This window comes from Hypanus sabinus, chromosome 1, assembly GCF_030144855.1.
Source record: "Hypanus sabinus isolate sHypSab1 chromosome 1, sHypSab1.hap1, whole genome shotgun sequence".
Taxonomy (NCBI): domain Eukaryota; kingdom Metazoa; phylum Chordata; class Chondrichthyes; order Myliobatiformes; family Dasyatidae; genus Hypanus; species Hypanus sabinus.
Genome location: NC_082706.1, coordinates 90,799,633 through 90,871,721, shown reverse-complemented (window position 1 = coordinate 90,871,721; position 72,089 = coordinate 90,799,633). Strand labels below are relative to the sequence as shown.

At 42.6% G+C, this 72,089-nt stretch overlaps 1 protein-coding gene across 5 annotated transcripts; it reads left to right on the top strand.

Moving 5' to 3' along the window:
* Positions 1-32,810: 32,810 nt before the first annotated feature.
* On the top strand, positions 32,811-70,975 carry LOC132395379 (zinc finger protein 706). 5 transcript variants are annotated; one of them, XM_059971903.1, is made up of 5 exons: positions 32,829-32,954; positions 33,314-33,339; positions 65,057-65,193; positions 67,260-67,380; positions 70,725-70,975. In XM_059971903.1, exons 3-4 carry the CDS (start codon positions 65,059-65,061, stop codon positions 67,353-67,355), a joined length of 231 nt encoding a protein of 76 aa, XP_059827886.1. In that variant the 5' UTR covers positions 32,829-32,954; positions 33,314-33,339; positions 65,057-65,058; the 3' UTR covers positions 67,356-67,380; positions 70,725-70,975. The 5 variants fall into 5 exon arrangements, with proteins under 5 accessions (XP_059827877.1, XP_059827886.1, XP_059827890.1 ...); XM_059971894.1 differs by lacking the exon at positions 33,314-33,339 and having other exon boundaries at positions 32,811-32,954; XM_059971907.1 differs by lacking the exon at positions 32,829-32,954 and having other exon boundaries at positions 33,331-33,349.
* Positions 70,976-72,089: the final 1,114 nt, after the last annotated feature.

The window sequence follows — 72,089 nt, the reverse complement described above, 5'->3', positions numbered from 1 at the left end:
AATGAAATCTTCCCTCATTCTCTTACACTCCAGGGTATAAAGCCCTAATCTTTACAAAACTATTCATCCTTTTCTTATAACTCAGGTCTTCAAGTCCCAGAACCAAATTATTTTTGGATTAAATGTCATATGCCATTTTTTTGCCTAATTTTGACCAGACCAAGTATACATTGTTTGTGGTCCAAAGTTTCTCACTTCACAGTCAACCATCTGGGCAATTTTTTATGTCATCTGCACAATACATCGATATGCATTACAAAAAGCAAGACACCAAAAGCTTATCCATCGGGAGTCTCACATTACGGCTCCTCATTTAAAAGTTTTAAAGAAATTTCACAAGAACACAATGCGCATTGCTAAATTAATATTTTGGATTCAGTTCTCAGTTATGATGGATAGGTGTGGATTGATCGCTGAAGGAGAAACTATTTTGTTTGGCCAAAAGGCTTCTCTCCCTATTCTGAATATTCTTGGTAATTGAACAAAAGAGATTCTAGTCCATGTTGTGTCAGTTTTTTTACCTGCAACCATATCAGCTGGTATTGGGCCCTTTCATCTATGTAAAAGATTGGTTCTTCAAATCAGATTATCTTTTGAAAGATAGTTTTGAGGATTCAACAAGAAACATTAAATCAACTGAAACACTGTCCAAAACAAGGACATCTGTTCGGCACGCCTTTCCATTATATTCACTTGTATCCAAAGAAAGCCTTGTTAAAGCATTAAACGCATTATAAAAATATTGCTAAATTGGATCCTTAATTTTACCTTAAAAGGTAAAAAGAAATAATCAGGGGAAGTACAATTTAAAAATAACCATCTCTTTTATAGTAAGCTTAGTCATCATATTAATTACAGTCCTGGCATAAAAATGTTTTTCTTTTTGACATATATTAAGTAATCCATAAAAAATCATTGAATTGTTCTTCAAAGTTCAAGGTAAATTTATTATATAAGCATGTGACCATATACACTACCCTGAGATTCATTTTCTTGTGGGCATTCACAGTAAACACAATTAAATACAATAGAGTCAATGAAAAAAACATATACAATGAAGACAAGCAATGTGCAAAAGACAAACTGCACAAATACAAAAATAATAGTAAGTATAAATAAGTAGCAATAAATAGTGAGAACATGAGTTAATAGAATCCATGAAAGTATGTCTATAGGTTGTGGAACTAGTTCAGTGTTGGGGAGAGTGATATTTGAATGAAGTTATCCCTTCTGTTTCAAGAGTCATATGGTTGAGGATGTAATAACTGTTCCTGAACCTGGTGGTGTGGGACCCAAGGCTCCTGCACCTCCTGCCCAATAGTATTAGTAAGAAGAGAGCATGGCCTGGATGGTGGGGATCCTTAATGATGGATGCTACTTTCATGCAACAGCACTTCATATAGATGTGCTCAATGGTGGGGAAAGCTATATCCATGAAGGAGTGGGCCATATCCACTATTTTCTGTAAGCTTTTCTTAATCTTAGGTATTGGTGTTTCTGTACCAGGCTGTGATGTAACCAGTCAGAATACTCTCCACCATACATCTATAGTAGTTTCTCAAAGTTTTAGATGACATGCCGAACCTTCTAAGGAATTGGAGATGCTGCTGTACCTTCTTTGTAATGACAGTTACCTACTAGACCCAGGCCAGATTCTTGGAAATGATAACACCAAGGAAGTTAAAGTTCAAAAGCAAAAGAGGGATGCAAATGGGCATTCTCTATCCTGTTTTTGAGACCAGTTACATTTTTTTTGTGAATGTCCAATTTTTTCCCCATCATAACCACAATTGCATATTGTAAGTTTAAACTTATGAGCATTCTATTCTCAGTAGTTCAAAATTCAAAGTAAGTTTATTATCTAAGTATGTAAATGTTACAATTTACTACCTTAATATTCATTTTCTTGCAGGTACTTACAGGGACAGAAAGAAATGCAATAGAACTTATGAGAAACTATACATGAACAAAGACTGATAAGCAACCAGCGTGCAGAAGAAGACAGACTGCGTAAATAAAAAAAGTTGTAAAGAGTCCCTGAAAGTGGGGTCCGAAGTTGCAGAATCAGTTTAGAGTAGTGGTGATTGAAATTATCCACACTGGCTCAGGAGCCCGATGGTCCCTGATGGTTGTAGGGTTGGTAGAGCACAACGGTTGTGCCTAACAGACTGAAAATTAAATGCTATAGGATTCCTGCTCAGTTTGCTTCCCTTTCCACCTCCTTTGCTCATTATCTGCCCCTTTAAGTTTTCGCCATTTATTATTGTCCCAGCAAGAGTTCATGATGCAGGCTATCTAATCTGCTTTGCTGTGTTTAACATACCTCTTCCCATTATGTCAGAATTGTTTTTCTATTTCAAAGCAATGAATATCTCCCTATGGTATCTCCTGCCTTTTGTAATTCAAGGATAATTAGAATGAGCTGATATGTAGTCAGAAAAGGATGTGCAAGGCATTATGGTTTGTTGGAGATAGGGAAAGATGGTTGGAGATATTCAAGATTTGCAGATTAGATTGAGAAAAGATAGATGAGAGCATTGAGCATTATAAAAGAAACATGAGTTATCTCAGAAGCAGAATGAAAGAAACATAAATAGAATGTTTACATTGACACATAATAAATAACTACACACGCTACATTCAGGAATTCAGTAACAAAGGCAAAGTTCAAGTTGAAGTTCACAATCAAGTTTTATTATCATTCAACCATACATGAATATAGTCAGTGCTCCTCCAGGACCAAAGTGCACACAGGTTAGCACAAATGGTTACAATTTCAGGAAAACATACAGTCACAAAGGAAAAAAAACATGTAGCCCAAGTTCCTGAGTGGCATGACTCTAGATTGATGCTAAACTGTCCTGGTCCATCTTGCATCTTCCACTCAGCGAACACCAGGGGCAGCACTGAGCAAGCACTGGAGAGCAGCACGAAACATTTCGACCTGAGAAAAAGAAACCAACTATCTACTCTTCTCAATGTCTCTCATAAATTTACATACTCCTACAGGGTTTCTTCTTGGCCTCCACTGCTCCAGTAAAAACAAAACTAGTTTGTCCAAGCTCTCTTTATACCACATGCCCTATTATCCAGGCAGCATTCTAGAGAATCTCCTGCACTCTTTCCAAGCTTCACACACATCCTATAATAGGGTGACCAGAAATTAATCCAGAACTCCAGATGTGGCCTATCCAGAGTTCCATAAAGCAGCAACATAACTTCCTGGAACTTGAAATCAAAGCCTCAGCTAATAAAAATGCAATACTTCTTGGTCCTCCAACTGAATGCAGCCTCATTGTGACAGCAGAGGAGGCCATGGACCAACATATTGGAATGGGAACAGGAAGCAGAATGGGAAATGTCCATCCTTTTGGGTTCCACTTCCCATTCCCATTCTGATATGTCAGTCCATGTTGTGATGAAGCTGCATTCAGGTTGAAGGAACAACATCTTATATTCTGTCTGGGTAGCTTCCGATGTGATGGCATGAACACTGAATTCTCAAACTTCTGGTAATTCCCCCCCTCACCCCCCCCCCCACCGCACATTGTCCAACCCCTTTTATTTTTTCCATGGCCTTCTGTCCTCTCCTGTTAGATTTCCCCCTTCTCCAGCCCTGTATCTCTTTGAACTTGCCGGCTCTTTGCTTTACCCCTTCTCCTCGTGGTTTCACCTATCACCTTATGTTTCCCTCTCCCCTTTCCCCATCTTTTAAAACTGTTCTCCTTTTTTTCTCTGGTCCTGCTGAGGGGTCTCAGCCTGAAACGTCCTCTGTGCTCTTTTCCATTGCTGCTGCCTGGCTTGCTGAGTTCCTCCAGCATTTTGTGTGTGAGACATAGGAGTTATAGCAATTTTTATATTTTACTGCAAAGATTATCTTTCTTCCCATTAGTCCTCTTCACTTTCCTTAGTTCTACAAAAGGCCACAATTTTGCTTAGAATGATAGTTACCAAAGGGAGTTTTTTTCTTTTGATTACAGTTTCACAAAAAACTTCAAGCAATTTCATTAGGGGTCCAATGTGCTTACAATATACAGTTTAATTTGGACAAATTTGGGTAAATTCATGCAGGAAGCATATGTTCACATCTGTGGCTTTTGAAATGCAAATATTCTTTCTTACACTTTTGGAAAAGGTAGTTTGCAGGGCGGATATTGTCTGCAATGACTTTTCCTGACTGCTTTTTGTTCCTGGACATGTACAACTCCTGCAGTGATGGTAGACTGCAGCAAATGATCTATACTGCTGACTTGACAGTTTGCTGTATTTTTCATACATTGTGGGAGGGTGCTGCACCAAACCAGACAGTAATGTCTGATGTGAGGATGCTCTCTATGATGGCAGTATAGAACTGCACCTTTAATGAGCTCTTCAGGCCTATGCAGGGAGCTAGAGAGTGTTGGGCTCTGAGGCTACGTCCACACTAGACCGGATAATTTTGAAAACGCTGGTTTCACGTAAAAACGATAGGTGTCCACACTATGCATTTTTGAAAATACCTCTGTCCACATTAAAAAGGGTAGTTGGGTGAATCTCCTCCTGTTGGGCATGTACAGGACACATCTACAGAAAACAAGCGACATGTTTGGTGTCGAATCTCACTGTGAAAGTGTGCGTTTGTGCAGTTACACACTAGAAAAACTTAAAAGGAAATTGTCAAACAACAGACAGCTGTTGGCTCTTGCGCAGAAGGCCTTAAAACTAAAAAGAAACAAATACTGGAGCGTATGCAGGCAACCAACAGGGAGTTCACGGACAGTATGACCCGGCTGATGACAAACATTGAAAAACTGATTAATTCGGTTGCATTAATAAAGCCCCTTGTTAAATGTATAAAACACGTCTACATCAGTGTTATCTTGTATTTCCATACAATGTTACAGCAGGCTGTTACAGGTTTCCCCCGCAATCTGAAGGTAGAGCGTTCCTATGAAACTGTTTGTAAACCAAAATGTCATACAGCGAAGAAGCAATTAACATTAACTTATATGGGAAAAATTTTTGAGTGTTCCCCGACTCAAAAAATAACCACCAAATCATACCAAATAACACATAAAACCTAAAATAACACTAACATATAGTAAAAGCAGGAATTATATGATAAATATACACCCTATATGTATAGTAGAAATATTGTATGTATGGTGTAGTTTCACTTATCAAAATCAGGAAGACAGCGAGCCAAAATCGATTTGGAGAAAAAAATCAGCATGTACATGCATACGTACACACGTACACGCATGCACAAACAACTGCCCGCACAAGGTTTCACAGTCATTATAGTCATTCTCGGGGTAAACACACAAATAAAGCGGGCGTCTTTTTTTCGTAAAAGCGAAAATCTTCTTTGGTTAGCGAAAACAGGTACTAATGTAGGTCCTTCATAACAGTGAGTTGTCATAAAGCGAACATTCGAAAAATGGGGACACCTGTACACATCTGTTGTCAGAGAAGGACTTGCATAAATAGGTAAATCACCTTCATACAAGCAAGGACAGAAAACAGAGCAAAGTGAGTATACTTATTTATTCAGTAAGTTAAGGGTCAAGGTATTTGGTGAGTACATTTCTAACTCTTCCGGCTTCAGTCTTGTTGCCGTCTGTTCTGAAATTGTTCCGCTGTGTGAGGATTGCGTTCAAGAAAACAATGAAATACCGCGCTGCCGCCACAATCTGTTCTGGCACGTCACGACAGCATTTCTAGAAATCTCCAGTTACCCCGTCCTCACTACTCTGCCCAATCGGCGTTTTCAAATTTACACACTCTGGAGGGCATTTTAGAAAAGCTCCGTTTTCAGGGGAGGAGAACGCTGTTTCAGTGTGGATGGAGGGTCAAAACAAAGAGAAAAAGCTTCAGTTCTGGATTTATCCAGTCTAGTGTGGTTTCTTTAGAGCACCTGAATTGCTTAATTGTTGTTTAATGAGTCAATAATGGTTTTGATTTCTTTGTGTTTTTCTTTGTAATGTGGTCTCCTGGTGCTTTCTGTTTAAATTTGTTAAGTTTATTTTGATAGGCTTGGGGACTCCGTGTTGCTTGTATTATTTAAGCAGACGCCCAATTAGCACTAACCGCGAAGTCCTAGTTTTGAGAATGTTACGCCTTGTGGGGTCACTCAGCCAAGCCACTGATGCTAGAATCCTTAGGAATAAACTGTGGTCATTTACTCTACATTGAAGTCTGTCTTTCCTCTACACTTGAGTTCCAACGTTCCCAGTGCAACTCTCGTTTTGGCTAGTTATGCTGCAGCTTTATAAAACCCTGGATAGGCCACATCTGGAGTTCTGGATTAATTTCCAGTCACCCTATTATAGGGTGTGTGTGAAGGCTTGGAGAGGATGCAGGAGATTCTCTAGAATGCTGCCTGGATAAGAGGGCATGTGGTATAAAGAGAGCAACACGAGTAAATCTGCAGATGCTGGAAATAATTAACACAAAATGCTGGCAAAACTCAGCAGGCCAGACAACATCTATGGGAGGAGGTAGTGACGACGTTTCGGGTTTCGGCCTGAAACGTCGTCACTACCTTCTCCCATAGATGCTGTCTGGCCTGCTGAGTTCTGCCAGCATTTTGTGTTTTTATTTTTGGTATAAAGAGAGCTTGGACAAACTAGTTTTGTTTTTACTGGAGCAGTGGAGGCCAAGAAGAAACCCTGTAAAGTATGTAAATTTACGAGAGGCATTGAGGAGAGTAGATAGTTGGTTTCTTTTTCTCAGGTCGAAATGTTTCATGTCAAAGGATGTGCATTTTAGAGAACGGGCCTCTGTGGGCATGCTGGAATCCATACTGGGTTGGGGCTGGCTCTCCTGTCAGTGCTGCTCTCCAGTGCTTGCTCGGTGCTGCCCCTGGTGTTCGCTGAGTGGAAGAGCAAGATGGACCAGGACAGCTTACCATCAATCTAGAGTCATGCCACTCAGGGACTTGGGCTACATGTTTTTTTTTTTTCCTTTGTGACTGTATGTTTTCCTGAAATTGTAACCATTTGTGCAATCCTGTGTGCACTTTGGTCCTGGAGGAATGGCATTATCAGAAGCCTCCAATTGATCCACCGCTCAATCCTGCCCCTCCTTTCCCTCTGCATTCATGGTGATGACAAACTGACACATGGCCTTCACCCTGGGGAAGGAACACTCTCCCACCCCTCATCCCTGTCCAGTCCCTTATGCACCTGTTGGGACAAATCATCAGCATCAATGTTCTGGCTCCCTGGCCGGTACTTCAGGCTGAAACCATAGGCAGACAATACTGCCAACCGCCAATGACCTGTGGCATCCAGTTTCCCCGAGGTCAGGATATAAGTTAGGGGGTTGTTGTCTGTCCCCACCTCAAGCTTGGCCCCATAGAGGTAGCCACTCAGCTTATCCACCACCGCCCATTTCAATGCCAGAAATTCCAACTTGTGCGTGGGATAGTTTCTCTTGGAGGGCGACACACTCTGGCTGACAAGTGTCACGGACCTCATCCTGATACAGAAGCCCTGATCCTGATACAGGATGCCTCCTCAACCCTCTCAGCTGGCATCCGTGTGCAGTACATACGGCAATTGGGGGTCTGCAAAAGCCAGCACATGCGTCTGGGTCAGCAACTCCTTCAGCGACTGAAAGGCCTCCTCACATTTTGCATCCCACCTCGGTCCAAAGGGCTTTGACGGGTTAAGGTACTCTCCACCCTCCTGTCCTTTTGTCCCCCTCCCTTTCTTCCCCAAAGGAGGGTAACCGCACAGGAGCCGATTCAACGGGTGACTCACTTTCACATAGCCTTTCACGAACCTCTGATAGTAACCACAGAACCCGAGGAACAAGCGCTCACAGTCTGGGGTCTTGGCCAAGTGGTCACCGCCTCTATCTTAGCCGGATTATTAGCTACTCCATGCCATGAGACTATGTGCCCAACATAACTAACAGACGTTTGGCAGAACTGGCACTTGTCCAGGGAAAATTTTAACCCTTCAGCTTTCAGGCAGCCCAGCACCTTCAGTGGCGTCGCTTCAGGTTCTTCCAAGGTGGATCCAAACACTGTGAGGCCACCCAGACACACCGATACCTCAGGAAAGTTCATATCCCCCACCATCTTCTCCATGACCCACTGGAAGGTTGCAGGGACTCCCGATATGCCCTGGAGCATCCTCTCAAACTGGAAAAATCCCAGGGTACATATAAAAGCCGTCTTCTCTTTGTGGCCTCAGTCACTCAGTCACTCCAAGTCCAAGCACACTGAACCACTTCACACCACTCAGGCAACCCAATGCATCTTCAATCCTCCGAACCATATACTGGTCAGGGACGGTGCGCCTGTTCAGAGTCCTATAGTCCACACACATCCGTACCTTCCCATTCTTCTTCTGGGCCACTACTGTTGTGGGTGCATAGGGCCTTCGGGACTCGGTAATGATTCCAGCTTCCTTCAACTTACACAAATGCGGCCGAACGTCTTCCACGTCTGCAGGGGCCAGTCGCCACAACCTCTCTCTGAACGGGGTGTCCTCAGTCACCCGGATAGTGTGACGAGTGCTCTTGGAACAACCCACATCAAACTCGTCAATGGAAAAGACCCCTTCCAGCTTCAACATCTTCTCTACCAGCCTCCTCTTCCAATCCACAGGAACTGGACAGACCCCAAAGTTGAATGACTCAGCCATCAACTTTCCCCCTTTTTCCAAGCTTCTTCCCGGCGTGTCTCACAGGGACACTAGACATTACCGCCATTGGGAACAGATTCACCAGGGCACCCCCACTTGAAGGTGACCTCCCTCTTCGTAGTGTTCCTGACAATCACTGCCATCCTGTTCGCCTGTACAACCGAGGGCTTCTGCAAATCGGGCCTCAGAAGGAAATCCCGACTCCCCCTCATGGTCTTCCAGAGCGTCCACTAAGAGGGCTTCGTCCTCAGGAACTCTGGGAAATTTGGGAGTCCCCATCACTCTTGCCACTTCCTCAGGCTGTACCACCATTGGCTTCGACTGGGTGAACCACACAGTCCCTCGTCTAAATTTGATATCTGGCCCAATGCTGCCATGCACTTCCTCAAAAGTGGCTCGAAACACTGGGTACACGGACAATATTCCCAAAAAGCTCTCTCCAGCCTTCTCCTTGCAGGCCCCCGTGAGCCTCCTCACAGTGGGGGTGTTGGTCCCCACCGTGATTGCACCGCCACCCTTCTCAACGGGGTCCGGACAAACCAGCACCAATATATCCCACGTCTGCCTCCGAGAACTCCAACCTCACTGACAAATAACCGTCATATGGATAATCACTAGCACTAAGTGCCCAGATCTCCAGTGCCCTGAATAGGGTCAATGGTACTAGTACAACATTGACTCAGTCCTCGGGGGCCTAGGAGGAATAGGGTCAATGGTAAATGCTTCAGATACCAGTTGTAAAACAATGTGACTTGCAACCCAGTGTCGAGAATGGCCTTAGCATAAATACCCTTTATTCATAGTGACACACTGGAGCATAGTCCCACTAAGTCTTCAAGAATAGTTTTTTGCTTTCAGGGGTACCTTGGTACATTGCTGGGAACATGTTCCCCCAGAGATATCAGGCTGTTTCCTCACTGGGCCTCCTCTAAGTTTTCCCAACGACTTTCTCTGTTGAGGTGCCCAAGGACTCACTCTCCTTCTGGCATGACACCTGCTGCCAGCAGCACTCCGCATTGATTGTCCCCTTGGGGAATCCGCCCCCCCCCATCACCTGGGGGGGGGGTCACACCTGCTGATAGTGGTGGTGGCATCTGTTAGTCTCACGAGACCATGGATCTGTACCTGGAAAGTCTGCTGGAGTATCCTCTCCAGGGCGCGGGCCTGGGCAAGGTTGTATGGGAGACCGGCAGTTGTCCATGCTGTAAGTCTCCCCTCTCCATGATACCGATCTTGGCCAAGGGAAGGGCAAAGGCTGATACAGCTTGGCACTGGTGTTGTCGCAGGACCTGCTGATAACAGTCGACGTATCTCCATTCTCAACTCTGCCGCAATCTCCTCTACTGCTCCCCGGGGTAGGCTATCCGTGGTCACTTCACCACAGGGGACCACTACCGAGGACTGCACCCAGCTGACAGAGGCCTCCCGCGCCACTGACACATTCTCCTCTTCTCATACCTGTCTAATCAGCTCAACAAAAGAAGGAGGGGACACGTCTTACGAGACTGTTGGATATCCGAAGAAATCAGGTCCTGGGACTGGGCGCCTTTGGTAATCTGGTGCACCCTTAACTGACCCACCTCAGCTTCCTGAATGAACCCTGTGCACCGCAAGCAATTTAGCTGCCTCTCTAGCCGAAAAATAAAAGCAGAAAGCTTCTCCCCCTTCTCCTGACGCAGGTTCTGAAACCCCGCCATGAGTTCCATTGGACTTCCTGTCTGGCCAAAAGCATTGTCCAGTGCTTGCATGTAATTGACAGCTGTCGCTACGGGATACCGTAACCTGATGACTCTCACAACGTCAGCAGCCCGCCCACTCAAACTCTCCACCAATCTCTGTCGCTCTTCATCATCAGGGCACTGCCAGTCATCTAACAACTGAGAGGTCTGCTCCGCCCAAGTCTCACACTCCTCTTCCCCTTCAGGGATGGGCATTATTCCAGAGAATAGGCAGAGCCTACCATAGCAGGGCCTTTGAACCTGGGCATTTTTCCATTTATTCGCAAGAGAGGTAAGGGCGGATACTAACTCAGAATTCTCACTGTTCACTGGGGAATGGGGACTAATTAGACATTCCAAATCCAAACGCTCCTTCACCTCCCTCCTCAGAAACGATAGAACCCCGCCTTTGTGGACGGCTATGGGAAACTTGACTTGTGATTCGGTCTGCTCCACCACTGCTTCATCAGCACTAGTCTGCAGTAAAACAAGAGCTGCACTCGCCATTTTGTCAAACCTTTGCCCTGCAATTGCAACTGTAACAGTACTTAACAGGCGAATTAACAATTCATCCAGAGTACGAATATCAGCCCCACTGGTTCAATGCTCAGAGTAATCACACAGCATCCAATGAAATCAATCCCAAATGATTCCCCCACAATAGCAACCCTCGGTTCGGCTAGCAGCTTAATCTAGGGAGAGATAGCCCCCAGCCCAGCCAAATTTAAGAAATCTTGTTTAGGTAGATTCCACGTGATGTGTTCCCCTGCTACAAATCAGTACCACAAAACAAACCAGACACAATATGCAATTAAACGATTGAGCTTTATAATGCTTAATTTGACTATATGGTTAGTAAAGAAACAAAAAAAAAAGAGAAGGACCTATTCTCATGAAACAGTCCAATGTGCAACGGTGGAGCTCATGGATACGTCCATTTGTTTCCCGTCAACCTCCTCCGAGCATAGCCGACCTTCGAACCCTCGCTCCAAGTCCACTCCATCTGGTGGTCTACCAACTCTCTCCATTAGCATCTTCCCTCCTATCTCTCCCCGACAAAAGACCATAAAGTCCCTGCTCCCAGGTCCACAACAAAGAACAACATGCCTCTCATTGGCTAGCATACATTTCAAAGCCCTGTAACCTCTAGTCATAATCCAAACATTGCTGCTACAGAGAAACCATTACATTAGCTGTGAAACCTTACAGCGCGTCACATCGGGACAGAAGGCCACTACCAAGTAATTGACCCAGTAGAAGTTTAACAGCGGCATTTTGACATTGGTCGGCTTTGGGTGATAATGTCACCTATTCTCAAGTCCATGTTCCAAGTCTACATTCTGAGTGTCTTTAGGCTATGTTCTGAGTTTCTCAAGTCCAGGTCCTGAGTCTACGTTTCGAGTGTTTCTAGTCTAGTTCCGAGTTTCTCAAGTTCACATTCCAAATTCGTGTTCTGAGTGTCTCTAGTCTATGTTGCAAGTCCACATTCTGAACTTCTCTTGTCCATGGCATCCGTAAATCAAAGTATTGAGTATAGGAGTTGGGATGTTTTAGTGAGGTTGTATAGGACATTGGTGAGGCCATATTTGGAGTATTGTGTGCAGTTCTGGTCATCTAACTATAGGATGGGTATCAGTAAGATTGAAAGAGTGCAGAGAAGATTTACTAGAATGTTGCCGGGTCTTCAGGAGTTGAGTTACAGGGAAAGATTGAACAGGTTGGGACTTTATTCCTTGGAAGATAGAAGAATGAGGGGGGATTTGATAGAGGTTTACAAAATTATGAGGGGTATAGACCAAGTAAATGCGAGTAGGCTCTTTCCACTTAGACTAGCAGAGATAAATACGAGAGGATATGGCTTTAGGGTGAAAGTGGAAAGGTTTAGGGGGAACTTGTTCACTCAGAGAGTGGTGGGGTTGTGGAATCAGCTGCCATCTGATGTGGTAAATGTAGGCTCACTCTTACATTTTAAGAATAAATTGGATAGATACATGGATGAGAGAGGTCTGGAGGGTTATGGAGTGGGTGCAGGTCAATGGGACTAGCAGAATAAAGTTTTGGCACAGACTAGAAGGGCTGAATGGCCTTTTTCACTGTAATGTTCTATGGTTCTATGTTCCGAGCTTCCCTGGACTATGTTCAAGGTTTTCTCTGGATTATGCGTCCCCGGTTCACAAGGTCTTCCATGGCCTTCCAGGTCTCTGATATTTATCCAACGCTTCAGAGCTTTATCCAGTGTTTTCGCAGTTTATCTAATGTCTTCCCTCTCTCGGGGTCCCCGAGGTCTCCCTGGTCTGTCAGGTGCTGGAGACAGAGAGGGAAGTACTGAAATGAGCTCTTTGAGCCTGTGCAGGGAGCCAGAGAGTGTTGGGCTCTGGGGTTGTTAAAGCATTTGAATTGGTTAATTGTTGTTTAATTAAAGTCAATAATCATTTACGTTTACGGGTGTTTTTCTTGAGCAATTCATTCTTTGTAATGTGGTCTCCTGGTGCTTTCTGGTTAGACTTAACGTTATTTTGATAGGCTCAGGAATCCATGTTTCTGGTATTATTTAAGCAGTCATCTGATTAGTGCTAATTGCGGGGTCCTAGTCTTGAGAATGTTACATCTCACAGTGTCACAAGGCCAAGCCACCAGTGTTCTGTTGGAATTCTTATGAATAAACTTTGGTCGCCATCTCTACATTGGAATCTGTCTTTCCTCCACACTTAGATTCTGACATTGCCAGCACACATCGGGACAGTACTAGAAGGTTCTGAGGAAGATGGAATTTTTTCAACTACCACAAAGAAGTATATCCTATGCTGAGTCATTTTATTAATGAAAGAGATATAATTCTTCCACAAGACCCTATGAAATAACGATGTCCAGGAGTCTGAATGTTGAAACTGTGCCAACAGTATAATTGGTGATAATGAGTTGTTGTTATGAACTTGAGATACCTGACCACAGTGTATCTGCTTCATAATGGAGGCTTTTACAGAGTGGTGAGGATTTTCCCCATGTTAAACTATAGATGATTTTAACAATATGAATGGATCTTCTGAAGCTGTGGTCTAATCAGTTTGTTTACAATTCCAATACAGCTCTACTCTTACATTCCAGGCATTGTTGATTAAAAAAAATATTCCTTTGTCTTTGGAATCACTTTATTCACGTCTTGAGGATCTATAAACCTTTGAGGATCAATGAGGATTTATGGATCCATGTTCTAGTCCCTTTATACTCCATTATAAGGCTAAGTAAGCTCCGATGCTGTATTTAAGTTTGCTGGCAACACTACCGAAGTTGACCAAATCAAAGGTGGTTTCGAATCAGCATGCAGGAGGAAGATTGGAAAACTTAGTTGAACGGTGCCACAACAACCTCTCACTTGACATCAGAAAAACAAAAGTGCTGATTATTGACTACAGGAATATGAAGCCAGTGGACCGTGAGCCAGTTCTCATTAGAGGATCAGAGGTGGAGAGGGTCAGTAGCATTAAATGCTTGGAGTCAGTAAACGTATCTTTCCTATAAGTGGTGTTTCGAAGGATGAACAGCCCTGATGGGCAGAAGGGTGCAGGGTGGCCCATGTCCCCCTCCCCTGGGAGAATCACAAACTGTTACTGTTACCATGCTGCTCAAGAGAGAGAAAGAGAGATTCAGAGGAAAACAAGTTGGAACATTTGCTTCAGACAAGGGAGAGATAACACCGGGGGAGAGAGACCATATTATGACTCCTGTAAGACTTATGGCTCTGCAGAGGGCTGTTTATTTGGTACCATTCTGTTCATTAAAATTCCTCAGTGGACAGCTGGAGTGGGCTGGTTTGATGGACTAAGCCATTCAAAACTGATTGACACCTGAGACCCCGTGAGTAGGGATAAAAGTGAGGTCTGGGGAGACACCCCTCAGACCCACCAGGAGATGCACCAAGAGACACACTAGTGAGCACTGTTTAAGTGTTGGAACCCACGAGAAGGTGTGGGGCATCGGAGACCGAACGAAGGATCGGTCAATTTTAACTCACAGTGTTTATAGCGAGGCCGGTGGGGGCTTGTGTGTGTGTCCACCCTTGCCTGGGTGATGAGTCCACCATAGAAGAACGGTCTAGCTAAAGGACAGAGGGGTCATACCTGAATGGCCACAACAACACATCAGTGGATCAAGATCGTAAAGGAAGGTTTGCAAGACAATAGCTGTCACTGTTTGTTCGCCCTCTCTCTCTTTCTCTCTCTCTCTCTCTCTCTCTCTCTCTCTCTCCAACAATTACAACACATCGACCAACAACTACCTCAGCCTGTATGAACTGAACTGAACTTTATATTCACATATGACAATTCATTATCCCCTAGACATCGATAGAGCTTGTTTATTATTGATTATAATTATACCCACACTTTTAGGTTTAGTATTGCTAATGTGCATTATCTGTATATTTGCAATGTTGATATTGATTTGTATATTTTACTAATAAACACTGTTTTGATAATAGTACCAGACTCCAACGGACACTTCTAACTTTGCTGGTAAGACACCCAGTTACGGGGTACATAACAGTGGCATCACAAAGAAGGTAGGCAGCACCTCTACTTTCTTAGAAGTTTGTGTAGACTTGGCATGGCAGCAAACACTTTGACAAATCCCTATGCAGGGTGGAGAGCATCTTAACTGGTTACATTATGGCCCTGCATGGAAACACCAATGCCCAGGAATGGAACGGTCTACAGAAAGTAACTCAGTGCATCACAGGAAAAACCTTCCCCGCCACTGGGCACATTTACATGGAGCACTTACACAAGAAAGCAGCAGCGATGATCAAAAATGCCAAGCCATATTCTCTTCTCACTGCTACTATTGTGCAGGAGTAACAGAAGCCTGAGGTTTCACATCATAAGGTTCAGGAACAGTTATAACCCTATAACCTGAACTAGAGTGGATAACCTTAGTCATCAGTATTCTGAACTGTTTCTAAAACCTACACATTCACTTTCAAGAACTCTTTACTATTGATGTTCTGAATATTATTATTATTATTTGGAAATCTTTGTCTTCTTTTGTACATTGGTGTACTCTGAAGGTAGATTCCGGTTAATTGGGCCATCGGTTAATCAGGGCAGCCATTTATTTGGGACAACTCTTCAAGGACAAGAACTAATCAAGAAGATAGCCAGGTTTCCCTTAGTTTATTTGGGACAATATGATTCTTAAATGGGACAAAAGACTGTTGCCAGTTTCTAATTAGCATCAGTCGCACACACTTGGTTGGCTGTTAGACACTATGAAGTGCTTAAAATGAACAGTTTTTAAATAGTAAAAGTGGTATGTGTGTTCAAAAAGCAGTGATTGGTGTCACTGATAGTTAGTGAGAAATAAACAGTAAAACAATTCAGAACTGTTTCGCTCACTGGGGTTTCAGGCATTTAGGCCTGGAGATGCCAGAAACAGCCAGGAGTGAAAATGAAATTATTTCACTACTTCAACAAGTTAGGAACTACAAAAAATGTAAAGGTATTGATGATTATCTTGAATGTTGTAATGAAAATGGAAGTTTGAAGGATGCAGTCTGTTATATTTGTAACTCTGAGCTGAGAGATGTGGGTCTCAGTTTGTTTTTAATTTAAGCAAGATAGTGTGAAGACAAATGCAATTTGCGTATTTTTACATATAACTTGCAATGAATTATTTATACAAATTACTCAAACAATATATTTACAATATTTCTCAAATATTACTGAAATGTTAAATACACCACACTCCTTCCTGCTTAGCTATAAACTCCAACTCAATAGAGAATGCATCTCAACTATATACTCAGTATGCTATATTATACAAATATTGTGGGATAATGCCTTTCCTGACAAGGGAATACTGTAATCTTTTCTCCAGTACAAATTCTTAATTGGATAGCTGCAGGCTTCAGTTTAGTATTTTTGAAATGCCATTCAAACTCATTTTGTGGAATGACAGAAACAGCTGAGCCAAACCAATGTCCTATTTCATTTTACTTAATTTGCCATTCACTTCTGGTGTAAGCCACATTGCTTGTTTCTTATTAGTCTTCACATTGTAAACTCAAGGCTACACAGCCGTGTCACTCTCATCACTATCAGATTTTCTTATCAACAGCATACAAATGAATGCTACTTTTGAAACTGCAACTTGACTTTCTAATCTTTTTCTCTTCCCTGTGCAGTCCAATTATTAGTGTCTGCCTGACATCCTCTTTGTATGTGTCTTATTTTGTTGCACTGTCTACAAGTTTTGCCTTTAAATTTGTATTGGTCATCCATGGAATCTTCCATTGATGCAGCTATTTCAACTGCTCTTTTAAATGTTGCCCTTCAGTTAGAAGCCATTTTTGAATGCTTTCTTGGAAGATTCCACGAACTAAACAACATTTCAGTGCTTCATTAAGCCCATTAACGAACTGTCAATGCTCAGACAACTTCTTAAATTTAGCCTGTATGCCGAAACAGACTCTCAGAATAGGTGGCACGATAGCATAGTTGTTAGCACAATGCTTTACAGTACTAGCGACCGGGCTCAATTCCGACCACTGTCTGTAAAGGGTTTGTAACATTCTCCCCCTCCCCTGACCAAGTGGGTTTCTTCCTACAGTACTAAGACATACCAGTAGGTTGGCTAATTGGTTATTATAAATTGTCCCGTGATTAGACTAGAGTTAAATTGATGGCTGTTGGCACGCCTCAAAGGGCTGGCAGGGCCTATTCTGCGCTGTATCTAAATAAATAAATATTTACACAAATCAACTACAATTCAGTTCCTTCCTCACCTTAGTTCATAAGCACTTACCACAATTAGGGTCAATTTCCAACCATCCCAAGGGATAGACTAAGGCCCATTTTGTAGCTTTAGCCCCATGCATTTAAAACTAAAAGTAAATTAATTAATACACAAGAGGATTATTATCTACTACATATTTTCTAAAGAATAATTTCCAAACATGTAGGATAAGTCACCAGGACTGGATGAGATGTACCCCAGGCTACTGTAGGAGGTGAGGGAGGATATTGCTGAGCCTCTGGCATGATTTTCCACCATGAATGGCGACGGGAGAGGTTCTGGAGGATTGGAGGGTTGCAGGTATTGTTTCCTTATTCAAGAAAGGGGTTAGAGATATCCCAGGAAATTATAGACCAGTGAGTCTGATCAACCATTTTAGTTAGCCCAACCCCCCCAATTACTACCCACATAACTGCACTTTAATGTAAACACTTTAAATCACTTTTCATACTGCTCTTTATATTGTAAATACATGATGGTGCTTATGTATTTTTGCACATTTCATTCAATATACATACTTTAACCTCTAACTTTATTTTTTGTATAATTCTTTATAACTACCCCAACTCTGTTGGAGGTCCTGTATGGTCCAATGGAATATTCTGGAAAGACATAAAAAATCCAAAAGCAGAAATCAGAAGATCATGGGAATTATTTTTAGTGTCTACTAATATTTATCCTTTAACCAAAACAGATAATTAATTTGGTTTTTGTCACAATTCTGCCTGTGGTAGCTTGCTGCCACAATTGTCTGTCACGTTAATACATTCCTATTGTGATACTAGCTCAAAAGAAACTAAGGAAAAGCAAATTGTTATGAAGCTTCCGTAATGGTGTCTTTAACAGCAAGAGCAAATAGACGTGTGACCCTCGGACTCACCCAGCTCGCGTACATCTAGGAGAATCGGCTTTCGGCCCCACCAAACTAGTTAATCACGTTTGCGTGGATGCTGTGTAATGTACACCCAGTTACAAACCCACAACAGAAAATATCAGACAGTACACCACATGCAATTAAATGATAGCTTTATGTATTTTAATCTGAATATAAGGTTAGTAATGAAAATAAACAAAGCAAAAAAAGGGCCCAAGTCAAAGTTACGTTGGGACTCACTCAGTAGTCATTCTTCCACCATCGATCTCCTCCAAATGTCGCCGACCTTCAGACCCTCAGATCCCAGTCCACTCCATCCAGTGGTCTACCAGCTCTCTCCACACACGTCTTCCCTCTTCATCTCTCCTCGACAAAAACAGCAAAAAACCCAGCTCCCAGACACACAAGAAAGAACAACATTTCTCCCATTGGATAGCCACTGAATTCCAGTCCTGTTATCTCTAGTCATAACCCAAACATTGTTACTACAGAGAAACCATTACTTTAGCAGAGGAACATTACAGAGAAGCCATTACATCAGCCTTAGCAGTGAAACCTTACAACGTGTTACAGACAAATAGACCAATAGAACGGTAATAAGCCATTCAGCTCATTGAGTATGCACTGCCATTCAATCATGGCTGACTTATAATCCCTCTCAGCCCTATTCTCCTGCCTTTTCCCATGACCTTTGATGCCCTTACTAATCAAGATCCTATCAACCTCCACTTTGAATGTAACCAATGACTTGGTATTCATTGCCATCGATGACAATGATTTCCCATCTTTGCACAGAGGAAACTATCAATGGTGAGTAAAATGGCGATAAAGTTCAACATAAGTTTATTATCAAAGTATGTATATGTCACCATATGCTATTCTGAGATTCATTTTCTTGCGGGCATTCACAGTAGAATAAGGAAATACAATAGAATCAATTAAAAACTACACAAACAAAACCTGGCAAACAATCAATGTACAAATGAAAACAAACTGAACAAATGCAAAAAGTATATGTATAGATATATGCATTAATAAATAATACGGGGAACAAGAATTGTAGAGTCCTAAGAACAAAGAATTAGCTGTAGATCCACAGTTCAAAACAGAGAATCAGTTAGATGCTATGGGTCATCAGCAGTAGCAGGAATGTATTCCCTCCATTTTTTTTTACCTCAGGCTTAAGGCAGAACAATTCTGCAATATATTGTTGCAGGGCAGAAATAGCTAATGCCCAGGGCCATAATTTTAAGATGATTGGACGAAAGTATAGGGAGGATGTCACAGAGAGTGGTGAGTGCTTGGAATGCCCTGCTGAGGTAGTGGTAGAGGCAGATGCATTAAAGGCATTTAAGAAACTCTTAGATAGGCACATGGGTGATAGAAAAATGGAGGGCTATGTAGGAGGGAATGGTTAGATTGGGAGTGTGGAGGAGCAGAGGGATTTGGGGGTACATGTCCACAGATCCCTGAAAGTTGCCTCACAGGTAAATAGGGTAGTTAAGAAAGCTTATGGAGTGTTAGCTTTCATAAGTCGAGGGATAGAGTTTAAGAGTCACAGGGTAATGATGCAGCTCTATAAAACTCTGATAGGCCACACTTGGAGTACTGTGTCCAGTTCTGGTCGCCTTGCTATAGGAAGGATGTGGAGGAATTGGAAAGGGTACAGAGGAGAATTACCAGGATGCTGCCTGGTTTAGAGAGTATGGATTATGATCAGAGATTAAGGGAGCTAGGACTTTACTCTCTGGAGAGAAGGAAGATGAGAGGAGACATGATAGAAGTATACAAGATATTAAGAGGAATAGATAGAGTGGACAGCCAGTGCCTCTTCCCCAGGGCACCACTGCTCAATACAAGAGGACATGGCTTTAAGGTAAGGAGTGGAAAGTTCAAGGGGATATTAGAGGAAGGTTTTTTTACTCAGAGAGTGGTTGGTGTGTAGAATCCACAGCCTGAGTCAGTGGTGGAGGCAGATACACTAGTGAAATTTAAGAGACTACTAGACAGATATATGGAGGAATTTAAGGTGAGGGGGGTTATATGGGAGGCAGGGTTTAAGGGTCGGCACAACATTGTGGGCCAAAGGGCCTGTACTGTGCTGTATTGTTCTATGTTTCTATCTTAGTAGGTTAAAAGGTTGGCACAACATAGTGGGTCGAAGGGACTATACTGTGCTATAGTGTTCTTGTAGGGCTATGAGAGCCAATTATCTTGATGGCAGTAATAGGATTAGGCCGAGCCAGCATGGATTTACCAAGGGCAAATCATGCTTGACTAATCTGTTGGAGTTTTTTGAGGGTGTAACAAGGATGTTAGCCAGTGGATGTAGCGTACCTAGATTTTCAGAAGGCATTCGATAAGGTGCCACATAGGAGATTGGTGAGTAAAATCAGAGCTCATGGCATTGGGGGCAGGGTTTCAACATGGACAGAAAACTGGTTGGCAGATAGAAAGCAAAGGGTAGCAGTGAATGGGTGTTTCTCAGACTGGCTGGAGGTGACTAGTGGGGTACCACAGGGCTCTGTATTGGGACCACAGCTCTTTACGATTTATGTCAATGATTTAGATGAGGGCATTGAAAACTATATCAGCAAGTTTGCTGACGATACTAAACTGGGTGGCAGTGTGACATGCGAAGAGGACGTTAGGAGAATACAGGGAGACTTGGATAGGCTGGGTGAGTGGGCAGATACTTGGCAGATGTCATTCAATGTGAATAAATGTGAAGTTATCCACTTTGGAAGCAGGAACAAGAGGGCAGAGTATTGTCTGAACGGTGTAGAGTTAGGTAAGGGAGAAATGCAAAGAGACCTAGGAGTCCTAGTTCATCAGTCAATGAAGGTGAATGAGCAAGTGCAACAGGCAGTGAAGAGGGCAAATGGAATGTTGGCCTTTATTACAAGGGGAATTGAGTACAAGAGCAAGGATGTCCTTTTGCATTTGTACAGGGCCCTGGTGAGACCACACCTGGAATATTGTGTACTGTTTTGGTCTCCAGGTTTAAGGAAGGACATTCTGGCAATTGAGGAAGTGCAGCGTAGATTCACTAGGTTGATTCCTGGGATGGCAGGGCTGTCTTATGCAGAGAGATTGGAGAGATTGGGCTTGTACACACTGGAATTGAGGAGATTGAGAGGGGATCTGATTGAAACGTTTAAGATAATTAAAGTATTTGATAGGATTGAGGCAGGAAATATGTTCCAGATGTTGGGAGAGTCCAGTATGAGAGGGCATGGATTGAGAATAAGAGGTCAGTTATTTAAAACAGAGTTGAGGAAAAACTTCTTCTCCCAGAGAGTTGTGGAGGTGTGGAATGCACTGCCTCGGAAGACGGTGGAGGCCAATTCTCTGGATGCTCTCAAGAAAGAGCTAGATAGATATCTGATGGATAGGGGAATCAAGGGATATGGGGACAAGGCAGGAACTGGGTATTGATAGTGAATGATCAGCCATGATCTCAGAATGGCGGTGCAGACTTGAGGGGCCGAATGGTCTACTTCTGCACCTATTGTCTATTGTCTATTATTTACACATTATGATGAGAATCCACACAGCCAGTGTGTAATCACCAAAAGCCTCATCCTGATACTGAGTTGTACTAAAGAACAGTGACCACTGAGGGGCAGAGGTGTTTTAACATTTAAAACTTCCAAGCAGCAAGCACCGCCAAGTCAAACCATCAGAATCAGGTTTATTATCACCGGCATGTGACGTGAAATTTGTTAACTTAGCAGCAGCAGTTCAATGCGATACATAATCTAGCAGAGAGAAGAAAAAAGAAATAATAATAATGATGATGATGATAAATAAAACAACAAAACTCTAATTATTGAACATCAACACATCACAATCCTATTTCGACTGAAATTCCTACACTCGTATACTCTATTCTTTTGCCTCTAAGTTCTTCAGCTATGCAATCAAGATGCATAATATATGCACTAAACATCAAAAATTTCTAAAGCATACGAGTAAGCAAAAGCACTTGACATCCCAAAGACGATTAACATGGATGGGCAAAATGCTGAAGATGGAATTAAAGTTTTAAATCAATAATCTTTCAGAGGAACATTGAAATAAGTCCTAAAAGTAAAAGCAAAAGATTTTGACATCACTCTAGTCTCACCTCCCTAATAGCTCCAGGGTAAGCCATTGTAACATGAAACTCATTTTGTATCATTCTATTATGCAAGTAAAAACAAGATCACGGTTAATAAACCAGTGTGGTATGTGATGGGCATTCACTTTCCAGGGCCGAAGAGAGTTCTTGCTCAACTCAGCTTTCTAGCACTGCCTTTCCAAAGGGTCAGAGTTGCTGGTGATAAAGTTAAACTTTTAACAAATATTCTTTGCTCAACTTTTTGTTGTAAACAAGAAACAGTCTTTAGTTCTTTATGCAAATTGCAAACAGCAATCAGTTTGAAATGGAGGCACAGCTTTGCAAAATAAAGTGACCAGAAGCTATGCCTCCATTAGCCAATCATAGGACAATGGGGTTATGTCACTTAGTACATCAAACATGGGTAGAAGTTGGGATGTTTGTGTCCTCAAGGGGTCAACCCCTTCACAACGTTAATTCTTGATGTTTGGGCCACATGTAGATGATGTCCTCTAGCAGAAAACAGTAGAAATATCAGAAAGACAGGGTGAGGGAGATTGGTAGGAATAGCAAGTAGAACAACAGTGAGATGGGGTTACAGAAAGAAGAACTACAAACGTAGAATTAATTTCTAAACCTTCAGTTTCTATGAAAGACTTCTTGTTCCTCTACAATTCACTGCTTGTCCTTCTAGTTTGTAAGAATTGTACCCGTGTTTGAAAATCCTTTGTAGTTTGCAAATCTTTTGTAATTTAAAAATCTTTTATAAATTAGAAATCCTCTGTGAGTGTTAAATGTGTGTTAAGAATTATTTGTCTAAGTTTAAACTTATATCATTAAAGATAAAATATCTGTGTTTGAACTACTTTGTTAGCTGTAAGTATCTCTTCCTCAGTAGGAGAGGGGAATCCACTGCAAAGGGCAGCAGATTGGTAGCTAAACCTCATCGCAGAGACTAGACAGGGAAGTAAACTAGTTCTTGAAGAGTTGGTGGAGATAATATAATCTCCCTAGAGTGATGGTACCGGTAGCTATCTATATCGGATAGGGTTTAAAACTTAGAAACATAGAAGCATAGAAAATCTATAGCACAATACAGGCCCTTCGGCCCACAAAGTTGTGCCAAACATGTTCCTACCTTACAAATCACTAGGCTTACCTCTAGTCCTCTATTTTACTAAGCTCCATGTACCTATATAAAAGCCTCTTAAAAGACCCTACTGTATCCGCCTCCACCACTGTTGCCAGCAGACCATTCCACGCTCTCACCACTCTGAGTAAAAAACTTACCCCTAACATCTCCTCTGCACCTCCTCCCAAGCACCTTAAACCTGTGTCCTCTTGTGGCAACCATTTCAGCCCTGGGAAAAAGCCTCTGTCTATCCACACGATCAATGCCTCTCATCATCTTGTACACCTTTATCAGGTCACCTCTCATCCTCCTTCGCTCCAAGGAGAAAAGGCCGCGTTTATTTAACTTATTCTTATTAGGTATGCTCCCCAATCTAGGCAACATCCTTGTAAATCTCCTCTGCACCCTTTCTATGGTTTCCACATTCCTTCCTGTAGTGAGGCGACCAGAACTGAGCACAGTACTCCAAGTGGAGGCTGACCAGGGTCCTATATAGCTGCAACATTACCTTTCGGCTCCTAAATTCAATTCCACGATTGATGAAGGCCAATACACCATACGCCTTCTTAACCACAGAGTCAACCTGCACAGCTGCTTTGAGTGTCCTATGGACTCGGACCCCAAGATCTCTCTGATTCTCCACACTGCCAAGAGTTTTACCATTAATACTAAATTCTGCCATCATATTTGACCTACCAAAATGAACCACTTCACCCTTATCTGGGTTGAACTCCATCTGCCACTTCTCAGCCCAGTTTTGCATCCTATCAATGTCCCATTGTAAACTCTGACAGCCCTTCACACTATCCACAACACCTCCAACCTTTGTGTCATCAGCAAACTTACTAACCCATCCCTCCACTTCCTCATCCAGGTCATTTATAAACATCACGAAGAGTAAGGGTCCCAGAACAGATCCCTGAGACACTCCATGCAGACACTCCGTGACCAACCTCCATGCAGAATATGACCCATGAACCACTCTTAGCCTTCTGTGGGCAAGCCAGTTCTGGATCCATAAAGCAATGTCCCCTTGGATCCCACGCCACCTTACTTTCTCAGTAAGCCTTGCATGGGTTACCTTGTCAAATGCCTTGCTGAAATCCATATATACTACATCTATTGCTCTTCCTTCATCAATGTGTTTAGTCACATCCTCAAAAAATTCAATCAGGATCATAATGCACGACCTGGCTTTGACATGCTGACTACTCCTAATCATATTATACCTCTCCAAATGCTCAAAAATCCTCCCTCTCGGAATCTTCTCCATCAACTTACCAACCACTGAGGTAAGATTCACTGGTCTATAATTTCCTGGGCTATCTCTACTCCCTTTCTTGAATAAAGGAACAATATCCGCAACCCTCCAGATCTCTGGAACCTCTGCCGTCCCCATTGATGATGGAAAGATCATCACCAGAGGCTCAGCAAACTCCTCCCTCGCCTCCCACAGTAGCCTGGATAGTAACACTATCCTGTTTTGAGTTTAGGGCTTTGCAGCTAGGAAACCCAGTAACATTACAGGTACTGCTGGGTGAATTATCTTTTAAGTGACGCTAAAGCAAAGCGTTATCTATCATCTCCAGTAGATGTTAAAAACAGTAGATATAGATAATTTCTCTGCTTTAGAGTAGTACCTGTGAGAAATGTTCCTTTTGAGTTTTCTAACTGTAGTAAAAAAGAACAGGGTATTTCTTCAGTATTTTGGCCAATTCAATCAACATTCCTAAAATATTCAGTCATCATCAGATTGTTTTTCATGGAAAGCTTACAGTGTGCAAATGTGTTCCCATGTTTCCTCTATTACAACAACGACTATAATTTGAAGTACCCCATTGGCTGTAAATTACTTTGGGATACTCTGAAGGTGAGCAGTTGCTATGTAAATAAAAGCTCTCCACTGATAGCTCAGACGTGAGTATTGCCCGGGTTAACACAGAAATCCTAAGCACCTTCAGACTCATGAGGACGGCTCACATTACAAGTTACTGTAATATTCTCTGAAGAAAAAGTACAAAAAGCCCTGAGAGAGTGCTTATTTTAATTCTTATTTAATGATACAGCACGGTAACAGCCCCTCCCAGCCCAATGAGCCTGTGCCATCTAATTACACCCATGTGATCTGTTAACCTACTGACCTGTACGTCTTTGGGATGTAGGAGGGAATCAGAGCACCCTGAGAAAGTTCATACAGGCGCGGAGAGAATGTACAAACTACTTACTGACAGCAGCGGAAACTGAACCAGGGTTGTTGGCACTGTAGTAGTGTTATGCTAAACACTATGCCATCATGCAGCCCCATCCATAATCTTAGTTCTACAGTATCAAGAACTCTTTTTTAACTACAACATGTAATCACTAAGGGCATCAGTTCTAACTTGATTGTGAAGCAACTGGTAAATCCATGCACTTTTGAGTATATTTCCTTAATTTTAGTGACATGTTTCTATCTTTTATACATAAATACATGTAACATTCTTCAGTTTACTACACAAGTCAAATGCTGACACATCAAAATTACTTAGAGAATGAATTGCAGAAACGTCCCGTTTTCCTGAATGTCACAACCTTTACCACACAAGATGAGTAACCATTTCCAAAGTCCAAGTGAATTTATTATCAAAGCACGAGCATGTCACCACATACTACCTTGAGATCTGTTTTCTTGCAGCCACTTAAAATAAAAAATAAAGAACTACAATAGAATTTTTGAAAAACTATATTTATAGACCAATGTGCAAAAGAAGAAAAAAGTGTGAAAATAGGAACATATACTCGGCAGCCACTTTATTAGGTACGGGAGTGATTCCAGTATGGACTGCTGCCCTAGCCCATTCACTTCAAAGTTCAATGTATTGCACATTCAGAGATCCTCTTCTGCACACCACTGTTGTGGTTATTTAAGTTACTATCGACTTCCTGTCAGCTTGAACCAGTCTGGCCATTCTCCTCTCACCTTTCATTAACAAGGTAATTTTGCTGACGGAATTGTCATTCAGTGGATGATTTTTTTTTCATTTTTTGCTCCATTCTCTATAAACGGTAAAGATTGTTGTGCGTAAAATTCCCAGATCTGCAGTTTCTGAGATGCTTAAATCCCCCCCCCCCCCCCCCCATCTGGCACCAACAGTTACTCCACGGTTTCCATTACTCTCCATTTTGATGTTTGGTCTGAACAACCACTGAACCTGTTGACCGCGTCTGCTTGCTTTTCTGCTTTGAGCTGCTGCCACACGTTTTGGATACTTACATTATTGAGCAAGTGTACAGGTGCTCCTAATAAAGTGGCTACTGAGTGTAGATGTCGTCTTTGTGAATCAACCCTTCCTATAAGGCTACTTGGACACAGAACTGTATCACAATTTAAACTTCTGTGCAAAGCTAGGACTGAAACTGTCAGCATCCCTCCACACTGAAAAGCTTTCAGCTTTCTCTGAAAAATCTTAGCTTTCTAAAGCTATGCTTGGGTCTGTTTTAATGACCTCATTATACTCTGCAAAGAGCAACTTTCCTTTCCCTTATTTTTGCTCATTGATATTTTTAGGTGTTAACTTCCCATTTTCTGCTCTCATACTTTTCTTCAATTATTTTCAGTGTTATTTTATCCAACCACATTTGGCTCTAAATCCAGCTTGTACTTCTTTGAGTGTTTTTCCTTCATCAAGTGCTTTCAATGCATAATGTGTTTGACTTCTATTTCTGGCAAGTTATGTTTTGTTTTTCTGTGATAGTTTCTCATGACTTTCATCTACACTTTTAAGAATCAACATCAAAACAAAGTACAGTAAAACTCCAATAATCCTGTGTCCAATTGTTCTGAAGTCCTGATAGCATCTGGGATAACTCATTCGTGCACTAAGTCAGAATTGTCCACAGACTTTCTCTCTAGGAGACCATGCACTCACGAGATCAGCTATTTAAAGAACCACAGACCAATTTTATTCGCCATATACATTTAGGTGTTATAGGAATCTGCTGTGATGTTTTGGTCAGGGCACAACATGCAATAAAAAAATTTCAACAAATATGGTGGTTGTCCATCATATCAGACTATGATACAACTACTGCAATACATTCGAGAGAGTTTCTAAAGTGGAAAAGCCTTTGCACTAGGGCAGATCCACTCTCTCAACCTCAGAAGCATGGGTCCAATGCTACGAACAAGCATCACAACTGGGGTCTTCATGGATGACCATGACTTGTCCTAGCATGGGACATCAGCTCCGACATATCGGGCAGAAGAGACATGCTTTGAGATCCAACTGCCAGCAAGGCGCTCTGCAACGCTCCATAGAAAGCAAAGGACATGACCAGTCACAGATGTCATTCAACAGATATAAAGAATAAAGAATTATATGAAAATAAAGAACTATAAATAAAAAAAAGTCTTTGTTAAATAATAGATGTGGAATAAAGTGTGCATAAACACATAAATACCAGTACGTATTTACAATGTAAACAGCATTATATAAAATGGTTTAGGGTGTTTACAGTGCAGTGAAAGGGGTATTAATAAGAGGGAGTGAGGATGGGGGATGTAACTAGAATGGTCGATCAAATTAACTGCATAGCAGAAGAATCTTTTAAGATGGTATGAAGTTTTTGTTTTAATAGCCCTATAGCGCTTTCCAGAAGGGAGCTTCAGGAAAAGGCAGTTTGCTGGATGGGTAAGTGTCCACAATGATTTTCCTGTCTGCTTTTTTGTCCTGGACACACACAAATCCTGCAATAATGATGTTTTCTACTGCCCTGGCAGTTCACTGTCGTTTTAGTATAATGTGGGAGGACGCTGCACCAAACCAGACAGTAATGTCTGATGTGAGGATGCTCTCCATGATGACAGTGTAGAATTGCACCAGTATGTTCTGGGGAAGACGCAGTTTTACTAATGACCACAAGAAGTACACCCTCTGCTAAGTATATACATCAGAAGGAGTTTGGGCTGGCTGTGTGGCTACAATCAAGGTTTGCTGTGCGGTCCAAAGGCTGGGCCCAGAGTGTGCACCCAGGACTAAGGCCAGACGTGCACCCCAAGCCAGAAACCGGAACATAGGTAATATGTGGAGGAAGATGAAAACCGAAGTGCAGGCCAGGCTCTGCAATACTTGTTTTTTTAATTTCAAAAATATACTTTCTCTTTATAACATATAGAGGAAATGCAAGCAATGTGCAGACTTCGCTCCAGTATACCATTGAATCAATGCATTCTCTCATAATCTATTCAAATTCATTCATACCCAGGATAGGAATGCTATGATATTTAGCTTTTTGCAGGGTAGCACAGTATATTACAAATATGAGAAGCATAATTCAACATAAACTTAAATTAAAATCATTCTACGTAATGTAGATTCAGATTTATTTATCACGGATGGCACAGGGGAAAAAGCTGTTCCTGAATCGCTGAGTGTGTGCCTTCAGGCTTTTGTATCTCCTACCTGATGGTAACAGTAAGAAAAGGGCATGGCCTGGGTGCTGGAGGTCTTTAATAATAGACGCTGCCTTTCTGTGACATCGCTCCCTAAAGATGGCCTGGGTGCTTTGGAGACTAGTACCCAAGATGAAGCTGACTAGATTTATAACCTCCTGCAGCTTCTCTCTGTTCTGTGCAGTAGCCCCTCCATACCAGACAGTGATGCAGCCTGTCAGAATGCTCTCCGCTATAGAAGTTTTTGAGTGTATTTGTTGACATACCAAATCTCTTCAAACTCCTAATAAAATATAGCCCTGTCTTGCCTTTTTTATAACTACATTGATATGCTGGGACCAGATTAGATCCTCAGAGATCTTGACACCCAGGAACTTTGAAGCTGCTCACCTTCTCCACCTCAGATCCCTATATGAGGATTTGTACGTGTTCCTTCGTCTCACCTTTCCGGAAGTCCACAATCAGGTCTTTCGTCTTACTAATGTTGAGTGCCAGGTTGTTGCTATGGCACCACTCAACTAGTTGGCATATCTCACTCCTGTACACCCTCTTGTCACCATCTGAGATTCTACCAGCAATGGTTGTAACATCAGCAAATTTATAGATGGTATTTGAGCTATGCCTAGTCACACAGTCATGGGTATACAGAGAGTAGAGCAGTGGGCTAAGCACACACCTGAGGTGCACCAGTGTTGATTGTCAGCAAGGAGGAGATGTTATCACCAAGCCACACAGATAGTGGTCTTCTGGTTAGGAAGTCAAAGATCCAATTGCAGAAGGAGGTACAGAGGCCCAGGTTCTGCAACTTCTCAATCAGGACTGTGGGAGCGATGGTATTAAATGCTGAGCTATAGTCGATGAACAGCATCCCGATATAAGTGTTTGTGTTGTCCAGGTGGTCTAAAGCCATGTGGTGAGCCATTGAGATTGTGTCTGCCATTGACCTATTGTGGCGATAGGCAATTTGTAATGGGTCCAGGTCCTAGTTGAGGCAGGGGTTCAGTCTAGTCATAACCAGTCTCTCAAAGTATTTCATCACTGATGATGTGAGTGCTGCTGGGCGATAGTCATTAAGGCAGCTCACATTATTCTTCTTTGGCACTGGTATAATTGTTGCCTTTTTGAAGCAAGTGGGAACTTCTGCCCATAGCAGTGAGAGGTTGAAAATGTCCTTGAATACTCCTGCTAGTTGGCTGGCATAGGTTTTCAGAGTCTTACTAGGTACTCCATCAGGACCTTCCGCCTTGCGAGGGTTCACTCACTTTAAAGAGTCTAACATCAGCCTCTGAGACACAGGGTCATGAGGCACAGCAGGGATCTTCACAGCTGTAGATGTGTTCTCCCTTTCAAAACGTGCATGGAAGGTGTTGAGTTCATCTGGTAGTGAAGCATCGCTGCCATTCATGCTAATGGGTTTCGCTTTGTAGGACGTAATGTCTTGCAGACCCTGCCAGAGATGCTATACATCCGATGTCACCTCCAATCTCATTCAAAATTGTCTCTTCACCCTTGAATCAGCCCTCCGCAAATCATACCTGGTTTTCTGGTAAAGGCCTGGGTTGCCAGACTTGAATGTCACAGATCTAGCCTTCAGCAGATGACGTACCCCCGGTTCATCTAAGGTTTTTGGTTTGGGAATGTACAGTGAGTCTTTCTGGGCACACACTGATCCACAGATTTCAATGAAGTCGGCAACAACTGCAGCATACTCATCCAGGTTCTAAGATGAATCCCTGAATACAGTCCAGTCCACTGATTCAAAGCAGTCCTGTAGGCACTCCTGTGCTTCTTTTGTCTATACCTTCTTGTTCCTGACTGCTGGTGCTGCAATTTTCAGTCTCTGCCTAGGCGATCAGATTTCCCAAAGTGAGGGCATGGAATAGGCATTTGTGATGGTGGTGTAGCAATGGCCAGTGTATCATTTCCTCTGGTATTGCAAGTGATCTGTTGATTTTTTCAGACTGGCCTGGTTAAAATCTCCCAAAACAATGGTGAAGGCATTAGGGTGTGCTGTTTCATGTATGTTGATCCCATTGCTCAGATCATCTAAAGCCTGCTTGACATTGACCTGAGGTGGAATGTAAACTGCTACCAAAATGACCCCAGACAACTCTGATGCTTACACACCTATTCATGGTTGCATCTATCGGGCCCAGGACAGATCCTCCAAAATGTTGATGACCAGGAACTTGAAGCTGCTCACTCTTTCCACTGGAGACCCTTCAATGAGAACTTCAATCTATCAAAGCCATTTATGTTTCCTCTTAAATAATACACCCATAACGTGTTTGACCCAGGAATTCAGTGCCCACTAATGGCAGGACTCCAGTTCAAAGTAAGTTTATTGTCACCACATGGTACTCTGAGATTGATTTTCTTGCAGGCATTCACAGTAGAAGAAAGAAATAGAATTCATGAAGAACTATACACAAAGACTGACAAACAACCAATGTGCAAAAGGAGACAAACAGGAAACGCAAAAATAGATACTTAAATAAATAAATATATATATATATATATACATACATACATACATAAATAGCACTAAAAAGCCAGAGGGTGGTGAATTTGTTGCCACGTGCAGCTGTGGAGGCCAGGTCATTAGGTGTATTAAAGGCAGAGATTGATAGGTTCCTGATTGGACATGGGATCAAAGGTTACAGGGAGAAGGCCTGGAAATGGGGTTGAGGAGGAGAAAAAAAAAGGATCAGCCATGATCAAGTGGCAGAGCAGACTCGATGGGCCAAATGGCCTAATTCTGCTCCTACGTCTTATGGTCTAAAATGAGTTGTAGAATCATTGAAAGTGAATCCATAGGTTGAGTGAAATTATTCATGCTGGTTCAGGAGCCTGATGGCTGAAGGGTAATAACTGTTCCTGAACCAGGTGGTGTGTCATCTAAGCCTTCTGAACCTCCTTCTCTTGATAGTGGATGCTACTTTCTTGTAGCAGTGCTCCTTGTAGAGGTGTTCAATGGTAGGGTGGTCTTTGCCTGCAATGGACTGCACTTTATTCAAGGTTCTAGAGACTGTTGTGCATGAAAATCCCAGGAGATCAGCAGTTTCTGAGAGATTCAAACCACCCTGTCTGGCACCAACAATCAAAGTCATTGAGATCACATTCCTTCTCCGTTCTGTGTTTGGTCTGAACAACAACTGAACCTCTTGTCCATGCTTTTAGGCATGCCCTTGATCAGATACAATCCATGATCATCTCATCCACACTGCAACCACGTCAACCCATATGTGGCTCATTTGGCAAACATGAACTGAAATGCAAACGCAAACGGGAAAACACACAACCTTCTATTCCTCATGCTCGTTTTAAACTTAGGGGAGGTCAGTTTCACAATCCCTTTAAACTGTTTCATTAGAAACAAGTGAGGGATAAGAGTTAAAAAAAAATACCATGTAAATCTTTTTAGAAGTGGAAGCAAAGTATGTTGAGTTGGAATAACTTTTAATAACCCAACTTATTAATTTGGGATAAATGCAAGTATGCTGTTATAGTATAACCTCCAAAAATCTTGAAAAACATTAAATTTATTTTTAAAATAAGAAATTGAAGCAGACATGAATGTATCCAATATATGCACCTGAGCCTATTCAACGATTACTGTATCGTTATACTTGCTGCTACAGCAATGATTAAAATACATTGATAAGAATTCAAAACATGTTGTACTCGCCACCCACCTCCAACCCCCGCCCACATAAAAGGCACAGGTCGGCAACACTGACTCATCCCTCCATGTCGACGTTAAAAGTGCGTTTCACAAGAGCTAATAGAGAGGCGGATTTGGACTTTGTGTGTTGTAAAAGGCAGGTTTTGTACTTATATGGGAGCTGATACAAGTGATAAGACCATATAATGTTTTGCCATTTTGATTGCATAATAACGACTCCTCGAAAAGTTACAAATCCAAACTCCTCAGGAATCAAACTGAATTGTATCAACTCCTATTACCGCACTTACATTATATATTTTCCTCTTTTTTTCCCCCGTCTCGTCCCACCACCCAAAGCGATGTCTGAAAATAGTGGGCCGAACTCGCATGACGCAATCGGAGAAGGAGGCGATTGGTGCGTGTGAGTGAAGCGGGCTCCGCGAGCTCTGCTTTTACGGGAAGGCGCCGCGGGCGGTCACGTGCAGGGGAGGGGGCGTGGCTAGCCATTGTCTCCGCTCCGGCCGGCAGCCTGGGATATCCGCTTGCCTCCCCGCCGAGCGGGGCTCTTGTGTTCGTGAGCTCGCTGGAGCCAGCTGTCTTGTTTGGTGAGTTGATGCCTCGAAGAGCGAGTCCTTTATGCTTGCCTAATTTCATTAAGAAGCATGAATGGAAGGGGGTGTGGAGGGCTATGGTTCGATGGGACTAGGCACGGACTAGATGGGCCGAAGTGTCTGTTTGAGTGCAGTGGTGATCTATGACTCCAAACTTCAGTGAGAAAGTGGCCTTTGTATCTGATCTGATTTCGATAACGTCATTCACCTCAACTCTGAACTGATTCCATAACATATGGACTCACTTTCAAGAACTCGATAACTCGTGTTCTCGGTGTTACTGTATTTATTTGCACATTGACAACCAATCTTTGTAGAGTTTTTAATAAGTTCTATTGTTTACTTTCATGTAGATGTCTGCAAGAAAACGACTCTCAAGGTAGTATATGGTAAAGTTTGATAAATTTACGCTGACTTTGGAGGGGGGTGCTAGGAAGGTGCAAAGTGTGAATCCACACTGTGGGATTTTCACCAGGTTTGGCTAAATGGCTCTCAGCCCAGTACGTCGGCTGGTCACTTCTCTCCATGGATGTTGCCTGACCTACTGAGTTACTCCAGTGTTTTTCCGTGTTGTTCCCGCCTGTAATGGGGCTGATTTAACTATGATTATTTATATTGTTGCCGCACAAGCAGGGGGAATTTCGGACTGTGTTGCCCTTTCTGTGACGAGCTTCCACTGTGACTGGTATTTTGTAAATGACGCACCCCCGGTAATTACTTTTCTGATAGATTGAACTTTTCCGGCAATTGTCCCCGGACTTGGTTTTCATTTCAGTTTGTAAGAATGTAACGGTCAGCAACTTCATTTGCGGTTCTGTATGACATAAAAGGAAATATCAGCGTGTTTCAAACCTTATACGCATCGGTTGTAGTGCTAAACATCTTGAACTTTAAATGTATCTGATTCGGTGTATGTAAGACGATGCCATGGTATGATGGTAGAAATAAATACTCTGTGGCGACCCATTTCCTGGCACATCCGAACCGGCTCACAATTAGATAGCCTACGGGGGTTTGCGAGCACAGAGCTTTGGAGCCTCTGCGCCACGGGGGGGGGGGGCAGGTTGAGGGAGGCTTAAAAGTGAGGCTGAAGATTTCGAATAAAGTTTTTTCCTTCGACTGCAGTTACCGACTCCGTGTCGTAATTTTAGCGCTGCGTGTAGCACACCGCTACAACTCCATCTGCTTCACCGACATCCTTCGGGGTAGTGAAGTAATCTCATCAGTTCTAGCCAGCACGTGGTTAGAAAGCTCTTCCTCACACTGAAATTCCCAAAGAATGGTTTACATTAAAAGTTGCCCTTTTACAACGTTGGGTACGGGTATTGGCTGAAAAATGAGACTTTAATATTCCATCTATCTAAATGCATTTAAAAGACAACCATTAAAAGTCTCTGAGATCTATCTGTATTTTTTTCGAAGTTCAAGGTACCCATATGTCACCATATGCTACCTTGAGATCAATTTTCTTGCCAGCATTCATAGTAGAATAGAGAAATACAGTAGAATCAATGAAAAACTACACACAAAGACTGAAATTACCAATGTACAAAGAAGACAAACTGCAAATACAAAAATAGATAATACTGAGAGGATGGATTATAGAGTCCATAGGTTTTGGAATCATAGTCCAGGTGAGTGAAGTTATCCATACTGGTTCATGAGCCAGATGTTCGAAGGGGAATAACTGTTCCTGTTCTGGGTGGTGTGGGATGGAAGGCTCCTGGGCCTCCTTCCCACTGGTACACAGTTACCAGTAGAAGAGAGCATGGTGTGGATGGTCTTCTTGTGACAGCAGTCTTTATAGATTTGCAAAGAATATTTATTTGGAATGTGATGCAGAAATGAAGCACTATATAATTGTTTTCTCAATAACTAGCTTAAATTTGCAGATGCCTCTTGTCTGATGGAAATTAATTCTTGTACCTCTGTGACAGTATTGGAATAAACTTCCACATGCATTTCTCTTTTCGAACAGAGTCAGAAAGTACAAACTTTGTAGTTTGTTTTGCCTATAAAAAGTAAGGCACAAATGGGGCTGTTTTTGTAATGTTACTGCAACTACCCAGTGCTCTGTAACATTTGCACTCACTTTTGCACTCCATATCAGTCCACTTCATCACCTAACTGGAGAAGTGAAACTGATGAAGAGTTCCCATCAGTCATGTGTAGCTTCTATCAGTCACACACTATCTTGGGCATGCAAATAACTTGACACCAGTAATTTTACACTCTGCTTCCAACAAGTAATGGAATAGTTTTTGTTTACCAGATGCATAAGAAATGTATCAATAGACAGTAGGTGCAGGAGTCAGCCATTCAGCCCTTCTAGCTAGCACCGCCATTCACTGTGATCATGGCTGATCATACACAATCAGTACCCCATTCCTGCCCTCTCCCCATATCCCTTGACCCCGCTATCTATAAGAGCTCTAGCTAACTCTCTCTAGAAAGCATCCAGAGACTTGGCCTCCACTGCCTCCTGGGGCAGAGCATTCCACATATCCACCACTCTCTGGGTGAAAAAGTTTTTCCGCTTCTCTGTTCTAAATGGCCTACCCCTTATTCTTAAACTGTGGCGTCCAGCTCTGGACTCGCCCATCTGCGGGATCATGCTTCCTGCCTCCAGCGTGTCCAATCCCTTAATAATATATGTTTCAATCAGATCCCCTCTCATCCTTCTAAATTCCAGTGGAGACAAGCCCAGTCGCTCCAATCTTTCAACATATGACAGTCCTGCCATTCCGGGAATTAACCTTGTGAACCTACGCTGCACTCCCTCAATAGTAAGAATGTCCTTCCTCAAATATGGAGTCTAAAACTGCACACAATACTCCAGGTAGGGTCTCACCAGGGCCCTGTACAGCTGCAGAAGGACCTCTTTACTCCTATACTCAATTCTTCATGTTGTAAAGGCCAGCATGCCATTAGCTTTCTTCACTGCCTGCTCTACCTGCATGCTGGCTTTCATTGATTGATGTACAAGAACACCTAGATCTCATTGTACTTCCCCTTTTCCTAACTTGACTCCATTTAGATAGTAATCTGCCTTCCTGTTCTTGCCACCAAAGTGGATAACCTTACATTTATCCACATTAAACTGCATCTGCCATACATTTGCCCACTCACCCAACCTGTCCAAGTCACCCTGCATTCTCATAACATCCTCCTGACATTTCACACCGCCACCCAGCCTTGTGTCAGCTTTGTATCATTCTAATTCATCACCCTTAATCAGCTTTGTTCATATATTTGTGCAACTAATTTTTTTCCAAATTTAATCATGATGAGATATTTATTTTTGAACATGATAACAAAGTGGTTAGCACAACGCTTTATAGTACAGGCAACGCAGGTTCAGTTCCTGCCGCTGCCTGCAATGAGTTTGTATGTTCACCCTGTGATGGCGTGGGTTTCCTCCGGGAGCTGTGGTTTCTTCCAACTGTCCAAAGGCGTACTGTTTGGTACATTAATTGTTCGTTGTAAATTGTCCTGGAATTAGGCTAAGGTTAAATCCAAGGATTGCTTGAAAGGCCAAAATGGTTTATTCCACATTATATCTCAATAAATAAAATAATTGCATTAATTTCATTTCAAGAAATCCCCAAATTAGTTTGCACCAACGAATTGTCTTTTGAATTACATCATGAGACTGTAACATATAGGAGCAGAACCAGGCCATTTGGCCCATCAAGTCTGCTCTTCCATTCACCACCATTGTAATGTAAAAAATGTGTCAACTGTAGCGGTGTGCTACAAGCAGCGCTAAAATTACGACACGGAGTCGGTAACTGCAGTCGAAGGAAAAACTTTATTCGAAAACTTCAGCCTCACTTTTAAGCCTCTGTCAACCGGCCCCCCATGGCGAAGAGGCTCCAAAGCTCTGTGCTCGCAAACCCCCGTAGGCTATCTAATTGTGAGTCGGTTCGCATACGCTAGGAAATGAGCCGCCACATAACCCCCCCCCAGAACCGGCGATACACCCCCCAATGTCCACAGCCTGGGCCAGAACCTGCTTGGGAGGTCGGCCTCTGCGCCGAGGCGCCGGAAACTCGGCCGGTTGCGCCAGGTCCACATGGGCCGGCTTGAGGCGGTCCACCGTGAAAACCTCCTCCTTCCCCCCCACGTCCAGCACGAACGTGGACCCGTTGTTCCGGAGCACCGTAAACGGCCCCTCGTATGGCCGCTGCAGCGGTGGCCGATGCCCGCCCCTTCGTACAAACACAAACTTACAGTTCCGTAGGTCTTTGGGTACGCAGGTCGGGTGCCGCCCATGCTGTGAAGTGGGTATGGGGGCCAGGTTACCGAGCTTCTCGCGAAGTCTGCCCAGGACTGCAGCGGGTTCTTCCTCTTGCCCCCTCGGGGCTGGTAGGAACTCCCCGGGGACGGCCAGGGGCGCGCCGTATACCAACTCGGCCGACGAGGCGTGCAGGTCGTCCTTGGGCGCTGTGCGGATGCCGAGAAGGACCCAGGGAAGCTCGTCCGCCCAGTTGGCTCCTCGCAGGCGGGCCATGAGGGCCGACTTCAGGTGACGGTGGAAACGCTCCACTAGCCCGTTCGACTGTGGGTGGTAGGCAGTGGTGTGGTGCAGCTGAGTCCCCAAAAGGCTGGCCATAGCTGACCACAGGCTGGAGGTGAACTGGGCGCCTCTGTCGGAGGTAATGTGGGCTGGTACACCAAAGCGGGATATCCAGGTGGCGATCAGGGCCTGGGCACAAGATTCGGAGGTGGTGTCGGTGAGCGGGACCGCCTCTGGCCATCTTGTGAACCGGTCCACGACAGTCAGGAGGTAACACGCTCCGCGTGACACTGGCAGGGGGCCCACGATATCCACATGAATGTGGTCGAAACGCCGGTGGGCGGGATGGAACTGCTGCGGTGGGGCTTTGGTGTGCCGCTGAACCTTGGCCGTCTGGCAGTGCATGCACGTCCTGGCCCATTCACTGACCTGTTTGCGGAGTCCGTGCCAAACGAACCTGCTGGAAACCATCCGGACAGTTGTCCGGATGGAGGGATGCGCCAAGTTATGAATGGAGTCGAAAACACGTCGCCGCCAGGCTGCGGGGACGACCGGACGGGGCTGGCTGGTGTCGACGTCACAGAGTAGGGTCCTCTCACCTGGGCCCACGGGGAGGTCCTGGAGCTGCAAACCAGAGACTGCAGTCCTGTAACTCGGAATCTCCTCATCTACCTGCTGTGCCACTGCCAGTGCCTCAAAGTCTACCCCTTGGGAAAGGGCATGAACGGTAGGGCGAGAGAGCGCATCCGCCACGACATTGTCCTTACCCGAGACGTGCCGGACATCCGTTGTGTATTCAGAGATGTAGGACAGGTGGCGTTGCTGGCGGGATGACCAGGGGTCGGATGCTTTCGTAAACGCAAAGGTAAGCGGTTTGTGGTCCGTGAACACGGTGAAGGGCCGACCTTCTAGGAAGTACCTGAAATGCCGGATTGCCAGGTAGAGCGCCAACAGTTCCCGGTCAAAAGCACTGTACTTGAGCTCGGGTGGCCGCAGGTGTTTGCTGAAAAACGCCAGGGGTTGCCAGCGACCTGCGATGAGCTGCTCCAGCACCCCACCGACTGCCGTGTTTGATGCGTCCACTGTGAGGGCGGTAGGGGTGTCCATTCTGGGATGTACTAGCATTGCGGCGTCAGCCAAAGCTTCCTTCGTTTGAACGAAAGCGGCGGCGGACTCCTCGTCCCAGGAAATGTCCTTGCTCGGACCCGACATCAGGGCGAACAGGGGGCGCATGATCCGGGCAGCTGAAGGGAGGAAGCGGCGGTAGAAATTGACCATACCTACGAATTCCTGAAGGCCTTTGATCGTGGTGGGTCGGGGGAAGTGGCGGACCGCATCTACCTTAGTGGGCAGAGGGGTTGCCCCGTCTTTAGTAATCCTGTGGCCCAGGAAGTCAATGGTATCAAGTCCGAACTGGCATTTGGCAGGGTTGATTGTAAGACCGTACTCACTCAGTCGGGCGCAGAGTTGACGGAGGTGGGACAGATGCTCCTGACGACTGCCGCTGGCTATGAGGATGTCATCCAAATAGATGAACGCGAAGTCCAGGTCCCGTCCCACCGCGTCCATTAACCGCTGGAACGTCTGTGCGGCATTCTTCAGGCCGAACGGCATGCGGAGGAACTCGAAGAGGCCAAACGGGGTGATGAGAGCCGTCTTGGGGACGTCGTCAGGATGCATCGGGATTTGATGGTACCCTCGGACAAGGTCGACCTTGGAGAAGATCCGGGCGCCGTGCAGGTTTGCCGCAAAGTCCTGAATGTGCGGCACAGGGTAGCAGTCCGGTGTGGTAGCCTCGTTCAGCCTGCGGTAGTCGTCGCACGGTCTCCAGCCCCCCGTCGCTTTGGGCACCATGTGCAGGGGGGAAGCCCAGGGGCTGTCGGACCGCCGGATGATCCCCAATTCCTCCATTCTCTGGAACTCCTCCTTCGCCAGTCGGAGCTTGTCCGGGGGAAGCCGCCGAGCACGGGCATGGAGGGGTGGTCCCTGTGTCGGGATGTGGTGCTGTACGCCGTGCCTGGGCATGGCTGCTGTGAACTGCGGTGCCAGAACCGATGGGAACTCCGCCAGGACCCTGGTGAAGTCGTTGTCGGACAGCGTGATGGAGCCGAGGTGAGGGGCTGGCAACTGGGCCGCGCCCAGGGAGAACGTCTGAAAGGTCTCGGCGTGTACCAGTCTCTTCCTGGGCAGGTCAACCAGCAGGCTGTGAGCTCGCAAAAAATCCGCACCCAGAAGCGGTTGGGCTACGGCGGCCAGTGTGAAGTCCCACGTGAACTGGCTGGGGCCGAACAGTAGCTGCACCTGACGGGTGCCATAGGTCCTTACTGTGCTGCCATTCACGGCCCTCAGGGGGGGACCCGGTGCCCTGCTGCGGGTGTCGTAACTTGTCGGAGGTAAAACGCTGATCTCAGCCCCAGTATCGACCAAAAACCGGCGTCCCGACCTTCTATCCCACACATACAGGAGGCTATCCCGATGGCCAGCCGCCGTAGCCATCAGCGGCGGCTGGCCCTGGCGTTTCCCGGGAACTTGCAGGGCGGGCGGCAACGGCGGGCTTCTGCGCCCCACCGCTGGTGGTAGAAGCACCAGTGTTCATTGGGCCGGGGTTTGGCGGGCTCTGCGGCCGGGCCTGGACTGGTTTGCTGCCGGGAGCGTGGCTGGGAGATCTGTGCGATGGACGCCCCGCTCACCTTTTTGGCGTTCCACAGCAAGTCCGCCCGGGCTGCCACCTTCCGGGGGTCACTGAAATCCGCGTCGGACAGCAGCAGGCGTATGTCCTCGGGCAGCTGCTCCAGGAATGCCTGCTCAAACATGAGGCCTGTGTGTCCCTCGGCCAGAGACAACATCTCGTTCATTAAAGCCGATGGAGGTCTGTCTCCCAAGCCATCCAGGTGCAGTAAACGGGCAGCCCGCTCGCGCCGTGAGAGTCCGAAAGTCCTGAGGAGCAGGGCTTTGAATTCCGTGTACTTGCCGTCTGCCGGGGGCGACTGTACGAACTCCGCGACCTGGGCAGCTGTGTCCTGGTCGAGGGAGCCCACCACGTAGTAGTAGCGGGTGTCTTCTGAGGTGATCCGGCGAACGTGGAATTGGGCTTCGGCTTGCTGGAACCATAGGTCTGGGCGCTGTGTCCAGAAACCCGGCAGTTTCAACGAAACCGCATGAACAGAGGCGGCGTCGGTCATTTCTGGTCCAAAAATCGTTTGGACCGTCGGGGTCACCAATTGTAGCGGTGTGCTACAAGCAGCGCTAAAATTACGACACGGAGTCGGTAACTGCAGTCGAAGGAAAAACTTTATTCGAAAACTTCAGCCTCACTTTTAAGCCTCTGTCAACCGGCCCCCCATGGCGAAGAGGCTCCAAAGCTCTGTGCTCGCAAACCCCCGTAGGCTATCTAATTGTGAGTCGGTTCGCATACGCTAGGAAATGAGCCGCCACACAACCATGTTTGCAAGCAAGTCCGTGTTCAGTAATGTAATTATGATCTGCTTTTGTACATTGAGTGAGGGATATATTGGCTAGTATACACAAAGATTTTCTTTGAAGTTGTCTAGGATTCTGACCTTACAGTTGAGAACTTGGTTTAATGTATGCACATTGGTTGTTACTCTTATGTATGGTTTTTCATAAATTCTGTTGTATTTCTTTTCCTGTAAATGCCAGTAAGACAACAAATGTCAGGGTAGTATGTATGTGCTTGGATAATACATTTACTTTGGCTTTGAAATGCCTCGGCAGTCACTGATGCCTTGTACATCTGCTGAACTTCTGCCATGAAACTGTAGGATAGCAGGAGAAAGGCATCCCAGCGTAGTCGTTGTCCTGGTGGTTACCTTTGTGTTGTAGGTGCATCAGGTCTGGAACTTAAGTACACAGCCACCAACTGCCATTGTCTCTGCCCCCCTTTGGTGCACCATATCCCAGTCAGTTGGATGTTGCTGCACTCCATATCCTTCATGCAGGAAGTTCTTTTAGTAAAGCATCTTGAACCACTGGTTCTATCATACAGTGGTGAGTGGAGAATGCCCTGCAGTCACTGTAGGACAAACACACAATAGATATTGTGGGTGGTTCCCTGCAAAGATCATCCAAATGATCTGGGAGAATGTCTCATTGCCCGAATTTGCCATCAAGCACAAGACCTTGTGAAATGCCGAGAAGAGGGGCCCTTACTGCTAGATCCTTCCTGCACAGACAAAATCTCACCCCCATTGCATGCTGCCTTCTTGAAGGATAAAATGTTCACCCATCTCTTTGCAGACTATTTGGGAAAAGGGAGCTGGAGAAGCATGCAAAGTGCCTTGTGATTTATCAAACGGCAGAAGACGCTCTGATCTTCACCCAGTGAAACAACGACACAGACGTTAAGTGCAACTGAAATTTCATCAATGCGGTTAAGGAATACCGCTGCCTGGCACATTCCAGATGCATGAGTACGTGCTTACGGATGTTCTGAAGGGAAGGACTGCAGTCTTTGGGTCCTTCTGTTCCTGGACTTTGAGGGACTAATTCCAGGATAGAATCTCCTCAAACTCTTGAAGTTAATATATCATCTCAGGAGGCCACATGAGCTCCTTAGCGCTTCAACCTATCACTTCCCAGCTTCTCGCATCATTCCCCTTTCCTCACCCACCCACGCATCTTCCCCCTCACTAGGTCTCACCTAATACTTCCCAGCTTGCAGTCATTCTTTCCACCTCTGTCTTATTCTGCCTTTTATCCCCTTCCTTTCCAATCTGGATGAAGGGTCTTCCTCTCCATCACTGCTGCCTGATTTGCTGTGTTCCTCCAGGATTTTGTGTGTGTGTTGCAAAATTTTATGTTTGAAATTTGTATAAACTATTTTGAATAAGTGTGAAGAAGATATTCCCACAATCAGTGGTTAAGTATCACTAGTCTCATGTATTTTCTTTTATCTGCCTTACTGAGGTGCCACATTCTGGATTAGCAATGGACAATAGACAGTAGGCCATTCGGCCCTTCTAGCCAGCACCGCCATTCACTGTGATCATGGCTGATCATACACAATCAGTACCCTGTTCCTGCCCTCTCCCCATATCCCTTGACCCCACTATCTATAAGAGCTCTATTTAACTCTCTCTTGAATGCATCCAGAGACTTGGCCTCCATTTTAATAGTTACATCCTCAAAAAACTCCAGAAGGTTAGTCAAGCATGATTTTCCCTTCATAAATCCATGCTGACTCGGACTGATCCTTCTACTGCTATCCAAATGTGTCGTAATTTCCTCTTTTATAATTGACTCCAGCATCTTTCCCACCACTGACGTCAGGCTAACCAGTCTATAATTCCCTGTTTTCGCTCTCCCTCCTTTCTTGAAAAGTGGGACAACATTAGCCACCCTCCAATCAGCAGGAACTGTTCCTGAATCTATAGAACATTGGAAAATGATTACCAATGCGTCCACGATTTCTAGAGCCATCTCTTTAAGTATCCTGGGATGCAGACCATCAGGTCCCAGGGACTTATTAGCCTTCAGACTCAACAGTCTATCCAACACCGTTTCTTGCCTAGTATAAATTTCCTTCAGTTCATCCTTTACCCTAGTTCCTTTGGCCACTATTAGATCTGGGAGATTGTTTGTGTCTTCCCTAGTGAAGACAGATCCAAAGTACCTGTTCAACTCGTCTGCCATTTCCTTGTTCCCCATAATAAATTCACCCTTTTCTGTCTTCAATGGCCCAATTTTGGTCCTAACTTTTTTTTTGCTATTCACATACCTAAAGAAGCTTTTACTATCCTCCTTTATATTCTTGGCTAGTTTACCTTTGTACCTCATTTTTTCTTGGTGTATTGCCTTTTTTGTTATCTTCTGTTGCTTTAAAAGCTTCCCAGTCCTCCGGTTTCCCACTCATCTTTGCTATGTTATACTTCTCCTGTATTTTTATACTGTCCTTTACTTCCCTCATCAGCCATGGCCGCCCCTTATTCCCCTTAGGATCTTTCTTCCTCTTTGGAATGAACCGATCCTGCACCTTCTGTATTATTACCAGAAATACCTACCATTGTTGTTCCACTGTCTTCCCTGCTAGGTATTGTTCCATTGAACTTTGGCCAGCTCCTCCCTCATAGCTCCATAGTTCCCTTTGTTCAACTATAATACTGATACATCTGATTTTCCTTTCTCCTTCTCAAATTGTAGGTTACTATCATATTATGGTCACTATCTCCTAATGGTTCCTTTACCTCGATGTCCCTGATCAAATCCGGTTCATTGCACAACACTAAATCTAGAATTGCCTTCTCCCTGGTAGGCTCCAGTACAAGCTGTTCTAAGAATCCATCTCGGAGGCACTCCACAAACTCCCTTTCTTGGGATCTATTACCATTCTGATTCTCCCAGTCTACCTGCATGTTGAAATCCCCCATGACAACTGTATCATTACCTTTGCGACATGCCAATTTTAACTCTTCATTCAACTTACACCCTACATCCAGACTGCTGTTTGGGGGCCTGTAGATAACTCCCATTAGGGTCTTTCTACCCTTAGAATTTCTCAGTTCTATCCATACTGACTCCACATCCCCTGATTCTATGTCCCCCCTCGCAAGGGACTGAATATCATTCCTCACCAACAGAGCCACCCCACCCCCTCTGCCAGTCAGTCTGTCCTTTCGATAAGATGTATATTCTTGAATATTCATTTCCCAGGCCCTGTCCGCTTGAAGCCATGTCTGTGTTATTCCCACAACATCGTACTTGCCAATTTCCAACTGAGCCTCAAGCTCATCTACTTTATTCCTTTTACTTCGTGCATTCATATATAATACTTTTAATTCGTTACTCCCCTCTCATATCAATTCCTATTTCACTTGGCCATACTGTATGATCTCTTCTTGAGCTTTCTACTTCATTGATTCTGTTGTCCTTTTTAACTTTTCTTATTTTCACTTTCCCTTTAACTCCATCCTTATATTTCCAGTTCGTCCATTCCCCCACCCACTACTTAGTTTAAACACATCTGTGTTGCAGTGGCAAACCTGTCTGCCAGAATGCTGGTCCCCCCGCCTATTAAGGTGCAACCCGTCCCTTATGTAGAATTCATCCCTACCTTGCTTCCTGCACCAGTTCCTCAGCCACACATTCAGATCCATTATCTCCCTGTTCCTGCCCTCTCCAGCATAAGGAACTGGAAGCAAACCAGAGATGACCACCCTGGAAATCCTGCTTTTCAGCCTTTTTCCAAGTTCTCTGAAGTCCTGCTGCAAAATGTCCTTCCTCCTCTTCCCGATGTCATTTCTGCCGACATGCACTACCACTTCCGGCTGTTCACCTTCACCCTTGAGGATTCCCTGCAATCGGTCTGTGATGTCCTGGATCCAAGCACCAGGGAGGCAACACACCATCCTTAAATCTCGCCTGTTGCCTGTTGGCAGTCTCTACCCCATATGGAACACATGAAGACTGTGTAAATTTGCCACCTCTTTATCTGGGTGGCTTATCCGCCAGCTGATTTTTCACCTTCTCCGAGCCTCTTCTGATGTCTTGAACAGTGGTCATTGAATGGACTTGCTTTCCATGAGTATCTGTTTTCCATCTTGTCTTCGGCCTAGTAATAGAAGATTGGGCATTGAGCCCCTTGTAATCTGGTGGCCAGTTTATTGTACAGAATGAATGTGGGAACACTCTTTCATCACAGATGAACATAGCTGCAAATGTGAAGATATGTTGATTGGCATGGCTGTTCCAAGATCTCTGTCAGTTACCTTCTCCTACAAGGAGATGCCAAACTAGATTTAAGCCTTTTCGCCTGTCTAGCTCTTGCCACTGCAGAACATTCTGGCTTTTTCATGGTCTACATGTTGCTGTTGGTTTAATCAGCTTGAGTGCAATTGTATTTTTGCAAGATGCATGATGATTTCAGCAGCAAATGACAGGTTGCTGGTTGGTGTGGAGCCTACTATCCTCCAGAAGCTAATCTGTTTGATGTTATGGCAGTGTCCAGGATCGTTCTATATTTGTTACAGGCATAACAGGCCCGAAACGTCAACATTGCTTCTTCCTATAGATGCTGCCTGGCCTGCTGCGTTCCACCAGCATTTTGTATGAATATACACTCAGTAGCTGTTTTATTAGATGCACCTGTACAATTGCTGATTAATGTAAATACCTAATCCTCCAAACACTTGTGCAAGCAAATATCAAGAAGTTCAGCTGTTTAGACCAAACATCAGAATGGGGCGATGTGTGATCTAAGTGACTGACTGTGGAATGATTGTTAGTGCCAGACAGGATGATTTGAGTTTCTTAGGAACTGCTGGTCTCCTGGGATTTTCACACAAGTCTCTAGAGTTTACAGAGAATAGTGTGGAAAAAATACCCAGTGAACAGCAGCTCAGTAGGCAAAAAGCACCTTTTAGCCAGAGAGGTTAGAATCAAATGGCCAGACTGATTCAAGCTGACAGTAGCTTTGTAACCACACATTACAATAGTGGTGTGCAGAAGATTTTTTGAAGTGGATGGGCTACAGTAGCAGAAAGCCATGAACATGCACGCAGTAGCCACTTTGTTACAGGAGGTACCTATTAAAGTGGCAGCTGAGTGTATTTCACCAGTCTCTACCTTGATGGCCCTCTACATGCCTCTATCGCTAAAGATGGTGGAGGATTGAATAGCTAATAGGATGTCATAGGAGCTTGCTATCCTCAACAACTGCAGGGCACAACAGTTGACTGCAAGACGGGCCTGAGCTTTTACAGGTGGCACAGTGGCGACCCAGTTAATACAATGCTTTACAGCTCCCAGCTGTAAGGTATGGTTGAATTCCAGCTGTTGTCTTTAAGGAGTTTGTACATTCTCCCTGTGGCCACGTAGGTTTCCTCCCACATTCCAAAGTTGTGGACATGTGTTGGCATCGGAAGCGCGGCAGATTCCTCATGGATTTGATTTGACGCAGTCGAAACATTTCACTATGTTTTGATGTACGTGTGACAAGTAAAACTAATCTTTATCGATTTAATCTTTACAATGTTAAGTTATTACTGCGAAATAGATGATCCATCTTGGTTTTCTCTTGAGATTCCCATCATTGCTGAAAGAGCTTGGAGAACAAAATAAATCAGAGACACTTGATAGAGCTCTGTTACAAAGAATTTGGAAAATCTGGAGCTAATGAGCATCAATAGGAAAATGTTCCATGGGTTGGAGTTGTACTTTTTTGTTGATTAGTGGTAACATTTGTTACCACTAATACATGTACTGCAATACCAGTTGGTTATCAGTGTTTTGATACACAGAAGTATAATTGGTTTGATTACACAGTTGCAGTCTTGTCAAGGTCAGTGTTTAGGACTTGCTCTAGTTGCATGACCTTGTGTTAGAATAATTATTCAACGTGAGATTCTGCTAGAAATCTAAAGCAACACACACCAAATGCTGGGGGATCTCAGCACATCAGGCAGTATCTTTGCAGAGAAATACAGGTTTCCCCTGCTATCCTAAGGTAGAGCGTTCCTATGAAACCGTTCGTAAGTCAAAATGGCGTAAAGCAAAGAAGCAATTACCATTAATTTATATGGGAACAATTTTTGAGTGTTCCCAGACCCAAAAAATCATACCAAATAGCACTTAAAACCTAAAATAACACTAACATATAGTAAAAGCAGGAATGATATAAATACACAACTGTATAAAGTAGAAATAATACAGTGCAGTTTCACTTACCAGAATCGGGAAGGTTGAGCCAAAACCGATTTGTAGAAGAAAATAGGCACGTACACACATGCGCACACACCTGCCCGTGCAGTGCTTCACAGTCATGGTAGTCTTTCTCGGGTTAGGCACAAGCTTAAAGCAGGCGTCTTTTATCGTAAAAGCGAAAATCCTCTTTCAGTTAGCAAAAACAGGTACTAATGTAAGTCTTTCGTAAAAGCGAAGCTGCGTAAAGTGAACATTTGGAAAGCGGGGGACACCTGTAGTTGATGTTTCAGGCCAAGACCCTGCAACAGGATAATGTATAACATCTTTTAAACTAATAGGAAATAAAACCTGAAGAGCTGTTTTTAAATTCCTAATCAAAAGAGTTTAAAACATTAATCAAAATTCCTAATCAAAGGTGCGACAGGCGAACTGAAATCCATGCTGGTTTGAGGGCTGTCCCTACAGGCCAGCTCTCCCTTCTGGGCTGCTCTCTAGTGTACGCTCTGTGGAAGACGAGCTGGATTGCCTTCATATCGGACTGATCCAGCACAAGATGAGTGACCGTGGTGTGCTTGTTCTTGCAGAAACATAGCTCCAGGACAACATCCCATCCACCACCAAACTTCAGGTCATGCCACACAAGGACTTGTCCTGGTACGATTTTGTGACTGTATGTGCTATCAGAACTACATGTGCTGTGTGTGACTGTCTGTACTGTGTTTTGCACCTTGGGCCTGGAGGAATGGTGTTTCATTTAGCTCTGTACATGTGTGTGGTTGAATGACAATGAAACCAGAACCTGAATTGGAAGAGCATTAAAGATTGGATCATCTGCATTTTGACAGTCTGTCTTTACTGTTGTTGGTGCATCTGCTGTTTCAATGTCTAGAAGTTACTTTATAGACATTTACTTAGTAAATCTGGAGCCAATGAGCATCAATAGGAAAACGTTCCATTGGTTAGAGTTGCACCTTGCCAAAGAAAATGTTGATCAGAGGTTAGTCCTCTCAGGGACCTGCTTCCTCAAGGTCAGAGTGAATGTTTGTGCAATCAGCAATATTTGCAACAGCTGTGTAAATGAAGCAGTCCATGACCTAAACATTCAAAGTAAATTTATTATCAAATATATACGTCACTATATATTACCCTGAGATTCACTTTTTTTGCAGGCATACACAGAACAGAAATGCAATAGAATTTTTGTAAAACCTACACCAAAATTGACAACCAATGTGCAAATGAAGACAAACTGTGTAAATATAAATTGTACTAAGAATGAGTTCTAGAGTCCTTGAACGTCAGTCCATGGGTTGTAGACTCAGTTCAGTGGAGATGAGTGACATTATCCATGCTGGCTACAGAGAGGAGGTGAAAGAGCTTGTGGCTTGCTGTCAGGCAAATAACCTTTTCCTCAAGATCAACAAGAAAGGGAGATGGTTAGCAACATCAGGAGAACTCGCACCTTCTTTACATCAGTGGCACAGCAGTGGAAACTGCAAGCAGTTTCAAACTCCTGGGAATGCACATCTCACACAACCTCTCAAGGTCCCAGAAAACATCTGACACAATCAAGAAAGCTCATCAACACCTCTACTTTCTGAGCGCTGAAGAGAGCTGGACCATGTACCTATACACTCATGTCATTCTACAGATGCACAGTAGAGAGCATCCTAACATGCTGCATCACTGCATGGTATGGAAACTGCACTGCAGTGGACAAGAAAGCTCCACAATGGGATAGTCAAAACTGCCCAGGACAGCACTGGCACCAGCCTTCCTGTTATCTATGGCACATATACAAAAAGATGCCAAAGAAAGACCAGTAACATCACAAAAGATCCTACGACCACTCATCCCACTCATGCAATGCTTGTCCCTCTCCCATTAGGGAGGAGGCATGTAGAATCCACGTCAGGTCCACCAGACTCAAAATCAGTTACTTTCTCCAAGCAGCAAGACTGATCAGCACCTCCACCCACTAACCCACCCATCCACAACCCCTACCAGCACCACCAAAACTTTATAAATTCCTGTCAAGTCACCTTATGTACAGACTCCCCTCTGCTTAGCATCACTTTATGGACATACAATCAATCTATGTTTATAAGCATCTTATGTATTTACATTTTTTTTATTAGTGTTCTTTATCTTATTGTGTTTTTTGTGCTGCATTGGATTCTGAGTAACAATTATTTTGTTCACCTTTACACTTTATGTACTGGAAATGACATTTAAAAAAGTCTTGGTTCAGGAGGCTGATGGTGGAAGAGTAATAACTGTAACCGAACCTGGCGGTGTGATACCCGGGGTCCAGGAGCCGCCTTCCCTACGGAAGCTGCAAAAAGAGAGCAAGGCTTGGATGGTGGGGGTCCTTGATCAATACTGTTTTCTTGTGGCAGCGCACCTCGTAGATTTGAGCTAGACCAGGCATGGGCAAACTACGGCCCGCGGGCCATATGCGGCCCGTTAAGCTTTTTAATCCAGCCCGCAGAACTTGATGAAATTATATTAATAAACCTTGTTAACGTTTTTTCCCCGCAATTCTGGCATTTTCCCAACAGATGACGCACTCTATATACATTTGTGGGGACCCATTTCCTGGCACATCCGAACCGGCTCACAATTAGCCAGCGTTCCGGCTAAGGGAGGTAGCCTGCGGGGATTTGCGAGCACAGAGCTTTGGAGCCTCTGCGCAGGGGGGCAGGTTGAGGGAGGCTTAAAGTGAGGCTGGGGATTTCGAATAAAGTTTTTTTTCTTCGACTGCAGTTACCGACTCTGTGTCGTAATTTTAGCGCTGCATGTAGCACACCGCTACACATTGACCTTTGTTGAGGTGCAGCGTATTACTCCACATTTGCGCTTTACTCTTTGTTTGGCTCGACCTATTTGTGTGAACAGGCGTTCAGCGTCATGAACATCAACAAAGCCAGCCACAGATCCAAGTTAACTGACCAACACCTCAGATCCATCCTGAGAATCGCCACAACAAAACTAAATCCAGACTTTGATGCGCTGGCTAAAAAGGGAGACCAACAACACTGTTCCCACTGAAATTAAAAATAAGTTTCTTTGTTGTGTTATGTAAAAAAATGCATTTGAAAATATTTTTTTCAATAAGCCTTACATGTTACATGTCATTTCTGTTAAGTGATGGACATGAGTAGTGCGCAGGTGCACGTACGTTCTCAAAAAAAATGCGCTCCAGATCAAATAACGCGCTCCGCATACTAGCGCGCTGTCACTGTTCTGTCCTTGTGCTGGTCGTTGTTGAGTTTTGGCACAGGGGACAATTGAATAAGAAGGAGCAGGGCAAGTAGACCTGCATCTCCTACTGTTTTTGAAATAAAGACAGTCAGGAGGAGAGTGATGATGATAATATCTTGAAGGATAACAGAATTTTCAGTGCTTTAAAATAATAACTTACTATTAAAAAAAGCTGTATTTTATTCATTTAATTTTCAGTGTTTTAAAAGTCATTTCAATAAATAGCTAAATACCATGGGACTTCAAAGACAGATATTTTGTTGTAATGCATTTGTTCATTTTCAATTGAAATTAAAGCACATGTTTTCTACATATCCCATGATATTTTATTTTCTCTTATGAGGTGTATTACCAAAACACTCCGTCCATCTGCTCCTGGTCTGGCCCCCCTGTCAAATCTCAGAACCCTTTGTGGCCCTCAAGTCAAAAAGTTTGCCCACCCCTGAGCTAGACAAACATTCAGGGACCAGTGTCTAGTCTGCTACTTGCCTTAACGAACTTGATTCAACTGTACTTGTACCATTTTCTGTAAAAGATTTTATCAAGAACACAGACTTGCAATAGTATAGGTCAATTAAATTTAGCTTAATTTCTATAACAATTACTCCAGTATGTCTTTGGATGTGAGCCTCTTCTTACTTTTAAGGGTATTGCTTCTGGGTTGTATTTCACTTTTCTGAACCTCACCTTTTGTTCAAGTGTGAATTGGTTAATGAGGTTAAAATTTACTGCTTCTATTTGACAGGCAGTTTTCTGCCCACATATAATGAATGGGTGGAAAAACCCCAAGGAATGGAATGCAGATACAAACAAAAAGCACTTTTCTACAGAAGTTGCAGGCAACCCATTTCTGTTCCACATTTGCACTTTTCATGTGTGTCACTGCATAATTGAACTGAAAGAGGAGGCACAGTTTCCGAACACTCCAGAGTAATCAGTATTGGTGATCAGTATTTTGTCACACAGCAGAAGTATAGGTTTGATGCTGCAGTTAAATTCTTGTAGAGGCTAGTGTTTAGGACTTTCTCTAATTGCATGATCTCACTTCAGGATACTTTTTAATTACTTTATTTAGAGATGCAGCACAAAACTAGCCCTTTCGGGCCACTGAGCTGCACTACCCAGCAACCCGCCTGTGTAACACTAGCCTAATCGCAGGACTGTTTACAATGACCAATTAACCTAGTAACCAGTATGCCTTTGGACTGTGGGAGAAACCCAGAGCACCTGAAGGGAACCTACACAGTTCACAGGGAGAATGTGCAAACTCCCAGAGTACAAGTGGTGTTGGAATTGAACTCCAAAGCACCCTTGCGCTGTTACAGTACTGTAGTGCCCGCCTATTACATCTATAATGTATCACCTATTTTAAGTTAATGGAAATTAAACTTGAGGAGCCATTTATAATTCCCATTCAAAAAAAACATGGAAGATTAGTTAATTTGCATTTTGACACTTAATGCTTACTAGAGTTGGTGCATCTGCTACTTCATTGTCCAGGATTTGCTTCACAGTCACTAGTGCCTTGCTGCTTGATTAACTCAGCCTCAAGGTTAAGGTTACCTTGTTCACAGGATTATTAATGGCTCCATTTTTATGTAGTTTATAACATACTGTAACTCAATTCCTGTAGTTTCCCTGGTTGCTAGAAAATACCTGATTGGTCTACATCCCTTTTTGCCCATTTCAGCTGAATTTCATTTCTGTTAATGGTAGCAAGCTTTCTATCTTCCAGATCTAACTTTGTATTTATTTTTATCAAAATAACTTTTTATATTATGAGTGCAGTTGATTTCCAAGAATAAATCATGCTATGCCTTTCCATTCATAGTCAATACTTTCAGTACTGTTCTTTTACATCCCTACACACTAATGGCATTGTTGCCATTTGTGCAGCCTCCTGGAGTGGTGGACAGCTACAATAATTGAGAGGCTTCATCACCCAACCCAGTCCTATGCAGTGGTCCTTCCCCACTGTGTCCTTGTGATGTCTGCATTGCTCCTCGGCCATGTCTGTGCTTGCAGACCAAGATTTGGGCAGTCAAAGGGAGTCTTTCACTGAGTTGATGATATCTGCCCGCAGCACTCGATGTTAGTTTCCATGTGTGTACCTCGGAATGGAGTCCTCTCACGCAGCTGCTCAGGATGAACCGTGACATAGGGTCTTGTATCTTTCTCCTCACCATTTTTGCGAACCCACTGTCTGCAAAGAGGTGAGCTGCCATCTCGTCTGCACTCCAGTCAGAGCTTGTTGCTGGCAATGAGTCCTCTACACTCATCAACCATCAGCTTTAATGTTGCTGGGTCCACAAATGCCATCCCAATCCATAATAGTGTTGTCATCTGTATTAGCATGATTGTGAACAGTGTGCAATGAAGCCGACCCACCCACCCACCCACACAACAGCTCATATTGACAAGCGTTTTGAGCCCAGGCTTTGCTAAAAGTTTAATTGATTTATAATTTTAAAAATTATTCAATTTAATTACTGAAAACACTTCAACAATTTATAAACCTTTAAATCAGTTCCAAGTTTCCTGACAAGACAGTTTGTGCAGAACTAACTGGTTTCTTGCAGCAAGTTCCACCCCATTTGCTGTCATTTCAAATGTAAATAATAGTAACTTCAAGCAAAGCCAGATGTCTAATTAAAGTTTTAACACATTGCATCTTGTTATGAGATGCTGCTATCTTCCCAAAAATGGCATGTTTCCAATCTGACTCATGGTTTCATTAATTTTATTTGTTTGTTTTTGGAGAAGGGGCTTCTGTCTTCGTAATGCGGCAATAGGTCATGGCTTCTACTGAATGATGTCTTTGAGACTGCAGTTAACAAAGGCCAGAGGAATGCATCAATAATTATTGATTTTTATTCTTCCCCTGTCTCAATTCTATCCCTTTTTTTTTTGCCTTATTCAGCTTTCTTACTTTGGTTTGCTGTTGAATTTGCTAATACAATTTGCCATTCTCATGCATTCTGAGCTAGTCATCAATAAATTACTATCCTGTTCAGCTGAGTCACTGTTTTGCTGAGGCTATTTTGACCTTCCAGTAATTTCCTACTATTGCTTAAGGAAAATGGTGGTCTGTATTGTTTTCTCTCTTCCCTTCCCTCACCAGGTGCAGTAAATTATGACCGAGCACGTTTGGGAGGAAAAACTCTCATGTGATTTTTGACTGTATTGCTATACCATAGTATCCTCTGAATCCACTGGGGATGTCGCAGGCCCAATGTCTGTGAGTCCTCAAGTCTGCTGGATGCTGAAGATGGCCTGTTCTGGGGTTAGAGGACTGAGTATCTGCATGGGTGGCGGGGGGAACGGGGCTTGTTTTGCTGTTGTTGCTTAGTATGTTCTGTGGTGTTCTGCCAAGTATGATGGGCATGTTTTGTTGGTACCAGAATGTGTGGTGACACTTGTGGACTGTCCTCAGCATATCCCTGGTTGTGTCAGTTATTAACACAAATGCATTTCACTGTATGTTTTGATGGGCATTTGGTAAATCAGATTCAGTTTTAATATTGCTTTTCTATGTAGTGAAATTCATTATTTTGCAGCAGTACATTGCAATACATATTAATAAAAAAAACTATAAAATTGTTCCAACACCACTCAACTAGCTGATCTATCTCGCTTGAGAAGAACTCAGAATACTGTCCTCTACACCAGTGTTCAGATTACAATTAATAATCAAGGTTCATGTGCTTGCTATTCTTCCACAATTGATTTGGAGTTTTGTAGCCAGGTCAACCTATTAAAATGAATATTTCAGTAATGAAGAATAAAGTGTAGAAATATTTCACTCGAAGTTCTGAATCTTTAATTTCCTCATTCCAATGTCATGATTTCAGATACTGTATTCAAGACAGATCAATAGACTTTTGGATAATGAGTCAAAGTAAATTTATTATCAAAGTACATATACCATATGCTACCTTGGGATTCATTTTCTTATAAGCATTTACAGAAAGATAAAGAAATTCAATAGAACTTATGAAAAACTGTACATAAAAATAGGCAACCACAACCACTGTGGAAAAAGTGGAATTGTGCAAATAAAAACTAATGCTGAGAACATGAGTTGCAGGGTCTTTGAAAATTAGTCCATAGGTTGTAGAATCAGTTCAGAGTTAAGGTGAGTAAACTTATCCACGCCAGCTCAGGAGCCTGATGGTTGTAGGGAAATAATTGTTCCTGAAGCTGGAGATAGGGTACCCGGCCAAGTAATAAATGTGCTGATCAACTGGCTGGAGTGTTCACCGAGATCTTACCCTGTTACTTTAGGTTTACCTCAACACCTGCTTCAAGCTGGTTTCACATGCTGCTGTCCAAGAAAAATGTGGTAACCTGCTTCAATGACTATCATCCAGTAGGACTTACATCCACAGTGATGAAGTTTTTTTGAGAGGTTGGTGATGAAACATAGCTATTCGTCCCTGAGAAGCAACTGGAATCCGCTCCAGTTTGCGTACCAGAGCAACAGGTCCACAACAGGTCATTGACACGTCACTCAATCCTGGAACATCTGGACAGCAAAGATGCTTTCAACAGGATGCTCTTTATCAACTATAGCTCAGCATTCAATACCATCATCCCCTCAAAACTAATCAATAAGCTTCAAAACCTTGGCCTCAATACATTCCTGTGTAAGTGGATCCATTACAAGAAGATGGGGTTGTTAAGAAAGCTTTTTGGCACTTTTTCCTTCACAATTCAATGTATTGAGTACAGGAGTTAGGACGTTGTGCTGAAGAGGCCAAATTTGGAGTATTGTGTGCAGTTTTTGTCACCAATGACAAGAAGGATATCAATAATATTGAAGAAGGCCTGCGAAAATTTACAAGGATCTTGCTGGGTCTGGAGGACCTGAGTTATATGGAAATGTTGAATAAGTTAAAACCTTGTTCTCTGGAATGTAAGAGAATGAAGAAGGATTTGACAGAATCATTCAAAATTATGAGATGTATAGATAGGGTTAATTCAAACAGGCATTTTCCACTAAGGTGGATGAATCTAGAACTAGAGGTCATGGTTAATGGTGAAACTTTATCATTGCAATCAGCAAGTCATTGGTGTTTTGTTTGTCTTCCTTCTCGCTGTGCGACACCTCTGTGCCCCTTGGGGAGTGAGAGAGCCTGTAGCTTGCTGAATTATCGGGGGAACGATGGGTTTTTGTTGTACTGCAGATCATGGTCTCTCTTGGATGGCTTTGATGTTGCTTGTTTGGTGGGTGATGCTTTTTGCTGCAGTAAGTGGGGAAGGGGGAGGGGAAGGATTATACTTGTTGCTGCTTGTGTGTGGGGAGGGCTTTGGGGTTCAAATACTGTCACTCATTCTTCGGGGTACTCTTCTGTTTTCATGAATGACTGCAAAGAGCAAGAATTTCAGGTTGTATATTGTATACATTCTCTATTAAATGGAACTATTGGAAGGTGAAATATTTAAGGGAATCCTGAGGGAGAAAGTCTTTATTCAGTGTGCTGCAAGTGTGGAACGAGCTGCCAGCAGAACTAGTGAATGCAGGTTTGATTGTAACATATTTGTTAAGTACATAGGTGGTGTACCTCCCATACCTCTACCCTTCTAGAAGTATGGTCCAGGTGAGAGTTGTTGGGATGAGGCCGAATAACAGTTTGTCATAGACTAGAAGGGTAGAAGAGCCTGCTGCTGTGCTAGAGTACTCTATGACTCTGACTCTAAATGTCACAAACGTGCTTTGTCATTTAATAAGACCACGGCTAATTCCCAGTCAATAATATTTTCAATATTGGAGGCCCCAATGCTGATCCTTGTAGCACACCTGAAGTAGCTATCATTTATCCATTTTTTAAAAAGGAATGATTATCCTATATGGTTTGCCACAGTCAATCTAATTTCATTCCCTAATTTACTCCTGGTTCCATATGGCCTTGACTTGTATAACGACCTTTGTTTGGGACCTTTTCAAGTGGCCTTTTGAGAATGGTCAGAATCTACATGAGGTACCTAATAAAGTGGCCACTGAGTGTATGTTTGTGCTTTCCTGCTGCTGAAGCCCACCCACTTCAAGGTTTGATATGTGTATACAAGCATGCGCTTCTGCACACCATTGGTGTAATGCATGGTTATTTGCGATACATTCACTTTCCTGTTAGCTTGAACCAGTCTGCCCATTCTTCTCTGACCTCTGTCATTAACAAGGCATTTTCACCCACAGAACTGTTGCTCGCTGGATGTAATTTTGTTTATTGCACCATGCTCTATATAAGCTCTTGTGAATGTTAGTATGTGAAAATAGCAGGAGGTCAGTAGTTTCCGAGATACTCAAACACCTTTGTATGATACCAACAATCATTCCATGGTCAAGGTCACTTAGATCCCATTCTTCCCCATTTTGATGTTTGATCTGTGAAACAACTGAACCTCTTCAACATGTCTGCCTACTTTTATGCATTATGTTGCTGCTGTACTGGCTGAAATATTTGCATTAATGAGCAGATGTACCTAATAAAATGACCCCTGAGTGTATATACGAGGTATAACACATAATTCTGCTTACCTGAGCGGACAATGTGCCATATGTGTTCACTCCCCAGTCCCTAGCTGCTGACAAAATGAGCTATAACCAAATAGCGAAGCAGATTTGATGGGCAGAATGACCTAATTCTGCTCCTATTTTAGTTATACATAACAATAGACAAGAGATTCTACAGGTGCTGCAAATCTTGAGCAACACGCAAAATGCTGGACTAACTCCGCAAGTCAGGAGGCACCTATGGAGGGGGGAATAAACAGTTGGCATTTTGGCCCAAGACCCTTCATCAGGTTGTACATAATCAACATTTTGTGTATCACTGCATTTCACAGTGCACAACTATAAATCTGGCCTAGATCCACATTATTACAAAGGGAAAGACTATATGTAGATTTGCAAATACGTGTGTATAGTGAAGGAACACCTGGTGTGGCCAGAATTTGCACTAACTGCTTGGAGCTTGCAAAACAACTTAATTTGCTGGTCTGGAATAACTTTGATGCAAGACCCTCAGTTAGACCTCTTGGTGAAAGATTTACATTTTGAGATCCTTTATTTTGACTCCTCCACTCTAAGTAAAATCCTCATTCCCTGTTCTCCATGTAATTGGCTCCTTCAAGTATCATTTGAGGTATTAACTCAAATAATTTGTCCTGCTGCCAATGTTTTTGAAGTTTCTCTTGCTTAGAAGCTTCATTCAACACAATGGACCTCTTGACTCATTTTTCCCCCGCTTCTATCATGGTGCTTAGAATGGCCACTACAGATTTAAATATTCAACAATGTACTTGGCACGTGGCCAGGTGGTTAAGGCATTCATCTAGTGATCTGAAGGTCACTAGTTCAAGCCTTGGCTGAGGCTGTGTGTGTGTCCTTGAGCAAGGCACTTAACCACACATTGCTCTGTGACGACACCGGTGCCAAGCTGTATGGGTCCTAATGCCCTTCCCTTGGACAACATTGGTGGCATGGAGAGGGGAGACTTGCAGCTTGGGCAACTACCTGTCTTCCATTTTTGAAAAAAACCTTGCCCAGGCTTGCACCCTGGAAACTCTCCAAGGCGCAAATTCATGGTCTATCGAGACTAACGGAGGCCTACACTCGAAGCCTTCTTGAAATGGAATATCCTAACTTGATTCCTGAGAATCACTAGCCCTTGACTGCTCAAGATAAAGTATGTGCTTTGGTGCAGATAAACCAAACTCTATGTGTTGATGTAAAACGAGTGATTAAAGGACACCATCAAGCTTCTGGACTACCCTGTTGGGTGCTATCTCTTCATCTGAGGAAAAGATGGTGATTTTCCAATTTTCTTCCTCTCCCACCTTCAAACTCTTAAAACTGGAAAAGTAAATAACCCTTGATCATAATTGACTGCCTAAGAGGAGAAGATGGCTTTCTATCCCAGTGCCCTCTAAAACTGACATCGTTCTTCCTACTAATGCATACTTAACCCTCTCCCCTCAGTGTTCTGAAGATCTGTTCTTGCATTTAATTTCTCTATCTCCACAAAAGCCATTCTTCTTTTCCAGCGTGTATTGCAAGGTACAAGATGTGTTGTTGCTGCTCTTTTACCTCCTGCCTTCCCAATGGATGGACTTGCGAATCAACTTTACAAATGAAGTACTGTTTTCTTTTTTGCTGGTCAACAACAGATTGGGTGACAATGTTGCAGAGCACCTCTGACCTGTTGCAAGGATTACTTTGTACTTAGTTACCTGTTGCTTTAAATCTCCACTGTGACTTTATCTGTGCCTTAGCTTCTATCATTTCAGTCTAACCTAGAAACAGCTCTTCAACTTCCAGCTAGATATATTAGTGCCTTCTGGATCCATCACGTAAGTTCAACTATTTCAAATAATGAGCTTTTCCAGCATACTCTTGATTATTTTTGGTTTCCAAAAAACTAAATGTTTTCCCTCAATATCAGCAAAACAGAAGAGCTTGTCATTGATTTCAGGAAGTGAGATGGACCATATTCATCTATTTGTCACTGGCTCATCTGGTGAAGTTTACTAAAGGGCGGGCCTTATACTAAACATCTGAAAGACAGAGGTATTCTAAAATCTGCTGTTGTCACTGACAATCCAGATTTTCCACCCCCCCCACAATAAAATAATGGAATATATGAATCACTGTCACCTCTTAGAAAGCAGAGATCATTGACAAAATGATGGCATGGTACCACAGTGGTTAGTGCCAGCTAGTGATCAACAAATGAGGTTCAGTTCTCACTGCTATCTGTAAGGTGCTTGTACATTCACCCCGTGACTCTGTGGGTTTCTTCTGGTGTTCCAGTTTCTCCCATATTCCAAAGACACACAGGTTAGGGTTAGTGAGTTGCGGGCGTGCCCTGTTGGCACTGGAAGCATGGCAACAATTGTGGATAGCCAAGCACAATCCACACTGATTTGATTTGACACAAACAGCGCATTTCATAGTAGGTTTTGATATAGATGTGACAAAGTTGATCTTTTAATCTCTTTTATCTTTGCTGAAGTGAGAGTTGAGATTCAGATATCACCTTTAGCTTGTCCTGGTCCAACCTCATAGACACTTACCAAGAACACGCATCAGTGCCTCTACTTCCTCAGAAGGCTTCCAATTAATCCTCAAAATTTGGCATGTCCCCATTGGCCCTCACCAATTCTTAATGATGCACCATGAGGGCATCCTCTCCAGATGCATTGCAGCCTGTACAGCTCTACCCAAGACTGCAAGAAATTACAATTGTGGATACAGCTCAGTGCATCACAAAAAAACAGCCTCCCCATCATATACCCTGTCTACACTCATGCTGCCTCAAGACGATAGTGTAATCAAATGAGCCCCCCCCCCCCCACCCCAGTCATTCTCTCTCCTGCCCCATTCAATCGGGCAGAAGATTATAAACTTAAATGTGCCCCAACAGGCTCAAGGATAACTTCTATACCACTGTTACCAGACTCTTGAACAGACTGCTTGTATGACAGCAACAAACTTTTGATCTCAGAATCTACTGCAGTGTACTTATGTCTTAAAATGATCTGCATGAATGATGTGCAAAGCAAAGTTTTTCTCTCTCTCAGCATATGCAACATTAATAATAATTCCAGAGATGGGTTTATTGTCAGTAATTATGTGAAATTTGGTGTTTTGTAGCTACAGTACTGTGCAAAGAAAAAACAACTATAAATTTCAAATCCATGCAAAAAAAGGAATAATGAGGGAATGTTCATGAGCTGTTCAGATATTTGATAGAGGGGAACAAACTTTCTCAATTGTTGAGTGTGGATCTTTAGGCTCCTGTACCTCCTCCCTGATGGTAATAGTGAGAAGAGAGCATGGTTTTGATGGTGAGGGTCCTTAATAATGATGGATGCCACCTTCTTGAGACATTGCCTCTTGAGGATGCCCTCTACTAGGGAGAGTTGTGTGTGACCATGGTGGAACTGGGTCAGTCTACAACCCTCAGGAGCCTCTTCTAATCCTGTGCATTGGAACCTCCCCCGGCAGGTCATCTCCCACCCCCCCACCAGTAAACTCTGCACTGACTGCTTACATCTCTTGCCTCTCCTAGTGGTCATCTATCTATTAACTGAAGCCTCAACTCTGGGTGTAACCACCTCAGTAAAAGTCTCATCTGAGTTTTTCAGCTTTGTGAATGATTCTGACTGCATCCAGCTCCAGTTCCTTGACCTTGTTGGGAGCTGAAGTTGGATGCACTTCTTGAAGATACAGTGCTCAGAGAAACTGTTAGGTACCCTGAAATTGCTCATCTCACAAGAGGAACATTCAACTGCCTTAACTAACTACCAACCTGCCTACACTTGTTATACCTCTTACTTTTCAAGCTTAAGCTCTAGCCTGTGCCTGTTCTCACCTAAGCTTTCCAATCCAAGGCCTGGCACTCTAAAAGCTGATTTATACTTGTGCATCGCATCTATGTCATAGGTACTGTGTACCCTATGCTGTAGGGTGACGTGCACCTCCCCAAAAAACTCACTCACGCGTTGCAGCGACGCAGACCACAACAACTGTGATTGGTCTGCTTGGTAGCATCGCATTTCCTTCTACGCATTTCGGGTTGCTTCTTCTCTGCCATGTCTGTACACCGATGTGAAATAGATGAACCAAATCGTCAAATCCACCTGCCAACATGCGAAAATGTTTGAAATGCATTTCCTTGTCCATGTCTCTCACGAAGAAACGCAGCACAGTGGCATAGAATCCCCACTGACAGCGTTTTGCTGCACACCAACGCATGCTCACTAGGCATAGAGCGACACAGAAGTGAAAATCAGGGATACAGCATAGGCTGCAGTGTAGCCCTTACATACTGGTATAAATCAGCCTTAACACTGTCCACTCCACTTAGACTTCTTTTCATTGGTTACTGCTGAGTGCCTAAGAGATTTTGTGATTGCAGTATGCCAAAAAATTCCAAAAGGCACCAAGCTCTTTTTAAAACTCACTCTATCTCACCAACAAACATCTTCTTGTGATGATTGCAGCCCGACGAAATATTTCCCTTAATTCTTCTAAACTCCAGTGAGTGCAAGCCCAGAGCTATCAGGTGCTCCTTGTGCACTAACCCTTTCATTTCCAGAGTCATTCTTGTGAACCTCCTCCGGGCTTTCTCCAACGTCAGAAGATTTTTACATAGATAAGGGGTCCAAATCTCCTCAAAGTTCCTAACAAAGTATGAGTTGCTGGGGTACCTTCTATATGATTGCATAGATGTGTTGGGACTAGGATAGATCTTAAGAGATATTTACACTCAGGAATTTAAACTGCTCACCTTCTCCACTGCTGACTGCTCAGTGAGGATCAGTGTGTGTTCTCCCAGCTTTCCCTTCCTGAAATCCATAATCGATTCCTTGATCTCACTGATGTACTGAGACTGAAAGGTTGTTGTTTCGTCGCCACTCAATCAGCCAATCTACCTCAATGCTCTACGTCTCCTCGTTGCCATCTGAGATTTTACCAACATTGGTGAAACTGGTAAATTTATAGATGGTGTTGGAGCAGAGCTTAGCCAAATAGTCTTAAGAGTAGAACAGTAGGGTAAGCAATGTCCTTGGTATGTGCCTGTGTTAATTGTCAATGAGATGAAGATATTATTACCAATTCTCAACGGACTGTTGTCTCCTGATGAAGTTGTGGATCCAGTTTCAGATCAAGGTATAGAGATCCAGGTTTTGAAGTGTGGTGATTAATATTAAAGGAGTGTTGGTATTGTACACCAAAGTGCAATCGATAAACGGCATGCTTTTTGCTGTTTTCTAGGTACTCCAAGGCAGATTGAGTCTTCTGTAGACCTGTTGTGGTAGAGGGTGAAGCAGTGAGTCCAGGTCCTTGCAAGAGTTGATACTAGTCCTAACCAACCTCACAGAACACTTCATTGCAGTAATTGTGAGTGCGACTGTGTGGTAGACATTGAGACAGCCCACCTGGCACTTCTTGGGCATGTATTTGTTTTTTCTAACATGGGAAAATATCTTGTACTGCAGTGATTAAAGCAGACTGGTACTCAATCAAAGCAGTTGAAAATAGTGTTTGTAAGTGGGTGAAGTCACAGCTTATCAAAGTGATTGGGACAATTAGGTATGACTGACAATTGCATTTAGAGAAACTCTAGAGTTGGTAGTTTTGACGAACAATTGCTAACTCTGTTTCAATCTTTTGTTTACTCTCAACATAGCTCAGATGTTTTGTCCCCCCAGGTTACAATGCCCTGACCTTTTGGGAAAACTAGCAGATAAGGTGGAGTAATAGAATAAAGATCAAAACTCAAATATAGTAAATTTATTTGCTGTCCCAAGAAGTACACTTTTTCATCAGTCTACGTTGGAGATTTTATATACAGTGGACTCTGGTTAACTGGGCCATAGGTTAATTGGGGTAGCTCCTTGGGACCACTCTTAAAGAACAAAAACTAATCAAGAAAATAGCCAGGATTCCCTTTTATTTGGGACTCTGTCACTCAGTTGGAACAGCAGATTGTTGCTGAACAGTTTCTAACCAATGGCCACACAAGTGCGCATGACTGACGCTAGACGCTGCTCTGTGCCTAGAGTGAACAGTTTTTAATTAGCGTCAGTTAAATGTGTTTCTGTTCAAAAAGCAGTGATTTTTGTCACTGATAGTTGGTGAGAAATAAGCACAAGATAATTCACTGTAGTTTCAAGTATTCAGGCTTGGAGATGTTAGAAACACACAAAATACTGGAGGAACTCATTGGCCACGTAGCATCTAAGGAAAAGAGTAAACAGTCGATGTTTCAGGCCAAGTTTGTTCATTAGAACTTCATCAGTCCTGATGAAGGGTCTCAGCCCCAAACATAGACTGCTTACTCTTTAACATAGATGCTGCCTGACTTGCTGGGTTCCTCCAGCATGTTGTGTGTGTTGCTTGGATTTCCAGCATCTACAGATTTTCTCTTTTTGGCAATGCTAGAAACATTCTCACTACATATTAGGAAGTACAAAGAATTTGAAGGTATCAACAAATTATGTTGAATATCAATGAAAATGAAGATTTAGCAGATGCAATCATCAAAAGCATTATTTGAAGGCAGTTCATTATCTGCCCTAGGTGTCTGTGCTGATTTTGTTCATTTACAATCACTCAGAAGAACACGGTAGCAAACACTGGATGAATTCCTCTGTCGATAACTATTAGGAACTAATACAATTTTGCAGTACTGAAGTAATATTGGTTTCTAATTTGTTCCATATTTCACTTAAACAGTAGTTTGTCTTTTTTATACCTTTTTAACAATTTCAAAGTAGTGTCGGCTAATTGGGGCAGCCACTTAATTTACCAAAATATACAGGTCCTGACATATCCAAATTAACTGGAGTCTTCTATATAATGCTTTCATTGCCTACCTTTTCCTTTGAACCTGCTTGCTTGTGTATTAAGTAATGAGATGTAATGCCCTTCAGAACAGAAGCTGCTGAAATTAATTTGATGATCATCATAAATGTTCTGGTTGCTTGATGGACTTGGCAGATGTATTATTTCTCCCAGGCTGTGTGGAGTGGGGTTTTTCAGGGTTTGGAACTCATTATTAAAGTCCAAGTGAAATGAATAATTTTATTTTAAAAGCAGGAAGCAATGATTTAAGTCCATAATTTGACTGAAAGATGGCAGGAACTTGTCAAAATGATCTGCTTAGTTGGACAGGTAAATAGTGAATGCAATTTTGTCTGAGCTGAGGGGCTGCAGTTGAAGGTGGCAGACATAGCAATAAATGTGCAAAATGATAAATACAAAAAAAAAGGATTTTGTAGTTCGCCCATTTGAGACATTTACACTTGTCAGCTGTGGTAAGTGAAGCAGATGCTAAAGCGGTGTGAAATATTGGTTAGCACAACAGTGATATACATTTATGGTCACCATGCTTCAGGGAAAATGATTGCATTAAATGGCTGCCTTCTGTCATAAACTTAATTTGATGATTTGGGAGGAATAGTGTTTGTTCTGTTTGATTGACTGGACTTATGAGAGCTGATACCTGTGCCATTAGAACTATCAAAACTCAGTGGCCACTTTATTAGGTACCTCCTATACTTAATAAAGTGGCTACTGAGTGTATGTTTGTGGTCTTCTGCTGTTGTAGCCCATCCACTTCAAAGTTCAACATGTTGTGTGCAGATGCTCTACTGCACACCACTGTTGTAATGCGTGATTATTTGAGATGCTTTGGTCTTCCTGACAACTTGAACTAGTCTGACCATTCTCCTCTGACCTCTCTCATTTAGGAGTTTTCACCCACAAAGCTTCAACTCACTTGATGTTTTTTTTGTTTATTACACTATTCTCTATAAACTTCGGAAACTGTTGTGTGTGAAAATCCCAGGCGATCAGCAGGTTCTGAGAAGCTCAAACCCCGCCCCCTCCCGTTTGGCACAAACAATTATTCCATGGTCAAAGTCACTTAGATTACATTTCTTACCCCATTCAGATGCTTGGTCAGAACAACTGAACCTCCTCGACCATGTCTGCATGTTTTAATGTATTGAGTTTCTGTCACATGATTGGCTGATTAGATATTTCCATTAATGAGCAGGTGTACCTGATAATGTAGCCATCAAGTTTATATGCCCACAAACAGTTAATCATACGACTGCATTGATTATTTTATTGTTTACTTAGGTATGGCCCGTGGGCATCAGAAGTTTCAATCCCAGCAGCGGAATGCAAAGAAGCAAGCTGAACAGAAAAAACGAACCGGACATGATCAGAAGACCGCTGCAAAAGCTGCTCTTGTCTACACCTGTTCTGTCTGCAGGGTAAGACCAGCTGGGAAGCCAGCATTCTCCCAAGCAGCTCTTTCCCTGAATTTAGCACTTAATGAAATGTGACACCAGTGTTAATAAATTAATCTTAATAGAAGAAACAGAAAATATGCCTTTTGGACTAGAATCTAGACAATTAAAACCATTCACAAAACTGTTTTGTAAGGTAGGTTTCTTTCACTAGTTCAGTTACAAAATGTATTTTAAAAATCCAGTTTTAATTTGACTATTATGGTACACTAATTATTATTTAAAATTCCCTTCCTGGGCCATTTTTTAAATATAAATTTGTCATAGAACTTATAATTCCTTTCAATATTGGCTATTCTTTTGTTCTCAAACAATGTACTATTGCTTTTGGGAAATTATGTGCTGTACGTAAATTGTGTTTTTCTAAGAAAATCTTTAAAATGATAATCTAATTCAAAATTAAACTGCATTTAAACTAGTAAAACTGCATTCAGTGCAAATAGAGACGTTATGGCAGAAAGTAGACTTAGGCTACGTCAACACTAGACCGGATAATTTTGAAAATGCCAGTTTCACGTAAAAACAATAGGCATCCACACCAAGCATTTTTGAAAATATCTCTGTCCACATTGAAACGGAAATTTCAGCGAATCTCCTCCTACTGCGCATGGGCAGGACACATCTACTGAAAACAAGTGACATGTTTGGTGTCGAATCTCGCCGTGAAAGAGTTGGTGCGCATTTGTTCAGTTACAGACGAGGAAAACTTAAACAATGGACAGCTGTTGGCTCTCGTGCAGGAGGACTTAAAGCTAAAAAAAAATCAAATACTGGAGCGTATGGAGGCAACCGACAAGTTCAAGGACAGTATGACCCGGCTGACGACAAACATTGAAAAACTGACTAACTCTGTTGCATTAATAAAGTCCCTTGTTAAATGTGTAAAACATGTCTGCATCAGTATTGCATCAGACTCCTGATGAGGGTTTCGGCCCAAAATGTCATCACTATCTCCTCCCATAGATGCTGTCTGGCCTGCTGAGTTCTGCCAGCAATTTGTGTTTTTATTTATTTCCGGCATCTGCAGATTCACTCGTGTTGCCTCTGCATCAGTATTAGCTTGTATTTCCATACAATGTTACATTAGGTTGTTACACATCTATTGTCAGAGAAGTACTTGCATAAATAGGTAAACCACCTTCATATAAGCAAAGACAGAAAACAGGGCAAAGTGAGTACCTATACTATACAGTAAGTTATGGAAAAGTATTTGGTGAGTATATTTCTAACTCTTCTGACTTCAGTCTCGTTGCCGTCTTCTGAAATTGTTAGGTTGCATTCAAGAAAACAATGAAATAGTGCGCTGCCGCCAGCATCTGTTCTGGCACATCATTACAGTGTTTTTAGATTTCACCAGTTACCCTGTCCACACTGCTCTAGCCAATCCGACGTTTTCAAAATTAGACACCCTGGAGAGCGCTTTAGAAAAGCTCTGTTTTCGGTGGACTAAAATGCCGTTTTAGTGTGGACGGAGGGTCAAAATGAAGAGAAAAAGCTTCAGTTACGGATTTATCCGGTGTAGTGTGGACATAGCCTTAAGATGGGAGAGCTAATTGTCAGTATTCATTCTAATCAACCAGTAAATGAGACCTTCAAACCAATTTACAGTATATCGTATAACCCTCTATTGAAGTACAAATTAGCTAAGTGCTTCAACTGGCTAATTAATTAAACAGTAGCTTATGATGGGAACTTTTGAGGCTGAAAAAATTTGTGTTTTTACCTGACAATGCCATGACACAATGCCATGTCTGTAAATGTCTTGAAGCACCTAAGTACTTGTGTTTTCTGAACTACATGAATTCTTGCACTTTGAAATACTGCTCTTAACCAGTGTTAATCAAGAGGAATATTGATCAGAATTCTTGAAAATCAAATGTAGCTTTTTATAAATCTTGCTAAAAAGATCAGCTGCATCCCAGTGAGGGTGGGAGGGGGGAATGTTTAAGATTCTGACTGGTCATAACTTCAAATTTTAATCTATCTAGTTTTGTTTAACAATTGTTTGATTACAACTTTTTTTCTGTTAGACCCAGATGCCAGATCCCAAAACGTTTAAGCAGCACTTTGAGAACAAGCATCCTAAAGCACCAATGCCAGCAGAACTTGTTGATGTACAGGCATAGAGACATTGCCTCATCTTTTTTTATGGTATGTACTGTTCTGAGTTTTGAGATTTCATGTGACTGTTTGTCACTCTATGCTAAAAACCTGCTCTATTAAACAAACAATCTTGATTAAATTTTATACTGTATATTATCTGTAATTATCTAGTTTCTAGAGCTCAGCACTGAAATCCAGTGATATAATTTGGACATCTACTTGTAATGGCACTATGGATGGCCATTGTGCAAAGCTTGCATAAAAGATACTGCCTGCAGTGAGTTTTGGAAAAGCCTAGATGTAAGCAGAAGCTACTTTTGGCAAGGTAGCTATATATTTAATGGGAAATCAAACTTGACTAAATTATATATTTTTTAAAGTTTTACCAATATTGGAATGCTCAGAGGCACACATTTTGGATTGAGTCAGAAATCTATTATTTCCAAAATACTGAACTTTTAACTTAACTTAACTTTTAGAGAGCTTGCAATGATGTCAATGGATTTCATTATTGAGCACTGCGAACTAGATAATCACAATAAATGTACAGAAACAAATTTAATCAGGATTCAAAGACTTGTAATACAGACTAAGTACTCCTTATCCACTCGGGACCAGAAGTGTTTCGGATTTTGGATTTTTTTCAGATTTTGGAATATATAATGAGATAACTGGGAATTGCCATCATTTCCAACTCTGAATTTATGTGCTACCAGTATGCAGTCTTTGTCTTACACTTGTTCATCACATATATGTACTTAACACTAAAAATTATTGCATACTATTAATATAATGAAAATATGTTCAGGGTTACAAGCAGCACACCAACATTAAGAGAATAACTGAATCAGCTGCTGAACAACAAGGGCAAGTCTCCACCTATGATGCCATGTTGCCTGTAAAAATTTACAGTAAAATACAAATTCTGTGTAATTTCTGGTTTTATGAAAGGTATTATTAAAAAAACTGGCATTGTAGACTTTCTCTGGTGTTAGATTTGCATTAGCGTCAATCTTTACAAACTCATCAATGAATTTCCTTACTGTTCATCATCAGCAGATAGTTAATCTTTTAAAATTTATATCTTTAAAAACTTCAGCAACCAACTTGCTAAGTATTCACAATTACCTTCAATTTTCAGTTTTGTTGTGATTGATCTTTGCTTGTTTCATGGTCAGCATACCGTTAAGTGGCATATGTTCACTCCGATGCTGATGAATCCATTCTTTCAACATCGCTTTATGCAGTGCTTTTCTATTTTTCATTAACTTCTGTTCATTACATATGTAAGATCACTTCTCAGGACTGACTGTCTGTGATACGCAGAGATCACTGGGAACCTTTGCAGTGCTTTGTGTATAGATTCACTGTATTGAATCTATACACATGAAGATGTCATAATATGACAGACAATCTCCATTTGGAAATCTTAATATTGAACTCAATCATTTAACATCAGAAATAATTCAACACTAGAGAAATGTTTCTTTTTAGTACTAGCGAAATGACCAAATATTGCTACTGTTTAAGACCATAAGACGTAAGAGCAGAATTGGGTCATTTGACCCATTGTATCTGCTGTGCCATTTCATCATGGCTAATCAATTTTTCCTCTCAGCCCCAGTCTCCTGCCTTCTCCCTGTATCCCCTCATGCCCTGACCTATCAAGAATCTATCACCCTCTGCCTTAAATATACATACAAACTTGACCGCCACAGATGCCTGTGGCAATGAATTCAACAGATTCATCATTCTAAGAAAATTGCTCCTCATCTCCATTCTAAAAGGACACACCTCTATTCTGAGGCTGTGTCCTCTAGTCTTAAACTCTCACACCATAGGAAACATCCTCTCCACATCCACTCTATCAAGGTCTTTCACCATTCGATTGGTTTCAATGTGATCACCCCTCATTCTTCTGAATTCTAGTAAATACAGGCCCAGAGCCATCAAACGCTCTTAATATGACAAGCCGTTCACATTTGGAATAATTTTCGTGCCCCTCCTTTGAACCTCTCCAGTGTCAGCACATCCTTTCTAAGATAAGGGGCCCAAAACTGCTCACAATGCTCCAGGTGAGGCCTCACCAGTGCTTTATAAAGTCTCAACATTACATCCTTAATTTTATATTCTAGTCCCCTTGAAATGAATGCTAATATCACCAGAAACTCAACCTGTAAATGAACCTTCAGGGAAACGTGCACAAGGACTTTGCACCTTTGCACCTGAGTTTCAAAGTGCAAGATGTACACTTCCGGACAGTGTATTGAATCTGCCTCCTTGCCCATTCTCCTAACCTGTTTGTCCTCCTTTAGCCTCTCTACTTTCTCAAAACTACCTGCCCCTCCACCTATCTTCGTATTGTTTGCAAACTTTGCATCAAAGCCATCAATTCATTATCCAAATCATTAACATATAACACAAAAAGAATTACTGCCTCCACAGACCCTTGTGGAGCACCACAAGACACCGGTTTAACCTTTCAGGTACTTAGACATTGTTCTAAACATTTCTCCATGAGTACTTTTGAAGTGTTTATTTAAACTGACTCTAATCAAAATGTTTAGAAGAATTTATGGCTTTAAATAGATTATTTTTAGTTGCAGGTACATAAATTTAAACTGGTGATCTGTCAATTTGGTAACAAATGGAAATGGTGAAAATGTTGATTTAGTGAGATTAATAAGTATTCAGAACAATATTTTGGTGGCTTATTTATTCAGATTGCACACTACATGTAACATACGCAATGGTAGAAGCCTTGCCATTATATCTGGAGATTGTAGTTCAAGTGCCACTTTCAGAATTTGAGCACATAATCTGGATTTGCTTTAAAACTGCATTGTTTTGAACTGTTTTCATCTGATTTTCTACTAGTTTAAGTGGACTTGATTCTCTGTGGGATTCATGTATTCAGACATTGCTGACTAACCAGAGCATTGTGATATCATGTCACATTTTGTGGTGTTAATGACTTTTGTATTGAAAGTGATATATTTATATAATTGGCCTTGTATTTATTCATTGGCTCTGAACTGCAATAGTAAGTTTGAGTTTGGTGCTAGATAGAATATATAAATTTGTCTTTCCACTTGTCCGTAATGCAATATGTGACTTCTGAGTCAGATTTTAGTTGTAAGGTAAAACCTTAAAATTGAAATTTTAGTTGTACTTTTTCCGTTATTTAAAATTAGTATTTTTATTTATATTTAAATTTTTACCTTAAATTTTCACTCATGTGGTGTCTACTGGAGTTTGCCCATGTATAAAGAAGTATTGCTCATTTATGCATAGTATTAAGAACATTTATGAAAATGTTTTTCATTAGTTATGCAACCAATAACCTTCTCTGACTTTTTACATATGAATTTATTCTTTTTCTTTCTATGAAGACCACAAGTCACTTATTAGTGCTTTCCCTGGAAGAAGAATCTGCAGGCACAACTTCATGGTGACCAACAAAGCAAAGAAGTTGCATACAATATATATTGCTTTCCTGCCTTGTCTCCTTATTCCATCTGGGCCATGGGCAAATCCACTCAAATGCATTGTTGAAATCCAGAATTTTTGATTATTGTAAGAGATTTTTACTCTTGTAATCAATCATTGTGTATAATATTTAATAAAATGTTTTTTAACATCAGTCTGAAAATGCATTTCTAAACCTGACACTCTTACAGAAGAGGCTAAGGAAGCAGCTAACAAAGCAGCAGCTTTGATTAAAATAGAAGTGAGGATTCTCACATTTAAAGATTGGATTTGTTGGATTTCTGTGCATAACTAAACATATTCCACCTGCACCTCCTTCCCCATCTTCATGCCCCTAACTTTTTCCTCAGATTATAATCCTGCCTTGTTGAAATCTGAAGATGTTCATTTTCTTTTAAACATGAGAGTTTACTGAATATCAGTCCAATGTTAGATTTGTATGAATGATCTCAATCAAAAGTTTTGAGTGAATACTGCAGACTAGAAAGTCGAGGGAGGTAATTAACTTCAGCTCCTGGAACAGACATGTACATGTTTACCTGTCACACTCGCCTCTACATGTTCAAACCTGTTGATTTTAATGGAGTCAAAATGAGATGGTGAATACAAGCAGCTGCCGATGTATTTGGATATGTTTTGTGCCAGCAAGCTTGAATCAAAATATCAAACCAGGCTGATCAGTATAACAAAGGGAAGAAATGCAGCCTTTGGGTCAACCAAAATAAACTGAAACTAGTTTGATTTCTTGGATGGAAAGATCGGCACATTGTCATGAAGCACTGCAACACAGTAACAGGCTCTTCAGCCCAACTAATCCATGCTGCATACCTATACAAAATTATAAGAGATACAGATAAGGAAAATTCATGCAGGTTTTTTTCCACTGAGGTTGAGTGAAATTACAACTAGGTGCTTGCATTGATCCTATACAACCTTCCTTTTAATTTCCAATTCTAAGATTCTTTAGACATGACCTACCCCAAACAAAGCCATGTTGAATATCCCTTCGAGTACATTATAATAATATGCCCTCAAGTGGTGTCAGGCTCATCAGCCTGTAATTTCCTGCATTATTCTTAAAGTCTTTATTAAACAACAGAACAACATTTGCAATCCCCCAGTTCCCAGACACTTCACCTATGGCTAAGGATGTTTTAAGTACCTCAGCAATTTATGCACTTTCCTCCTACAAGGAGTGAGGGAGTGTATTGATACAGTGCATAGCATAATTACCTTGTGCCTCTGTTCTGTCGTCCCCATATGTGTCT

Excerpts from the sequence above, each read along its gene's own strand:
- LOC132395379 (XM_059971886.1), top strand. Across the intron at positions 65,194-67,259 it reads ACACCTGTTCTGTCTGCAGG|ACCCAGATGCCAGATCCCAA; the intron begins GTAAGACCAGCT and ends TTTTTCTGTTAG.